Source organism: Hipposideros armiger, unplaced genomic scaffold (genome assembly GCF_001890085.2).
Source record: "Hipposideros armiger isolate ML-2016 unplaced genomic scaffold, ASM189008v1 scaffold_24, whole genome shotgun sequence".
Lineage (NCBI taxonomy): Eukaryota > Metazoa > Chordata > Mammalia > Chiroptera > Hipposideridae > Hipposideros > Hipposideros armiger.
In genome coordinates, this window is record NW_017731374.1 from 3,723,815 (window position 1) to 3,795,903 (window position 72,089).

General features: G+C 39.9%; 2 protein-coding genes and 1 pseudogene across 2 annotated transcripts in view; 1 reads left to right on the top strand and 2 right to left on the bottom strand.

Annotated features, from left to right (window-relative positions):
• The first annotated feature begins 9,363 nt into the window (after positions 1–9,363).
• Positions 9,364–10,019, top strand: LOC109379279 (ADP-sugar pyrophosphatase pseudogene; annotated as a pseudogene).
• An 11,312-nt stretch (positions 10,020–21,331) lies between these two features.
• On the bottom strand, positions 21,332–40,250 carry LOC109379280 (thioredoxin domain-containing protein 8). Its single transcript, XM_019635788.1, has 5 exons — positions 40,197–40,250; positions 38,933–39,037; positions 34,069–34,128; positions 32,229–32,294; positions 21,332–21,405 (listed from the first exon to the last, which is right to left on the bottom strand). The coding sequence occupies exons 1-5, from the start codon at positions 40,248–40,250 to the stop codon at positions 21,343–21,345; spliced, it is 348 nt and encodes a 115-aa protein (XP_019491333.1). The 3' UTR covers positions 21,332–21,342.
• A 21,428-nt stretch (positions 40,251–61,678) lies between these two features.
• Positions 61,679–72,089, bottom strand: part of SVEP1 (sushi, von Willebrand factor type A, EGF and pentraxin domain containing 1) — a 177,261-nt gene continuing 166,850 nt past the window's right edge. Inside the window, 2 exon segments of the mRNA XM_019635789.1 lie at positions 61,679–61,945; positions 67,801–67,894. Of these exon segments, the coding sequence (XP_019491334.1) occupies positions 61,924–61,945; positions 67,801–67,894 (116 nt within the window). The 3' untranslated portion in view covers positions 61,679–61,923.

Below are 72,089 nucleotides of genomic sequence, written 5' to 3' on the forward strand. Positions count from 1 at the left end.
TGAAAAATGGTACAGTTGCTGTGAAAAACAGTTTGGCAATTCCTCAATAAGTTAAACATAAAGTTACCATATGATCTAGCAATTCTTCTCCTAGGTATACACCCAACAAAGTTGATACTATTTGTACACACAAAAACTTGCACATGAATGTTCATAGCAGCATTAAACATTTTTTTAATTGAGGCATAATTGACATATAACACTGTATTTGTTTTGGGTGTAACAATATAATGATCTGCTATTTGTATACATAGTAAAATGATCATAGCAGCATTATTCTTAATAGCTAAACTGTGCAAACAACCCAATGTCCATCAACCGATAAATGAATAACACAATGTGGTCTATCCACACAGTGGAATATTACTGGGCCATAGAATGAAGTTATGATTCATCACACGATACAGGTGAACCTTGAAAACATGCCAAGTGAAAGAAGCCAGACAAAAACGGCCACATATTTCAGGATTTCATTTATCTGTAAAGTCCAGAACAGGCAAACCCATAGAGCCAGTAAGTACATGAGTGGTTTCCCAGGACTGGGGGAAGTGCAGAATGGGGAATGACTATTAATGGGCATGGGGTTTCTTTTTGAGGTCTTGAAAATGTTCTGGAATTAGGTAATGGTGATGATTATACAACTTGGTGAGCATACTAAAGACCACTGAATTGTAAAACAAAAATAGGATACGGGTATCTATTCTGCCTTTACCAAATCATGTAATGTAAAAAAAAAAATATATATATATATATATATATATATACACACTGTATTTCCCCATGTATAAGATGCACCCTTTTTCGAGAAATTTGGGGTCTAAAAACTGGGTGCGTCTTATACAGTGGTTGTAGATTTTTTTTACTTGCATTTCCTGCTTTTTTCGTGCTTGTGTTTGTGCTCATACAACCACTGTATAAGACGCACCCAGTTTTTAGACCCAAATTTCTCAAAAAAGGGTGCGTCTTATACATAGGAAAATATGGTCTATATATGTGTGTGTGTGTGTGTGCATGTGTGTATACACACATATATATACACATATATATATACATATATATACACATATATGTATATATGTGTATATATATACATATACATATATATATATATATATATATATATATATATATACGCTTTGTAAAATTATAAAAAAAAAACAAGACAAAAACAAACATAAAACCTTCCCACAGTACCCAGGTGAGTTCAGTTCCTGTAATTGTTCTTTGGAAACCTTCTCTCTCCCAAGGATATAAGTTAATGTGGGTAGAATATATTTGCCCAATGCCATTAACTACTAGTCTAGAGCCAAGAGTGACCCTGACTCTTGTGGTCACGACAACTTGCTTCTATATAACCACCAATCAACCGTAAAGTATTTATGGTTGATCATCTATCTGCTCCTTATCTACATGGGCGTTGGTGTGCCAAATCATTCAGTGGTACTCTGAATAATCCAACTATGCACAATTATTCTTATGAATGGGTAACCTTCAAGGAAAGAGACTGATCCCATACAAGTTTTTTATTGTTTGGATCCGTAAGACATAAGAGTTCAATTGAAATACATGGTTGTCCAGGATGTCTAATCCTAGAACTTTTTAGGAATCACTTGACTACAAAGAAGTAATTAAATGGTCCAACAACTACATCCAAAACTATTCCTGATGTTGGCACTGAGGGTATGGTTAAGGTGTCACGGTTGGATTTTTATGCTATAGTGACCTTTATCACTGTGACTTGGCACATGTTTGTGAGGCATGTGTTCTATCATGACCCTCCTTTCAGGGAAACAGGGTGTAGTCCTTGAAGTAGAATCTTTATCAGCAAACGGGAACTGAAGAGACAACATTTACCACTATATCATTTTACGTAACATTTACCAGATGTGGGGCATCTTTGTTTTGCTCATAAAGGATGTCTTTACTCCAATAAAACACTTGGAGTTTCTTCATTTCTACTTCTACTGCTATGGCCCTGGTTCAGGACACTTCACCTCTTACCTGGACCACGGCCATACCCGTGGAATTCACCTCCCTTCTACCATGCTCGCTCCCTGTACTGCATTCCTCACACAACAACATGAAAACCTGAGCATGTCACTCCTCTACTTGAAACCCTTCAAAATGACCTTTTCATTGCTCCCCCAATGAAAATGCACATACTGACCATGGCCACTTGAGTACTCTGGGTGTCCCCTATTCCACAACCTCCACTTGTGTCACTTTCGCTTTCATTCATTCTGCCTCCAGGCACATCATGCTTCTCTCAGCTCCTCTATCTAAGCATGTTCTTACTCGAGGGCTTTAGAGGCAGAGATTGATCACATCTCAGTTCCCTTTCATGAGTTTGGAATCAGCTGGGCAGAAGATACAGGAGTCAGACCTACAAAGATCAAAACGGCAGTTTTCTTCCTGAAAACGCTGGATTGGAAAACAGACTTAGATGTGCAGCTATAATCAGATCCTCTCGGGAGGCAAACTTTCCTTGTAGAAATACAAGGACTGGAGAATAGGGGCTTCGTCTCTACTTACTTCAGGCCCCTGCCTCTTTTATTTCTTGATGAGTACAGAAACTAGTAAATACTCTGCATAATAATAAAATGGCGTGCTTTATGGTATCAGTTCCATGCTAACACAGTTCTGAAACAATTATAGAGACACTGAGCTTTTTCTCCCTTTCAATTTAATGCTTTTGTAATTCATAGGAAATGTATTGTAGTTGACTCACACTTAGTCATTTTCTCAGAAAATGCATTTAAAAAATCATTGTTTATTCTGGAGAAATCTGATAACTGAAGCATATGAGGTCTGACGATTATTATTGCGAACTCATCCTAGAAAAGTGCTACATGCTTCATTGCTGAGTATCACTACGGTCACCTTTGAAGTACTCCCCTTGGGAAGCTATGCACTGACGCCAGCACCTAGTCCACCCTTCAAAGCAATTTTGGAAATCTTTTTCTGGATTAGTCATCAGAGCTGTCGTCGTATTACCCTTGATGTCCTGAATGTCATCAAAATGTCTTTCTTTCAATATTTCCTTTATCTTTGGGTCAAGAAAGAAGTCATTGGGGGCCAGGATCAGGTGAGTAGGGAGGGCGTTCCAATACAGTTATTTGTTTACTGGCTAAAAACTCCCTCACAGACAGTGCTGTGTGAGCTGGTGCATTATCGTGATGCAAGAGCCATGGATTGTTGGTGAAAAGTTCAGGTCATCTAATTTTTTCATGCAACCATTTCAGCTCTTCCAAATAGTAAATTTGGTTAACTGTGTGTCCAGTTGGTACAAATTCATAATGAATAATCCCTCTGATATAAAAAAAAAGGTTAGCAGCATCGTTGCAACAAGTTCGCAAACTTGTCAGACCTCATATAATCTAGCACTCTCTAATCTTCTCCCAAGAAACAAACAAGCCAGTAGGTCAATTCCATTTAATCCTGGGTTAGGGGCAGAGTTCTGTGTAATAATATTTACTGAACATTATTATCAAAACTTTCATAGACCTCAAAAAGATAAATTTAACTTTTAACCAGTCTCACCTGAAAACAGCCATGAGATCTTAGTGGAAAATGTGACTTGACTACCAAACACTTAAATGTGAAGCAAAAAAAATGAACTGCTAGGTGGCTGAATTAACGTGCAATTTGTCTTGTAAGCTCTCTGATTTTGGAAAAAATCCTGCCCCCTCCAGGAAAAACAGAAACAAAAAAAGTGTGGTTCTAGGGTTGCTTCTTTTGGTAAAGCTTCCCAGACTGTTTGGAAAGTAAATACAATACTATTATGTTATAATGGAATAATATGGTAATAAGTGCTTTCCCATATTGGTTCTTTCCATACTGCTATCCTCACAATGACCACGCAAGTCTCTAAGGCAAGTAGGAATATTCCTTTGACAGGGAAAGGCACAGATACCCAAGTGAAATGACTTGCCTCAATGTGCATGGTATACAGCAGGAAACCCTGGTTAAGACTCTGCCTGATGGTGATCTAGAGGTCAAAGGCCTTGGTCCTAGGCCCAGCTGTCACTAGTCTTCATTCTGGACAGTCTCACACTTGCATGTGTGGCAGGGGACCAATTGAATTAGTTAGAACTCTGTTGTTCCAAGTGACAGGAACCAAACTGACCTAGAAAAGGGAGTTGGCCACTCCAGGGGTAGGTGTACCTTCAGTCATGGCTTGACAAAGGAGGCCAAGTAATGTCACCAGGACCCAGCTTTTCTTTTATCTTTTGGTTCCGTATCTTCTGATTTGCACTATTTTCATTGTGGCAGCAGTTTGGTTGCTGCATTTCTAAACCTCACTTTCTATCATTTCAAATCCAGTGACAGAGAGCAAAAATGTGTTTGTCGCAGCAGTCCTAGTTCAGGTTTTATTGTGTCCTGTTGGCTCTGATTGAGCAGACTAGTCAATATGACCACATATTGGACCAGGCTGGGGGCCCGTACTCTACCACTTTGGCTAGGCTGGGAGAGTGAGCAGTAGGATCCTGGAGATGGAGCCTTCAGGGACCTCCCTCAACTTCTTTAATAGAATGGCAGCCTTTGGTTTTCTGCCCTCTCTTAAATCTCACATAATGTGGGAGCAATACTTTTCTATGTGAAAATCAGGATATGTGAGACAAGAGGAATGGAAGCCGGGTGGAAAAAATAATCCACCACCTTTATGTTTTAGTAGCCTGTTCATGCTCAAAATCGTCAGTTGTTAAGAGCATCTTTGCCTCAGATTTGGCTTCCAGAGCCATGCCAGCCATTCCAGCTATGAGGGAATGAAGCTGGAAAAGGCTAGAGAGGCTGTGTCCAGCTTTTAAGCATCAGCTTGAATCTCAGCAAACAAACTTGATCATCACTTAATAAGCCAGTAGCTCAAGAGACCTACTAATTCCCTGGTATGTGTGCAGGTAGCAGATTCCATGATCTAAAACCAAGATACTTCTTCCATGATCTAGAGAAGAAAGAAGGGCAGGGTTTCTGTACAACAATTAACATAATTAGATTGCTTCATTATATTACCCAATGAGAATCGGTAAATTAGCATTAATTATTTCCCTTTCAAGTAGTAATTCCCAAAGGAATTTGAACCATGAAGACATATTATTCTGAGAAAGTAAAAAGGTTAATAGGAGTACAGTATAATTTAGGAGCCAAAAAGTATTAATGATGCTTTTCACACTACATGTTTTCATTGTATCCATATTGTCAAAAAGTTAATAACAGTGAGATTATTACACAGAGGGTGCCAAAACAATGTATACACATTTTAAGAAAGGAAAAAACTGTATTAAAATTGTAATACTCAATATAGACCAATAACAAAAGATGAATACAAGTCATGTGTATACATTGTCTTGGCATCCCTGGTATATGAGAAGAGTTTAGTTTTATTAGTTAGGATAGGCTAAAGGAAAGGAAAATTCCTAGTAAGGGGGAGGTTTTGTCTATGCCAGAATTTTATAATCCTTAATTTTTAAGTCACCCAACATTCCAGACTTGTTTCCATTTTACACTTAGGTTAATTGAAGCAGGAGGCATTGTTGTGAAATTCCTAAGCCACAAACAAAGAAGAAACTTGCAAGGAGCCCTATTCTTCCAAGGCCCAGACTTTAGAAGGTGATATCATGCCACTTCTGCTTTAAAAATCTTCCTTTTCCCTGTGGTGTTTCACGCTGTTATCAATGCTTAAGGGTGGATGTAAACTATTGTAGTGGATATTCAAGTTTGTATGGTCAGGGTTCATACTTGCAAGCAACCAAAGCTCATATCGTATGATTTATTCTCATAGAATTCCTGGTAATGATGCAGAACTAGGCTTGGACACTGAGCAGGAGCAAGGGAGGGAGGTAGCAGGATGGACCACAACTGAAAACAAGCCACAAACCCAGTTTAGGGAGAACCCTTTTGCTATTGTTACTGAGCATTTTCCTGCTACTGGAAACTGATTGCTACTTAGAGTTGTCAGGTAAAAACAGGATGCTTAGTTAAATTTGAATTTCAAATAAACAATGCATAATTTTTTTCCTTTTAGTGTAAGTATGTCCCACAAAATATTTGGGATGTACTTATACTGAAAAAATACTAACAAATTATTTGTTCTTATCTGAAATTTGAATTTCACTGGGTCCCCTGTATTTTCATTTGCTAAATCCAGCAACCCTACACTGGATGTACCAAAGGTAGGTCATTGCTGTGCCTGGAAACAAGCTACCACCGCCACCCAAGTGGATTTTCCAGGAGGTTCCCGGCTTTTTGCATCATGTGTTCTAAAAATAACCTGATAGAGACAGTTATGTGTGATCAGTGGAGTCTCTGTTACATGCCTCTGCTCTAGCTGCGAAGGAGGTTAGAAGGCTGATGGTGTCTCTATTGTTAATGGAAAATGGCCTCTGTCTTCCACTAAGTCTTACATTTCTCAGACATAGGGGTGGGGTAGTAGTAAGGATCAGGTATTAAGGGGGAGAAAAAAGATAAATGCCTATCCTATTTTCTCTTTAACATGCATTCCTTCTTTTTCTCATTGTCTAGTGGCTGGTGAGTTGGGGGTCCGGCATGACAATATAATTCTCTTAGCCAGTGACTGGTCCAAGAACCCAGATCTAAGCCAGTTAGCACATGGCGTCTCCTTGGCCACAAGGGGTTGTTTCAGGATTGGGCACATGACCCAATTTGGGCCAAGGGGATAAGAGGAAAGTTTGCTAGAAGATTCTAGGGGAAGTTACCTTATTCCTGAGACCTGCATTAAAAAATGATCTCTTCTTCCTCCAGATATTATTTTGTAGAGTTGTGAGGCCTGGAAAACTTTGCGGCCATCTTGCTTCCAGTCTAAGATGAAAAACTGAGGGAAAATGAGGGAGGAAAGCCGTAATTGCAGAGAAGCAGAGCTGGAACCACTGGATGAAGCCCCCCCAGTGCCTCTCCCACATCTGGGCATTCAGTTATGTGCACCAGTACATTTTTGTTTGGTTTAAGCGACTTCAACTTGGGTGTTCTTGGACTTATAGCCAAAAACAACCCAACTGAAAAAAAGGATTCATGAATGTGTGAGCCACTTTTGTAAGCTTATCATTTGTTGAATTCTGAAAGTTCAGCATAGTGTGTTTTGATTGAACCAGAAATTATTGCTATTATGAAATTGTGGGGCAAAGATTAGTATTTAAATTAATGCAACACATACAACTAGAGATTTGCTCCATTAGGCCCTGGAAAGAAGCAGTTCATGATTATTGCCAGATTCTTACTCTTTTTGCATAAATGCCTCAGGGATGAGCCAGCCTCTCAGGGAGTACCCTCCGAAGAGAAAAACATATTTAAATTCCTGGAAAGGCTTATAGTACAAACATAAATAGTTTAGAAAGCTTTATCCTCCCTCTTCCTTCTTTCTTCATGGGGTAGACTGCTGCTGCTTTGGCCTGCCTGGCGCCCTCCTCACTTCTTTGGGTAATAACACCCTGCTTTACCTTTGGATCACTCCCTCTCCTCCCTTCCCTGTAATCTCATTGGGACCAGCCATCCATCCAGGTACCACACCTGCTCCCTCCCACGAGGCCCAAGGGTAGGCATGTTGTAACTTCAGGCCAATCAAACTCTCACAAGAATTCAGCTCTCAAGGGGAGTGATGCAAGAGGGAAATCACTGGTGTTATACCTAAAGGGGCCTGATTCCTGTCAGTTCTGAGGCTTGATTCTGCTCTCCCACCCCTTCCCGGTGGCTTTGCTGAAGGTAGCCAGAGTAAATTTCTCTTGCATACTGCCAAGAACTTTAGCTGATACTCTCCACCTAAATAGCCCTCAAATACAACCACGCTTGTATTTAGGAGTTACATTTTTAATTTTTACTAGACATGTGGGACTATAAGCCTGATATAAACCTGTTCATAACTTCTATCATGTGCCTAAATGATCATATAATCAATTACAAAAACTTCATTTGGAACTACACTATTGGAGATTAAATTACATTTTTAGTTTATTTAAAAACCCACTTATAGCACTTATTGTGTCCAAGGCATTAAAAACCCACTTATATAGCACTTACTGTGTCCAAGACATTGTTGTTGTTTTTTTTGTCTAATTGTCATTATAACCCAGTGATGTAAATACTCTCATTTCCCCCCATTTTATAGATTTTGAAACTGCAGCACAGAGAGGTTAAGTAACATACTCAAGTTTACACAGCTAGTTAGTAAATGGCAAAGCTGTGATTCAAACCATGACAGTCTGAGTCCAGTCCATGCTCTCATCCAAGGTGCAAAATCTGGCATCACCAGAATACTGAGACTTAAACTATAAAATCGACTTCTAATGAATAAGATTAGTTATATGCAAAAGCATCTTAATGATAGGCTATCTTCTAGTCCAGAAGCAAGAAAGATAAACAGAGTTGGCTAACGCTCCTGGGTTCCAACCTTGAACTTTTGAGCCAAATGAAAACTGCTTAGGCTTTCCAAGGAGAAAAACGTCCTCATCTAATTAGTTAGCGAGCATGAACGAAGTCCAAACACCTGCTACGGCTTTTCTTTCACTGTTGCCAGAGACTCCATGAGCAGCCTTGGATCAATAGCTAATTACAATGGACGCTGAACACATATAATTAATTATATAACTTTAACTTATTAAGTTTCCTTCCATTAAAGTTGCCCCGTAAGTCTGGGATATTTTAAAGGCTGCTATAGAAAAGGGGAGGCGAGGACTAAAGCCTTTTTACAGTTGACTCAGCCATGAGTCAGGCCCTCCACTGTGAGAATCCTCTCATCTCTCCATTATCTAGTAAATATCTATAGTTATTCACCCATTCCTTCAACTAAATGTATTTAGTACCTGCTAAGTGCCTAGCACTGTCCTGAGCACTCGGGCTATGGCGGTGAACAAGCAGATGAAAAATCCTTGCCCTCATGGTGTTGGCGTTTAGTGGGGAGTTATAATTGCAAAGACCCATAATTGAAAAAGCCTGAGCGTCTTTGGCTCCTGATGGTTTCCATTACTATAATGAATGAAAAAAATGAGTTCATCTCAGGGCTGTGCTGAGTCTCTGCATCTGTGCCCCGTCTGCTGGCTTGGTCCGTCTAGAGGTGCCCAAGGGAAGGATGCTGTCTAAAGTCTGCCTGGCAGAGGCGATAATATCTACCAAGAGAATGACAATCTGTTATTATGGGCCCAGGATTTCACATGAATAAACCACGCACTGCATATATTCTGGCACACTTAATTCTCCCAACAACCTAAGATCTAAAAGCCGTAGCACTGCATCTCCCGAGACTGCTGCCTCGAACTCGTCTTCTTTCATCCTCCTTCCCAAAGCAGCCCCCTTTCTTTCAACCCACACCTTGGACGTGAACTTCTTGCCTGAGGACAGTAAAGACTAGTTCGAAAAATGGAAAACTAAGAACCAATGGATTCTTCTCAAAATACCAAACCGTCTATTATTTCAGAGGTGTTCATTTCAGAAGGGAAGTGGGCCAGGTTTGTAAAAAGAACTTACATGGATCCTACGGGCAAAATAAGAACTTGGGAAACTGTGACAGGTGCAACCGGGAAAGGACAGTCGGCTGATGGTGTGGTGGTTGTCCCCGTGCTGCAAAGAACTCCTCACTGTGACTGTGTCATTCTGGTGCAGCCTTCTGACCTCCAACGGGAGGCTACTGCCTACGAGTCCCCGCAGGTGTCATAGGTGATAACGAAAGCCCAGGAGCAGCTGCTCTTTGGGAGCTTAAGTGAGAAACTAGCTATAAAGGTGATACTGCAGAATGTTCTCCAGCTGTATGTGTGGATCCATGTTTGTGAAACTGTTAATACTACACACATCATGACAGTAACGATTAGTGGAGATGAGGCCGAAAATGTCAGGCCAAAGCCGGGGATGGAGAATTTGCGGAAGTAATTTCTTTACCAGAGGATGGCCTGCTGAAGAGACTTGGTGCGCTGGTGCCTGGAAAATATCTGACAGTGGTTGCCAGAGTCTATTCCTGCCCCCTGGTGCTGAAACATGCAAACATGAAGCTATTCGAAATGCCGTTGCTGAGAATTTAAGGCCACAGGACAGTGGCCGCATGCTTTTGCAAACAAGATCACTAGACCTCCTTCACAAAGACTTTGTATTCAGCTTAGTTTAATGTGGATTTGAAATGAGCTATTTCATAAAAGGAAAGTAGCACAGAGTGCAATCAATCAAATTTGCCAATGCACCTATTTTGACTCAAGTTCTCTGAGATTGAGGGGTGTCTTAGAAGCCAGGGGCTCTCCTAACTGCTGTCAGCGGTGGTAGTGACAGGGACATTGCCTACAATATCACACTCGGGCATGGCATGGAAAACCATATGTTTTCAGCATTTCAGCTGAATTACAAGCATTGTTGATATTGCCACTAAGATAATTTTGCAAAATGGGTGCCAGTGGCATGAAAGAAGATCTCCCAGGTAGGGCTGGCAGCAGCTGAGGCCTCTTTCGGAAATGCTCCTAGGCTTAGCCTACTGATGGAACAGAGGGCAGTTTTGTATGGAAAAAGCCTCAGTGACAAGACACACTGTATTCTAGATAATTGGCACGTTTATTCTCCTTAATGGTACATGGGGCATCTTACAATCAAGGGCATCTTAGAGTCAATAAAATACAGGATTATTACGCTTATTTTGCAGATGAGGAAGCAGAGACACAAGAATGTGAATTAATTTGTCCCAAACCCCACAGGTAGTAAGTGGCAGGGCCAGGATTTTATCTTGAATTGTTTGGCTGATTTAAAGTCTAAATACTCACTTAACCATTGTACGTACTATACTAGTCCTCAGTGTTCATGCAGCTGGTTGAGGAAGGCTATTGCAGCCTGATTTACTCAATTAGCCAACCAACTGATTCATTGGGTGCCTACTATGTGCCAGATATTGCCATATATGGGGGACATGGTCATTAGTGGGCAAGAATTTGGAGCTACCCTCAATGAGCATAGAGCTTAATAAGGGAATAGGTCTTAATCACATAACAACAGGAATAAATGTAAAGTTGCAACTGTGCAGTAACAGGAAGGAGAACTATACGATGCTATTAAAATGTAAAATGAGCATCCCGTTTACAATCTGCGAAATCAGAGAAGGCTTCTTGGAAGAAGAGTCCTATGAGCTAAAGGGAAACAGGACAAGAGGGTAGAGGGAAGAGCATCCCAGAAAGAGAAAACAGCATGTAAAAAAGCCTCATGGTGGGAAAGAGGTTAGTGCCTTACCAAAATGGAAAGAAGTCCGAGTGGCTGTAGTGTGTGAGTGTGTGTGTGTGTGTGTGTAGGTAGGGGCCACAGTGTTATGAGACGAAGGTAGAAAAGTATGTCAAGGGTAAGAACACGTGTGGCCCTGTGGCCATGTTAAGGATTTAAGTCTTCATTCCGAAAGCAATGAGGCTTCCCCAAAGTTTCATGGTCCCATTTTTTATTCCTTAGCTCTAATTCTATTTCAGTAAATCTGAAACTGTCTCAAAGGCTGACTCACTCTCGGTGGACAGGAATAATTTTTCGGAAAGCCCTTAATAAGCAGCTTTCAATGTATAAGTTACGATCATTTCCCCTGCGATTCAAAACAGTTCTCTTTGTTTGCTCTGGCTCAAAATATGATGAAACAGAAATGTATTTTTCACAGTTCTGGAGGCTGGAAGCCTGAGATCAAGATGGAGGCGTGGTCAGGTAAGGGTCCTCTGCTGGCTGGCAGGCTCCTTGTATCCTCACATGGCAGAAGGGAGCTCTGTGGGGTCTCTTATAAAAGCACTAATCCCGTTCATGAGGGCGCCACTCTCAGAACCGAATCACCTCCCTGAGGCCCCCCACCTCCTAATACCACTACCTTTGCAGCTTAGGGTTTCAACATAGGAATTTTGAGAGGACACACACATTCAGACCACAGCAATGGTTCTCCAGATTTAGAAATTATTATGTATAAAAATATGAGCAAAGTTTATCTGCCTATATGTAAACATGTGGCATACAGAGATATATATGCAATGTCGTGAAATCATACATATTAAACATACCTTATTTAATTCAAAGATGCATAGTTTTTCACTGACATTAGGGTACGTCTTACAACTGAAGGCATGTCACATATTAATAGTCAGTATCTTTTCTTTCTTGGTGATACATAAAATAATAACCTGATAGTTAGCAGCATCTTAGATTCAATGGAGTGTACAAGAGTCTAAGACAGGTCTTGAGCTTATACAATTTATTGAGGGGTGTTCCTTTAAACAGCCTATAGGAGAAGGCGTGAAGCCGGAGCAGGAAAGGGACAGAGCCACTCAAGGTCTTAGGTCAAGATTTCCTTTCTGGCTGACCCACAGGAATGGGCTCTGAAGCATGAGCCACATCACAGCTTTACTCCCTTGAGGCAAGGGACCTTTTGTGCCCCCAAATTAGTTAGTCATTGACTAGGGGCTGCCTTTAGTTTGGTCATAACCTTCTGGGCTGAGGGTAATTCTCGGGAGAAGGGGGGCAGCTGGGAGCATTATCAGCCAATAGTTACAACAACTAGGAGTTGGGGGCTTCCACTTGGTGTAGGGGACCCTGGGGACATTACAACATCCACCATTGGAAACCTGCTTGGCTTCACAGTACCCAGCTCACCAAGTGAAAACCAGCTTCTCTCCAGAAGAACCATCATTCTCCTGTTATGGTACGATTTGCAATGTCCTCCATAATATCCTTAGGGTAGACTCACTTACCGAGTGTCCTAGGGCTGTGTCTTCCAGGTCTCCTGAGGTCAGGGCACTCAGATGGTGTCGGAAGCCACAACCTACAGGCACAGGGCCATTCTGCTCTGCGTGTGGCAGGTGTGGCTCCCAACGGAATCCACAGACTCCTAACAAGTGTGTGCTTGTTAGGGTGGGGTGGGGGACCCAGAGGAAACCATCATGTATGTGGAGTATATCTTGTTTGTCCCCTGCCCCGCCTTTCTAAAATCTTGTCCCCCCCCACAGTATCCTTGTCTCCATCCCTTCACCACCACTCTTCCTCTACCTGATCTCTAACTTTGAAGTGTTCTCAGGATGTTTCTTCATTTCTCTCTCCCCCCCCCCCTTGCGGCTTTCCCAGGAACTTACTTTAAAAAAAGAGTGTAAGGAATTTGCTGTGTTACCACCTGGATATTTTGCATTTTAAGGAGGATACTATTTACCACAAGGAAATGGGTAACTATTGATGTAATTTAAGGCCTCTGCAATCCTTGAAATCATTCAACATGGACAAGCTCCTCATACAAACTATAAACACAGGGTGACTGAAGAAGGAAGTGGCAGATACAAGCTGGGAAGATCTAATTCTGCTCAGTCACTCTGGCATACAGGCCAATCCAGGCTGCTACTCTTAGCTAGTTCTTCTTCCTTCCTGTATTTTGACTTTCTGTGCACAAAGGAGCGGCTGGGTGGATGGCATTCCCAGGCCCAATCAAGGGCATAGACAAGGATAGAATAATTCCAACATATTAATTTTCCCCATTGCAGTGATAACCACAATAACAACAATGGTACAACCAACAACTACTGAACGTTTCTAGGTGTTAGGCCACTTTCAATCCTTGTAAAAGAAGTTATCAGTGGACTTTCTGGTTAATAAGAGCCAACCCAGATTCTTTGGATCCTTTTCCACCCGCATTTTTTTGGGGGGGTGGGGGAGGAGGACACAGCTCACAGCGGCCCATGCGGGGATCGAACCAGCAACCTTGGTGTTATTAGCACCACGCTCTAATCAACTGAGCTAACTGGTCACCCCCCACCTGCATCATCTTGAGTACATATTTGAGCTGACCTAGAAATGAATGCTAAAATTATGAGAAAAAAAATAATGTGACCAATGTGGTCTTTCATAGACTTAGATTTAGCACTGGGGACACTCTGGCTCAATTAACAGAAATGTAATGTCAAAACAGAGGGATGGGGTCTTAAGGATACAGAGCTGAAAGGGAGCTTAGAGAACACATGATTCCAGCTTCCTCATTGTATAGGGGAAAACAATTGCATCCCAGGTAAAGGAAATTGCCCAAAGACACAAAGTCCAGGAAAAAGATTTGGGAGGGTGGGGTGACATGGCTATAAAGGCCGGTGCCAATGATGAATTGGCTACATTTAAGCCACATTTTAATATGGAAATACCAGTTTAACAATAGCTCCAGTTAAATGAAGCTAGGAATAAATAAAGAGTAAGACTGGAGAACGGCTTCTACATGGTGAGAATTCATTTGCTGAGAGTAGATGATTCGTCATTCTGAATGAACTCTTCTTCAGTAGCTGGTGAGAAGGACAACTACCACCCCACTGAGGTGTGTTCCCAGGGTGGGTGCCTGTGATTAGGGCACAGAGACCATCTCGGTGAGAAATGCGGGAAGAACTGTTTTTATGTCAAAACTGTTCTTTACTATTTTTAGAAGGAAATGACTACTTTTTTATTTCTGTAGTGTTTCATATTGCCCTAATGTCTATCAATGATTTATGTAAGACATTGTGCAGTCCACTAGTCACCTACAAAGGTCAATTTTTGGCCCTACCCTACCCTACTGTGGTTAAATATTGTCAGCTTGATGAAGGCACTAAAACACTGAACATTTTAAAAACTTTACTCTCTTTGGGGGTCAATATAATGAATATGCTTTATGCACATTATACTAGAGGCTGTTGAAGACAAAAGAAGTAAAAAGAAAGAAAAAAAGGACAAAAGGAAGGAAATAAGGAAGGAAGGAAGGAAGGAAGGAAGAAAGGAAGGAAGAAAGGAAAGAAGAACAGTTTATATGTTCAAAGAGATTATAATCTGGGTGGACAATGGAAATGAAAACATAGTCATGCTCATCATTGTTACCCGTTGAACACTTGCTGTGCACAGGTACTATACAAAACGCTTCATGTGCATTATTCCATTTACTGCTCACAGTGACCTTTTGGAGGCAGCCATTGTAACCTGGTTTAAAGATGAGAAAGCTGAACCCCAGAGAGGCCTCCCACCTGGCAGCACCTGAGTCACAGCTGCAAAGCCAGGCCTCTGACTTTAGAGCCAATGACTCTTCCATCATTGCACATTCCCCTCACAGGAAAGCTCTAAAGCAAAACATGATTGACAACCTGATTCATCGAGACAGAGCTGGCCCCAATATGGCGTAGATCTGTTCTTGCCTGCTGCTACTATTCATTCTGCCTGGCTTTGGATTCAGCATACCATCTTCCCACCCTCATGTGGGACCTGCATGGGAGCTGACTGTAGACTTATCAAGTATACAGAGCCATGCAATGTGCGACTTGCCATTATGTGTGTTAAAGACAAATACAGAATAATATAGACCCCTTTGCTCCTTCCTATAGATTTAGTTGAAAGATTCTGAACATATTAAATTTGAGCACATCATCTTTCTGCCTTCCAAACCTGCATTTCTAGGTAGAAATAGAAATTCCTGATCTTAATTGAAACCTTAGGGTTTCCTGTGTGAGTTTGGGCAGCAGTCATTCATCCATCCAGTAGTGACCAGGACTCTACTAAGTGCCTGGTAATGTCCTCAGTCCTGCACACACAAGGATGGAAAGCCACAGCCTCTATCCTTTGGAAGCTGAGTCTTATTTGAGACAGACAAAGGGTTGCCAAACTTAGCAAAGAAAAAAATAAAAGGACATCCAGTTAAATATTGCATGAGACATGCTCACACTAAATACATGATCCTTTGTTTATCAGAAATTCACATTTAACTAGGTGCCACATATGTTATGTGGTAAACCTGGGCAGACACAAAAATCCACCACACCCTACAAAAAGATGGCAGTTCTAATGGTTGTGCACACACAGCTTGGTAGACATACAAGAGAAGGAACACTTTCCCTGTCTGGGATAACCAAGGGAGGCTTCACACGAGACTTGAAGGAAAGATGCATTTGCTGGGTGATCTCGTATAAGTTTGACAGGCAGAGATGGGGGAAGTCAACAGAATTTGAGATAACGCCTGGTGTGCATGGGCAATGGGAGAAAAGCAACAATTAACGGGATGGTCAGATCATGAAGGGCTTTGGCAGAAAGGCAAATGAGTCACAACTGCACTCTGCCATCAACAGGAAATCATCCAATCTATACTTTGTCTTCTCATTTTTCATATAGTCAGACTTTGGCTATGCAGTGTTTTACAAAATGTGGGCCATGGACCAATGTTACTGTGAGAGGTAATTTCAGGTAATAATTCTGATGATTTGGGGTAGTATGGGGAATGCAGCATTCAGTAACTTTGATTCATATGGGGAGAATGTTAATTCCTTTTTTCAATTTAAAACTCTTAATTTTATTTTTACGTGTACACTTTAAAAAATTACTAGACCTTTTTTTAAAAAGCAGTTTAAAGTTTAGAAAACACTGAACAGAAAGTACAGAGTTCTCATCTACCTCCTTGATTCTTTTAAAATTCTCTTTCAATCTGATTAATCAAGAAGAAGGTCTTAATTTGGAGCTATTCTAGCTTTAAAACCTCTTCAAGGGCCGGCCGAGTGGCGCGTTGGTTAAGAACTGGCTTGGAACGCCAGAGGACCCCGGTTAGGATCCCACATATGAGGGCCAGTGACACTGCCCTCCACAGCTAAGATGCTGAACAACAGCTCAACCTGGAGCTGGGCTGCCGTGAGCTGGGCTGCCCGTGAGTCACCAGCGACAGTGTAGGCTGCAGCCTCTGCTGCAGTGGGTTGCCATGGGCTACCGTGTGTAGCCAGCAGCCAGCGTGAGCGGCCAGCAGCCAGCGTGAGCGGCCAGCAGCCGCTGTGAGTGGCCGTCCAGAAGCCGGCGACTGATCTGCCTCTGCCAGGAAGAGCACAATGATGGTGCCAACTTGGGCCACTGAAGCAACGTCCTCCACAACTAGACTGAAGAACAAAACGACAGCAACTTGTCTGTTCCCCTTCCCCAATTCCCCAGCGCTGTTCCCATCTCCCAATTCCCCAATAAAAATCTTAAAAAAAACCCCAAAAAAAACCCTCTTCAAAACAAACAAACAAAAAACCTCTGCAATAGTTCATCCTGTTGGACGAGGTGGGGAAGAGAGGAGGAGGGAGAAGAGGGGGAACTCTGTCTCTGAGCTTTTGATAAGCCACATATCAAGTTAGACTTTAAAACAAATATCATTTTGTTTTCAGTGTATTTGTTTATGAAGTTTTCTTCTACTTCCAAAAAGAATGCTCATCTTTTATTTAAGGTTTTGGTGATTAAAAGATTTGTTGCAAAAAGATTTGTTCATAGACAAAAAGTGACTAGATGAAGTCAATGGTAATAAAAGTGGCATTGGGATGACAAAAGCCTGGAAGATTCAGGGTGATGGAATTCTGGCTGAGGTTGCATTCTTACCTGGTGGCAAGTTCCCTCCTGGCCTTTTCGGTGTTGATGGAGGAGTTTTGGGAGAAAAGCCCATCTCTTTTTTTAGAGAATAGATAAGGATCACCTGGGGTTGCAGTGGCCTTATGGCAATCCAGTATGTTGCTTAAATTCTTCCTTCACTGCTCTTGTCTGATCTCTCATTCTCATCTAGTCACATGTTCCTTTTCTTAAAAGCCCCGATGAAGAAGAATTAAAGGAATGCTTCCCTTCAAGAGGGTACCTAATGTGAAAATACCAAATATTTGCCCTTGAATTTGATGAAATAGAAAATGCTCAGTTTTTTTTTTAATAGTGTGTACCCATGACACATCTAAAAATTCTTGGTGTCACACACAGACTTTGAAGAACATTCCTCGAAGAGCGGAATATGTCAGCAAAGGAAATTTCTCTGAAATCCATTTCTTGGATCCGGGTGCAAGGGCCTGAGTATGATGCTAATAAAAAGATTGACGGGGACAGATTTTATTTGCTCCTTTAATTTTCTCTAGGACAGTTCGGTTCACATTTGGGTTCAACCATTTACTAGCTGTGTGACCAAGGGTAAGGCACTTCATTTCTCTGAACTTCAGTGTCTATAGAATGAGAACAGTATTACCATAAGGTTGCATGAGGATTAAATGAAATAGGGTGTGGAATTCCTCAGTCTCATTATTTATCAAGAGTTGCACTGGTATGTTACTGTGGACTAAACTCCAGATTTTATTTTCATTTTAGCAGTTTTCCCACTTATGTCCCTTTTTCTGCTCCAGGCTCCAATTCAGGATACCACACTGAATTTAGTTGTCACATCTCCTTGGTCTTCTCTGGTCTGTGCATTGGGCTGGATACCAAAGCATTAGAGATAAGAGAAAAATGCTCTTATCCTCTTGGAGTGACTCAGCCTAACTACCCTACAGATAAAACCAAGTCAAGGTCAACAGAGATGGACGCTACCCCCTGCCTCCTGCTTCCAGGAGGATCACTTACTCTCTCAGCTGCTTTTCTATATCACTTTGACTTTGCATAAATATTGATTCGAGCCTCTCTCACTGTAATTCCTTCAGCTTCATTTGTACGTGACTGTTTCCTCTGCTGAAGTGGTCTTCATACTCTATGTACCCCTAGGATAGGTCTAGTTCTAGCATAAAAAGCCCCTCTCAATTAATGATTGTGCAAAGAATGAGTAAAGGAATGATTGCAGAACCAGCTGAAAGCAAGAAAGGCTCTGGGGAAATAAGATGTCAAATGTGTGCTGGGTGGTGATGGTTGGGATTGGGGAGGGGGGAGGAGGAAGAAAAGATGGGTGAGGAGGTACTAGAACTGAAAATGGGGAAGGTCACAACTTGGTCTTGACCTACCTCATAATTCTAGCAGGGCTATCTTTGAAGGTGGCCCATTGAAAATGAGCAGGAAAGGAGGGTTTTAAGTCTAGATTGAAATTTGTAGTTCTAGGTGAGTAAAACGTGGAAAATAAGCTGGAACTTTCTTAGCATGTCAAAGTTGTGTTAATTCCAGATGAAAGAGTGAGGCAAAAGATTTCATTATTGTTAAATTATGTGATTATCTTCACTGAAGGAAATGATGCTGCGAGTCTGGATGGATTTTCTGCCCATTTTCTCTTTAATGCAAACTTTGAGACAGAAGAGAGCTGTGTTTGGGAGCCGGGAGCCTGGGAACAGATATGTTCAATTGGATCAGTGTCCATGGAAGAGGCAGGTGCTCTCAGAAAGGACTGTGGGCTTGTTTCAGTGAATATGGACCATCAAGCAGACTGTTGGCTAGAAGCCAAGGCACTCTGTCTGCAGAACTGCAATAGTCCTCGTGGAGGTTGGAAAAGGCCCCAAAGAGTTTTGACTAGCATTTCACTGTGCACCTTGGAGACTGGTTGACCTGGGTGTGAATCCTGGCTCACCGCCCCTCCTTTGTGGTCTTGGACAAATCAACCTCTCAGTCTATTTCCTTGTCTTTAAACGGACAATGCTAAGAATCTTTGAGGGATGTTGTGAGTGTATGATAGGATGCAGATAACATATAGGGCAAAGAACTGGGTAAACTGTAGTTATGATTCAGAGTCCTGGAAGTACAAATTGAGATAATTTACTCTAAACCTCTCTAAATGGCTCTTCTGTAAGATGAGGGCACCAGGCAAGATGATCTGAAATGTTTTGACACTGTATTTTGTTAAGGAGTGAGTGTGACTGGTAGAGTTTAAGATAAGCATGGCATGATTATATGCCCAACTATACTCTTTGTCTTAAGTCCTTGGTCTCAGTTTTGGAATCAGACAGCCTGAGGTCTAACATATAATAGATTCATCTGGGCAAAATTGGGAAAGCCACTTAACTAGGTTGTGTCTGTTTTCTCCTCTGTAAGAACATAGGGATAAAAGGAGCACCTCATTTGTAGCTAGGGGCGTGCTGGGGCTCTTATCTTTGCCAGCTCACAAGAGCCTTTTGTGCACATTTACTTCCAGCAACATGTTCTGTGCGGTCATGTGTATAGCTTGAAGTCCATCAAGGATTTACACCACAAAAATTGGCAATCACTACGAGCCAGGACTTTCTTTCTCCTAGAGAGCCAATTGTTAAGCATTTACCAGTACACAGCTACTTACAGGATTGTTGCAAAGGTTAAATAGGGGATGAATGCAAAGGGCTTACACATTGCCTAGCATGTAAGTATTTACATACATAAGCATAGCTGTATATATGTACTTTTGTCCAATGATTTTTGCTTTCAATTACTTAAAAAATTTTTATTTTTAGAAGGGGACACAATATTTTAAGTCTTTCCAGTTTTTCTGGGATTCACACCACCCCCACCTCCACCCCCACCCTGATAGTAGGAGCAAAATTGGTTTTACCTTGTGATCCTGCCCACTGGCTAGAGTCTTTCCTGAAGGCATAGTCTGGCGGGTCTCTTGAATGGAGGAGATAATGCATGCTTGGGAGTTATTTTCAGGGGCTACTTTCCAACACAAGGACTGGGAGGTAAAGAACTATCTATAGCAACAGAAAGGATGATTCAGATGAAAAGCAGAGACCAGAAATACTCAGCGATATCCTGGGCTTCCCATACCCCTTTCTGTTCACCTTTCTAATCTCACGTATCTCTCTGCCTTTGGATTCTATGAATCAAGTGTTACTTTAAGTGCCTGTAACGGTGCCTGGCACAGAGTAGATGCTCAACAAATATTTGTTGAATGATGAATAGATTTGCTTTTTGCTTTGTTGGTTTTCTCTACTCTATTTTCCAAAGAAGTCTAACAAAACAAATGGATCCACTGCTTTGTCAAAATCTCTGTCATGAATGGCTAGGGGAAAGCTGGTTCTATTCTCCAACTACAGAATCCTAGAGTTCATCTGATGGTGGGTTCAGTGTGAGAAGAAGCCATCTTCCCTGAGCTCGAAATGTCTGTACTATTTTGGCTGAAAATATATAGGTACCAAAATGACTTTCTGGTGTGTGTGTGTGTGTGTGTGTGTGTGTGTGTGTGTGTGTGTGTGTGTGTGTCTGTTTTAATTTATAGAGGAATTTTAGAAAGCCAGTGGGGGAGAAAAAAGTTACACAGTTTTAGGTAATAGAAGAATTTTGTACCACAAATAATGGCTAAATTGAGAAGAGGCCTCTATATATTTGGAATGTAGCAGGGCAATGAAAAATTTATTTGTTTCTTGATCACTATGAAGAATTCCATGTTTGGCGATCTCTGCAAAACCTTCTCAACAACCTTCTATTATTTAGCTGTGCAGGGTCTCTGTTATGAAGGTCATTAAAAACATTGCCTAAGGAATGTCCTCAGAGTAAGTAGAAAGCTAGCTTTAGAGAATGGAAATGGCACAATCTCTGATAATGCAAGAGTTTTAAGCAATTCTGCAGTGAGACTGCAATATGAAATTCAACCTGTAAAGCATGAGAGACCAGCGGAACAGTATACGATTTGCTGGAAATAAAAATACGAACAACTCTTTGCCGTGGTCTTTCAGAATGTTGTAAGTGTATTTTGTCTCTGACATCAGCTTACATCAGTTCTTTAATCTTCATTTCCAACTTTTTAGCATCAGCTCCATAAAATTCAAAAATCTGTTCACAAATACACAAAGGTAAAATATATATTTAAAAATTTTAAGGGTACATTTTATTTACCACAATGTATCCAAAATATTATAATTTCAACATGTAATTGATATAAAATTATTGATGAGATACTTTATGCTTATTATTCTCATATTGAGGCTTCAAAATCTGGCATGTGCTTTATTTGTTGACTAATTTTATTTTCCTCAAAAACATTTTTTCAGTTACAGTTGACATTCAATATTATTTTATATTAGTTTCAGGGGTACAGCACAGTGGTTAGACATTTATATAATGAATGCAGTGATTCCCCCCTGATTAGTCCAGTACCCACCCGGCACCATTCATAATTATCACAATATTATTAACTATATTATCTATGCTGTACTTTATATCTCCATGACTATTTTGTAACTAGCAGTTTGTACTTCTTAATCCTTTCACCTTTTTCACCCAAGGGTGACATGTTTATTGGTTCAAATATTGCAAAGGTGTTGAAGCTTGAGGAGTTTTGTTTCTGCTTGTAAAATTATCCTCTATTTATTTTCATCATCTGCAAGATACTTTAATTATAAATACTCATTAAATGTATTAAATGCGTGATGTTTTCATTGTCTGGCACCTTTTAAAAATTGTTTATGCCAGTGTTTTGCTAGATTTATATAATTCTCCATAATATTCCTCTAAACTAAGATCTAAAATAATTGAAATGTCTTAGAGCTTTCATCCATTGGCACTGAGGGCTTGTTAATTCATGCACAGGATTTTCTCAAGTCAAATGGCTTGTGATTTCCCATTCCCTGACTTTCGTCTAGGTAATAGAATTGCAATAAATGGCTTTTAAGAAGCACATTTTTCTTTTCAAATGTTCACGTCTCTAAATCAGGATGCATTTCCCAGTGGATGGTGTGGTTTTTTTGGGTACACTTTTCAGTAGTATTTGAAGTCACGGTGAATCTGTCAACAGTGACTTACAGTTGATGAACTAGGGAAGTTAAAGACCTTACTATGCGTTACCCCTTTAGTGCCAATTGGAGAGGTAGTTGGAGGAGGAGGAGGAATGTGGGCAAACTGAGGATGGGATTGGCTGAAGACATGCGTTTCCAGTGAGGGAGATTTCAGCAGCCAAAACATGGTGCTGGGACTTTGGGGCAGGGGTTGGAAAAGTGTAGAACTAACATCAATGCTTAGTGTACAGCAGAGAAGCGGCTATCCCCACATCTAAGAGGAGCTCATAGTCTACTGGTAATGATTCTGCCTCCCTAGGTAGCAGCATCCAGCCTGGGTGCTGCCTGTGGGCATCATGGTTCATTCTATTCCTTTAAAGCAAACCTGTCTTGTGACTCTGTCTCGATCACACTTCACTTACCGGCTCGCCCACGAATCCACTTCTATAACAGCAAATTGTTCTTTTGAGTCTTGAGAATAGGGTTACCTAAGTGTGGGTGCAGAATTTCATGATTTATCTGGGTTGTCTGGTTTGTAGCCATCTCCCCTATATATAGTTCTCTTGGCCTTGGCCACCAGGGGAGGAGGGTGTCAGAAAGGACCTGCGAGAGTCTCTCTCTCCTAAGAGTCAGGCGGCAGCTGGATGGTGGCTCTAGGCAGAAAGAGAGTTTCATAATTCTCTGATGCCAGAGCACGTACCAAGACAAGAAGTCCTGGCAAGAACACAGGCAGGGCATGGCCACCTGAATGGCTGGACTTGGCACGGGGAGCAGGAAAAGGACACTGAGCTTAGCTAAGTGACCAGAGTGCCGAGTCATTGCTGGGGAGGCAGGGACCGCGATGAGACAGACATGCTCCACAAGGCTAGAGGCTGAGAGAGTGGGGCATACTTTTAAAATTCTTTTCACTTGGGGGCAGCAGGACTTCCTAGACAGCTCCATCTGGTCTCAAAGGAGCTTCGTCCTTTGTCCCTAACTAATGCTGGGGTGGAATACGGGGTGTGGAGTGTAGTCTTATTGTGTCTTTCCCTATGGGAATAGGAAGGGCAGGCGTCGCTCTGTCTGTAGTGGCACTGTCTGCAGTCCTTCTCTTGTGGCCCCTGTCCTAGATTCCTCCTGAGTCTCTCTCTTCTACTCCTCTGGGTCAGGAGCAGATCGACTCAAGTGAGGGCACATGTAACAGCCAAGCAGAAGACAGACGGGGGCAAGGAAGGGTCGGGGAGCTCCCAAGGTATGTCTGTTCCCCAGGATCACAGCCAAGGAATCCTACACAGTCCCCTGCCCCCTAGTGGTCTGTAAGAAGGTTATATTACCCTTATGGCAATAACTCCAGTGGATCTGTTTATGTTTGCTTATTTGAGGAACTCCCCTACTGCCAAAGGGCAGTGTGGATCCAAAGAGAGTTTGGGGGCCCCTAAAGAGGGGCTTTTCTTCTTGAAGGAGGCTGGCCCTCTTGGAGGAATGGCACAGGCTCTAGGGGTGTAAGACATAGGAGGGTACGGCCCTGAAGGGAGATTTCCAGGGAGGGGTGATTTCCATGACCATGGAGTTACGACATGCCCATGCTGTGACACCAAGGGCAGCCAGAAGCCACAAGTGCGATAAAAGCCTTGGCTGCTGTGAAATCTGACTCCTCTTCCTTCTAGATGCATTGAACCCAGCACAGGCACCATCACCCCACCTGTTACCTGAGCCAGGTGGCATGTTAAAAATTCATATACACTCAAACAACTGCACACATCGTAAGCATACTGTTTGGAGAGTTATTACAAAAGAGAGCACATCTGCATAACCATGTCCAGATCAAGATATAGAGCATTACCAGTGCCCAGACACCTCCTTCCCAATCACGACCCTGTGCCCAAAGGCAACAACTAATCTGGATTTTTCACCATAAACTAGATCGGTCTGTTTTTGAATTTTTATAAATGGAATTCTACAGTATGAATTGTTCTGTGTCTGGCTTCTTTCACTCAACATGATGCTTATGGGGTTTATGCATCTAGGGGCAGTACATTCACTTTTCAGTGTTTTATAGTATTCTATTGCATGACCGTAACACAGTTTATCCATTCTGGCTATGATCACTAGTGATGCTGGGAGCATTCTTTTCGGTATCTTTGTGGGGACACCTTTGGGGGGCATAGGAACACTCATTTCTGTTGGGCTCTGTGGTGTACCTCGAAGAGGATTACCGAGTTCAGCATCAGAAGGAGACACCCAGCAGGGTTTCAAAGCGATTGCATCAATTTAAAACTCACCAGCAGAGGAGGCATGTTCTGGTTGCCCCACATGCTTGACAACACTTGGTACTGCCAATCTCTTCCATGTTAGCCATGCTGGTGGCTCTAGGTGACATTGAATTTGTTACTGAATTCCATGGATTTCCCTTCATCAACTTTCACCTGGACTTTAATAACAGCTCATAATTTTCCCCTCTGTCTCCAGTCTTGTGCCCCTTAAGTCCCCTCTCCTCCTTGAAGCTCAAAAGCACAACTCCGGTTATCCTTCTTTGTAAATGTTTCTCTATAATCATAAAATCCAAGCTTGTTATAAGGATTCCTTGATTTTGCCCTGTCTACGTCTCCTGCCACTCCCTACTACAAACTCTGAGCTCTAGCAACCCTTGCTAGTTGGATTCATTGAACAAATACGAAAGAGTGCCTACTGTGAGCCAGATATATTGTGAACAAGACAGACAAAACCCCCTCATGGAGTTCATAGTCTACTGGTAATTTCATAATTTTATACTGTTTTTGTATTATTACCAAACGATTCCTGACACATACCCAGGCTATTTTATAACTCTTTGCTTCTTCCCATCTTTCTCACTTGCTAATCTTAGCCATCCTCCAAGATTTAGCTCAGGAAGCCTTCCCTGAAGTCTTTCTCTGTGATCTCAGCACTCTCTATTAAAGAGATGGGAGTTGTACCTTGTTTTTCCTCCCTCTTTTTCATATCTAGCCCCAAACCTTACCCTTAGGTGCTAGGTACACTTAGGTGCTCAGCTTTAGGTCGGAAGTAAGTCGAGCACAGCTGATTTCTGGTCCCTGAAGTAGGAGCCCAAGCCTCTGGGGAAAGCTAAGTTTCAGGCACTAGAAGGCACACACTTCTCATACTCACTGCTAACTATTTTATTCTTTTTCTGTCCAGTTTGCCAGAGGCAAATGGTATATGTGTGTCTGCTTATCTAGCACGGGCTTTGCACACAGGGGCTAAAGGAATGCAGTTAATGAAGGAGAAGCAGCTTACTTATAAGAGCTTATTTCATACATAGCTTTTCTCTTTTTGAAGAGCTATATAATATAGGCAAGGCAACTACTATATTCTTTCTGCCCCAAATGTTTTCTCATTTTGACGTGAATGTTTGGCTGTGTCTCTCAAAGGCATGCTCCACTCTGAAGCACTAGAAGGCAATGTTTACTTCTCTCCTCTCAATGCCTACATTTTTCATTTACTGTTGCTGCCCAAGCAATGATTGCTCATGAGAATGATACGCGTCAGTTTGCAGAGGCCTTTGGGATATGGGCTGACTGTGCATAACAGAACCGCGTATGCCCAACAGTCAGTTTCTAAAAAGAACTTGCATTTGGATCTTTTCAAACATACATAAAAATACACTAATAAAGTGAACTTCCCCATTTCCCCATCACCCAGCTGCAACCAGAGGCAATTTTTTATGCCAGAGACTTTCAATCCCCTACACAAAGTCTATTGCTGTTACTGGGAGAATGCAGAGGGGCTGGAGGCAATGGTCCCTTACCTAACAAATGGACTTCTGAGAGTATAAACGAAGGAGTCTGACTAATGATGCACTCATAGAATAACTGGAATAAAATGCCTTGGCCAGCTGATATGCTATTTGGTTGAATGACTACTGAAGTTACGTTTGGACCAGTCGTATGAAAGTTCAACAATTTTTTAGACATCGGTACTGAGCTAAAAACAACAACATCCTCAAAGCCACAGCAACAATAGCAACACAAACAACAAAGCCTGAACAATCAACCAATGTAAGACATTTTGGGGAAACAAGTTGTAGAAATGTTTGTATGTACAATATAATTGTGTAATTTGTAATAGTGGGATCTTTTTCTTCTTTACGAAGCATTACTAAGGTGGTAAGTCTTATTAATAAGATGGGAGGGACATGTCTAAGAAGAGAACTTTTAAGAGTACCTTAACCTTCTGTTGAAAGGTGGACAGTGTGAATGACGGTTTGTTCCTAATTTGGCGATTTCCCCTGAGTCCACCCAGACCTATTCCTTCCCCAGAACCACCTGCACCACTTTGCAGGTGTTTGCACACTTCCCCTTGAACTTTCACAACATCCACAGCAGGCCTTATATTGCAAGCAGCTTAGTTAAGGCTCTTAGAGTTGAGCCAAACAAAGCAAACCAAGAAGGCGAGGCCTCTTAGACATAGCCTGCTTCAAACAACTTGCATTTATATGGATGTCAATTCAAGAACAGAGCATATAAAATCAATCTACTACCTAATTTTTTTTTCTTCTAATTAATACTGGACTGCTTCTCAAGTTGTCCAAATAGTGAGATGTCAGTCGAATACTAATTTACGTTCATTTTGTTGTAGTTGATTTTGAAACTCGGCCCATATATATATATATATATATATATATATATATATATATATATATATGAGAAGTATAAATAATGACTAAAGTGCTTGTCTCCTTCTATGCTAGGGATTGACAAACTTTTTTGGTAAAGGGCCTGATAATACCTATTTTAGGCTTGGCAGGCCATATGGTCTCTGTTGAAACTATTCAAATCTGTTATTGTAGTGCGAAAGTAGCCACAGACAATGTTTAAACAAATGGGCATAGCTGTGTTCCAGTAACGCTTTATTTACAAAAACTGGTGGAGGATCAGATTTGACCTTTGGGCTGTCGCCTGCCAACCCTTATTCTATGCCATCAACCGAAGGAGACACGTGAATCTGCCTGAGAGCTAGTTCCTCAGGAGGGTGTGGATTTCTGTTGAAGGGGAAAAGGAGCATGAGTCTACTGTGGGAATTCATTTCAAGCCACACTGAGAATAGGAAAAGTGATTTTGGACTCTGGCCGGAGGACATGTCATTCTGCCCTTTACTAGAAGTGGGGGGGGGATGGAACTTTGTTCTTGGGGATAAAAATGATTTGAGGGCCATTTCCTTCAGTGGCATATACTCTCATTCTCATGATTCCACTGGAAAATCTGCTCAACTCTCCAGTGTTTGTTGAAAAAATATGCTTGTTTCCTGCATCCCCTCACCGACTTCTCTCCAAGTTCAGAGGCAAGCTTACCAGTTAAGCCTAGATGAAGGGAAGAGCTCATGCCTATCTTTTCCCTTTTGGGGGTGTTCTGCTCAAGGGCTAGGTCTGCTCTCCTCCCACTGTTATTCCGCTTCTGGAAAGCACATCTGAAGTGGGCCTAAGGTCTGTTTTCTAAAGACAGGTCTCGAAGGCTGTTACCCTCTGTTCTCACTTTTGGGAGCTGGTGGTTATGAAAAGCAGCAGTATCTCCTCCACCTGGGTGGGGCACTGCAGTCCCAGATTCTCCCATAGTTGGGTCATCTCAAGGTTCAGGCTTCAAGGGATAGCAGAAAGTTTGTTGACATGGGTCGAAGTCACGTCCTTCCATTAGCACAAATTAGCATTACTGCTACTTATAATAAAGGTGATATTTGATTTTCCACATGACTCAGGGTAAGATAAGAGTTAACACAGCAGGTCTGGGGGCTTACTACCTGTATATCCCCAAGAGAACCAAGATGGACCCTTCACCTTCCCCCAGGGAATGTGGCCTCCTGCATGTTCTTTGTGTTAGTGGTTGATGATTTTGTTCTATTATATATACCTGGAGTAATGGACCATGACACACTGGTTTGTTAAATTGCTTTGTATGAACATCGATATTGATGACATGTACCTGGTCTTATTGTTGGGGTCCTGTTTCCATTGTTATGGCTGGTTGTGTAGCGGTGGTTGCCTAGCATGATATTGCTATGTGACCAGTCGCCACGTAAAGGCCTCAGACCCTGAGACTCAAAAGGGCATCCCTAGGTAGAGACCTTCCACACATGTCCCTAAAGTTCATTGCTAGAGAGCAGTTACTCTGATGTGTCCTTGGACAAGAAAGAATGTCAGAAGACTGCGCTGGGCTTGTATGGACTCCATCAATGCCTCCATCTTTTTCTGGCCTCTTTTACTCTGCATCCTTGGCTGTAATAAATCTTAGCTATGAGTACAACCTGCTACTGAGTCTTGTAAGTCTTTCTGAAGAATCACCCAATAAAATACTCCTATATTTCAACAATTTAAAATTCAGAGAATGGGGCTGGGACTAGGGTGTAAAATTTAAGTGATGCCAGGAACTCTGTGATCAAGATAAATAATATTTTAACAACTACATGAAAAAGTATTAAAAATGAATGCAAAAATCCCTGAAGAAGAAAACATCAAAAATTCAAATAAAGACAGGATTCCACCCTAGACTTGCAATTTCCTGCCTCACTTGACTCACCCTAATCCCTGCCCTGGAGAAATGAGGCACCCAAGTAATTACAACCTTTCAGTTGCTAAAGCCAAGAGCAGCACCTTTGGCAATGGTGCTAAAGGTTGCTAAATGGTGGCAGTTGCTCCACTTCCCTCACTCAAGTCTTCCCTCCTCCAGTCAATTAATCTTTGCTGATGTATCAGCTGCTATGGGGCTGATATGTAACACCTGTTAGGGATCCGCAGTCTCTCAAAACCTTTATTTCTAAACTTGTATTTATTTATACATTTTCAGGAAGATAAGTGTACAGGTAGATCCTGGAGCTCTAAGATCAACTACACTTTATAGTGTGTACAAAGTCCAGTGCTAGGCAGCTTATATACATTATTGCGAATTTTCGTGACAACCATTTAAAACACATGATAGAGTCACTATTTTGCAATGTAGGAAACTGAACCTCATGGTGGTTAAGGCACAATGCCAACATCACCCACTAGTAAGAGGCGGACATGGGGTTAACCTACAGCTACCTGACTCCAGAGATGGCAAAAACTAGCTGCAGACACTCTTGGCAGGCAGAGGAGTGGAGATGGGGGATGGGGTGGTCAAGTACTGTTTTTTATGAACTTGAGCAGCGGCATTTGGGAGGGTGATTTTCCAGGGACCACCATCTTTCTCACTTCCTACCGTCTCACCTACTGTCTCTGCCTGACCCTTGGAGACACTGAGGTTGTGACCACTGCTTCCAACACTGTCCTTCTTTTAGCACACAATGGTGCCACCTTCTTGGGATTCTTTTCACCTCTGTACCTACTTCAAGGAGGGTACTTGCTGGAAACGACTTCCATGACCTCCGCCAGAGTCCTGCACTTCACAAGCATAAGGGCAAGAGTATCCTCCCAATTAATATGAGAACTCAGTTCTTTTCTTAATTATTCATTTGTGAATAATTCCTTATTAGCATCTATGTACCCATATACCATCACTCTCATGAGTGGACTGAAATGCTTTGGGAAGCCATTTTATTCTCATATCAAAGAATGAAAGATGGAACCAACTGTTGCCAGTGGTTTCACCTTTAAGCAGTTGGCCAAGGCTTGCAAAGTCTTTGTTACTCTACCCTTCCCCTACTCCACAGACATACACTAACTTTGATCTGGAACCAAAGTTATTAACCAAGGGGATCCAATGATGGGCTTTAGAGGCTCACTGAATACCCTAATATTATATACATTTTTCAGTTTATGTGCATTTTTCTGAAATTGTTTATTGTCTTTATTGGATTTTAAGAGGGTCTATAGACCAACTTTATGAACTACTTATAATAAAGTACATTATAGTATGCCGGTTACAAAAACCAGCTAAAGTTTTGGATGCCCCACATGGAAGGCACAATAGGAATGCATTTAAAAAATTTTTATCCACAGTTAATCTTACTGGAACATGATGTGAGGTCCCAGATAAAAATGCTAAGGAACATATCAGGAAGGAACAAACCCACCTTATATATATATATTACCTGGAATTTGCTTTGGCTGTCCTGTGCTCTACAACTGTGAAACAATTGCAGCTGTTGTTTACAGTGCATCTCTGCCAGATGTTCCTCCAGCCTCTGCAGGAAAGCTTCCAGCACTGGGGAATGCACACTGTGTACTATGGCCCTAGGTCATGGTTATGCAGCTTCATTTGTTTTAGTTTTTTTTAAGTTTTGTTTACATTCTATATATCTTAACAATATATGAAACGAGCTAGAATCAAGAGCCAGACAGAATAACAAAACCACAAAAGGATGACACCATGTGGGGATGGTAGTTTGGGAATGCCAGGGAACTGGCAAAGGGAGGATACTGTATTTGAGCAGTGGAGGTAATCCTGAGATGCTTGGCAGCAATGGAACAAGAGAAACACAAGGGATTCCCTAAGTCTTCTGATCAAATGCAAGGGAGCAGAGCATATTTTCAAGGGAGGCCAAGACTCTCCAAAGTCTGTGTCTCAGGAGGAACTATCATCAGGCTTTTGTACAAGGCACATTTAAAAGGCTTAATGGACAGTGGCTCTTTGCCAGGGGATAGAGGGCTGGAGCAAAATGAAAAGCAGGCAATCAAGATGTGGTGGGTGGAATGGACTTCCAAAGAAGAAAACATCCTTATTTCTGAGCTAGAAGAGGAGAAGATAATAAAAGATGACAAATAAAGAATGTGATGTGTAGGTGGAGGAGGTTGAGGGTGCATATGTTAAACAGCTTCCATTTTCAAGTAAAAACTTAAGAGAGGAAATAGGTAGCCTTGTTTTTTTGTAAATATTATTTAAATCTATTGCACCAATTATATCACAGCAAGCACATACGAACAAGCAGAAGCTGAATATTAAATTCTACAGCTAGCATATCAAGGGCTTTCATTCTTTATATTGCAGACAATCTTTACAAAGTTTAAGCATGATTTTTTAAACATATATATTCCTCATAACACTTTTTAATCGCATACTATATCATTGGATAGATGCATCATAAATCAATTAGACATTCTACTAAAAAAAAGGAATTTAGCTTGCCTCCATATTTTATTAGAAATAATACTACAATTACTATACACTTAGCTGCTTATTTTTTCTTGAGGTATAGCTGTAGCAAAAGTTCCCCAGAGTGGAATGAATCGTTGTGTGAAAGGGAATTAAATATTTCTCTTAAGTGTGTTGCAAAACAACCTTTCATAAGGTACATACCATTGTCAATGCTCCCAGCCATATATGTTTCCATTGAAAATTACCAGTTTCGCCACACGCCAAGTATTCTGGACATTTTATTTCATTAATCTTCAAGATAACAACTATCGTACCGTACTGAGCACTTAAGGTATGTCAGGGTGGGTCAAAAAACTTTAGTCAACGAGCTCACGTTTTTACGACAGTGAAACTAAGATACAAAGAGGTTGCTAAGGAAACTGCTAGGAAATGGCAGATCTGGTATTTGAACCAAGGCAATCTGAATCCAAACCTGCATGGTCAACTATTACACTACATTGCTTTGTGATGGTTTTTGATTCATGTTTCCCCCAAGTGTTGTTAACAACTTGTATACATTTGTGTGAGAATTTTATCATATCCTTTTTTGTAAAGTCCTTTCTAAGTGCTTCTGACACAGACAGAGATAATAGAGGGCTATATCTTATGGATTTGGACCTCAGATGGTCTGAATGGGAATATTTATTATAATTCATGCATTTTTTACTCTTTGCCAATATGTAAAATTCAGAAATCAAGAATTACATTGCTAAGGATTACAAATAAATGCAATTGTTTCATCCATCCAGGATAACCCAATGTTTTTTAGACTCTGATGGTTTTATAATCTATTACAATTCTGCCAGTTACCATGGAAACATACCTTTTTGGCTCGCTTGAACATCTGAAATGTGGGTATTGCTCTGATATTATAAGTTTGGGCCAAGTCCTGGGAAAGAAAAGAAATGGCATGAAGTCACAGTTTTGATCTTCTCTCCCTGAACCAAGTACGGTACTTGGTGACTTCTCAGGAGGCATGTCTGAAAGCTTAGGTACAGCTGACACTTTACAGGTTCTCCTGTCAAGAACTTTTCTAACATATCCTCAAAGCCTCCAGGGATGTTGCAATAGAAGATGCCTGTTCCCAGCATCCCTGAGCTTTCTCACTCCAGAGCTCTAGAAGAGGGGTGAGAGATGAAGACCAAAACAGAATGAAGTACTCAATGAGTTCTATTTAAAAGAGCACGTGAAAGATTGCAGAGGGGCCTTAGTGGAACCCAACATGGAGAGAAAACATTGCAAAAAAAAAATTTAGAAAGAGTAAAGGTATCTTTATAACTCACACTTGAGACAGTGGGGTGATACAGTAAGGCTTACATGTTTCTTTTTCATTTTAAGCCTTATTCCTCTTCACTTGCCATCTTTGTGAAAAATTTGAAGCCAAAAGAATAGAAAAAATTTAAAATTTTGATTGTTTTAATCCATTACAATCTGCTTTCAATTGTGTTTTTCTTTATCTTGTTTAGGAGTTAAAAGAAAACTAGCCACCCATAGGATCAATAGAATTGGACTTTTCTCTGTAGTATACTTATCACTTATCTTCCCCAGCCACATAGAACACACACACACATACACGCACATGCACACACACACACACACACAAATTATAATTTTTCATATGACAACAATGACAACAACTAATACATAAATTCCTACTATGAAATAAAATTGTGCATTTTATTTCACCTTAAAAGACAAAGAGTGATAATCAAAATGGCAAACAATAATGTATTGGTGAGGATATGGAGAAATCAGAATGCTCATGCATTGCTAGTAGGAATGTAAAATGGTGCAGCCACTTTAGAAAACTTTAGAAAACAGTTTGTCAGTTCCTCAAAAAGTTAAACATAGAGTTACCATACGACCCAACAATTCTACTCCTTGATATATACCCAAGAGAAATGAAAACATTAAAGAGCAGAATGGGTGCATAACAGATTTTTTGTTATTCTAAAGCTCCAATTCAATCTAATGTATACATAGGGTGCAAGTTATTGCTATTTTCCTTATTATGCATGAACAAAGGTTAGGAAGAATCATTTTGTAGACATACTGTGTGTGTTAATGAGGCACAGTTTGATTGAGGACATGAGGCTGATTATTTTGGGGGTGGGGGGTAAGGTGAAGAAGGAAAGCTCTGGGGACAGGAAAGAAAATGTCCTGGAATTTCCTGTGATGTTGAAAAAACTCCCACAAAAAGCACAATGCACAGCAAGTGGAAAACAAGATATATTAACATGTCTGTGATGCATGAGTCAGAAACTGATTAATAAGCTGTTACAAGGGTGAAAATCGTTTTTCATCTTGGACCCAACTCCACCCAACTGGTGTTGTCTGCCTCAAGCAACTCTGTTGAGCAGATTTCCGGGGCAGAGTCCAAAGCAAGTGGTGAAGAATGTTGGGATTGATTAGTGAAGGTTGCCATAGCGTGGGAGGGAGGGCAGAGGAGCAGTGAGACAGCCATGTATTCGCTGCCTGTTTTTTTGTTTGTTTGTTTGTTTTTTCTTTTTTAACTAATACAAAACATACAAGATCATTGTGAAGGATTTTAATAGAGTTTATCAGAAAAAGTCGTGAAATTCTACTTGACTCAAATGGATCATAATCATTGAGACATTGCCTTCAGATTTTCTCACCTACACGGAAAGATTGAAGATGCTTACCTGAGACTCGTCCACATCCACGTTAGCAAACATTACATTTTGGTATTGTAGAGTCATTTCCTTAAAAAGAAAAGAATACAAATTATTCCCTATTACCTTAGTGTCCTTGTTAAATTACACACTGGAAGTATCCTTTGGCAAAAACAATAAGGTTGTTAAAGAGAGCTAAGCATCATTTGGCGTTTTCACTGCTGCCTAGAACTTGAAGCACCAAAGCCAAATGTCAGATGATGCCAAGGTCAAGCAAAGGTCAATGGCAGAACCAGCGTCCAAGGAACCCAACTGAAGATTAGAGTTTCAAAGTTGGACATAAAACACAAAGTAAAGAAATGATGCAATGAATGTGGTGGACTCAGACTTACCTGTGGGATGGAGGAAGAGATAGTGGCTTCTTCCTGGTGGGGAGTCTGTCTTTAGTGGTCTTCAAAATACAGACATCTCTGAACCAAAAACTCAAACTCTGCCTTTACCTTCTCCTCTTGCCACACTTTTTGGGAGGTGGTGGTGGTAGAAGGCTCTTATGGCTGAAGTGATAATAAAAATATTTGTGCTAACCATTAGCCTAATTGCTTTCTGCCCCCATTGCCATCTTTCTGTGCTTTACTGTGTATTGAAACTGGGTTTTCCAGGATCCTTTGTCAGCTGTCTTCCAGTTAGGTGCTGCCAGTGGGAAGCATTTACAGGAAAATTGAATGTGGGAGGCCGGAAGAAGCAATTTTCTTCTGCTTCTCTTTTGTTCTGGAAGCATCTTTGGCAGTGGAGGTGAATAATGGTGTTAGTAATGCGCCTGGGGGTTCGTGATTGCAGCAGCAGCAACAGCCTGCAAATGTCATCTCCTGGGTTTTATTTATATTTTTCAGACAGCTGTGTTCTTACTTTAAGGATATTTAGTAGCATATTGATTTGTTTGCTTTTACATCATATTTCAAGCATATCCAGTGATCTATTCCAAATGAGACTCCTCTCTCTGATGTAGGATATTCTGAGCTTGGCCAAGTGGAGACAGTAACAGATGCAGCTGTCACCAGGGGCTGCTCTCGCAGAGAAGCAGGAGAGACACGACATGGAGTGAGTAGGGTTCTTTCCAGTTGTTTTTCCATGGATAGTGACTGAAGTGGGGGTTCCTTCTTCAGAGACTAATCAAGATGATGAAATTGGAGGATAATAGACACAAAAGCCTTTGGAATTTCAGACAAAAAAAGAAAAAAGATGCTGATTTTCATTGGAAGCATATCTATGTGTAGCAGGAAAATGGTGTCACCCAAGAACTCTTGGGCAATTGACTTGTACTTTTCAAGTTTGAATATATAAGGATGTTCCCCAGTAGGAGTCATGGGAAAGGATTTGACCTGTGTGGACACCTAATTCCCAGGATCTGTTCTATTTATGAAGTTTTCAGAGCCTCCCAAGTCTGCCAGGAAATGCACAGGGACGTGGCAGTTATTTCTGTAGCAAGTAGTAGCCAGTTGATATGGTACAGACATGGGTTTCTTGCTAGGTTGGAGTTCCTTACTGGGCATTGTCTTCCTTTGCTATCCCCACTCTATCCATCTAGGACTCCCCTCCCCCCAACAACAACTCTTTCTTCTGCTCTTCCTCATATATAATCTGTTACTGTTGGGTCACCTATTCTGTTGATCTTAATTATAAAATGTCTCCTGAATTTGATCTTTTCTTTTTCCCCCCAAAACCACCAAATCTCCAAAACTGAACTTGTTCATCTTGGGTTACTGGCCTTCAGTCTTTCTAATCCATCCTTAAACAACACTGCCAAAAGTATTTTCTAAAACCCACTCATGATCATGGTAAAACCCTTCTTAAAATTCTTCTGACTCTACAGCAACTCATTAAGTTATAACACAAGGTCCTTCCTGATCTGGCCTCAGCTTCCTTTTTGCAGCTCATTTGTTGCCACTTCCACTGTGTATCCTGTAAGTTAGCCTCACAAAATAGTACTTGCCTTTGCATGATCACATCATGCAATTTCTCAACAAATTTACAACCTTTCCTTTTCCAGAAATGCTCTTTCTGGGTTTCTATGCCTGGTGACCTTTTTAGCCCAGGGTCAGCACACCCTGTAAACCAAAGCCAGCTCTCCACATAGTCTTGTAAATAAAGTTTTATTGAAATACAGCATACCTATTCATTTGTGTATGGCCAATGGCTGCTTCTGTGCTGTAACAGCAAAACTGAGTCGTTATGACAGAGATCATATGGCTTGCAAACCTGAAAATATTGGTTTTCTGGTGTTTTACAGAAAAAGTTTGCTGACCCCTGCTCTTGGTCATCAAGGCCTATATCAAACGGGACTGTAGAATTTACTTAAGGCTTAAAGTTTTCAATCACTTCTTAAAAATCTCATGTTCTTATAATTCACCTTTTTCCTTGTTGCAGTGCATCCTTCAGCAGAGTCTCTGTGGAGAGTAAACTTTTAGTTTTTGAGTGTCTGAAATGTCTTGAATTCTTCCCCCTCCTTGAACAACGGTTTAGTTAGCTAACTTTAATTCCACCTTCCTTCAGAGCTGGGAAAAGAAAAAAGATTCGTTGGACTCCCTTGCAGCTAGAGTTCTGGATGCACTTTTTTTTTTTACCAGTGAGGTGCATGCAGGTGAGTCTTAGAAGAAAGAAGCTACTTTTTAAATTTTTTTTTATTTGGATGCTCCTGCTGGAAAGCAAGACTTTGGGTATCGAAAGGTAGTTGTGCTGGAGGCAGGAGCAGCCAGCAGGCTTAAGGATCCAGTGTCCACACATCAGCTTCCCGGATGTCCAGAAACAGCTGTGGCAGCAGTAGCTTCCGGTTTCTGGTTCTGACTCCCTGACTGCTGCTTTGTTGGGATATATATTTTTTTCTCTCAGGGGTGGCTCCCATCTTCCCTCACTTCTGAATATGGCAAAGTTAGGATTCCTGTAGGTGGGTCCTTGGCGTTCTGATAGAGTCATTCATGGAGTCCAGGCCTGCACCCATTCATCCAGTCTTCCAGTGAACTTATAAGCATTAAATTCCTTGTATCAAAATTCTTTTCTGTCTAGTCTAACTTGGTTTCTGTTTCCTGCTTTGATCTTTGGCTGAGAAAGTGACCTAGAGCAAGTAAAGCTTTTTTCTCCAATCCCCTATGTACTTACTGTGAGTTTTCAAAAAAAATTTACATACATGAATACATTTGCTTGCAAAAGTTTAAACATTACAAGAAAAATAAAGCAAAACATGAATTTCTCCCATTCACATGCTTGCCTCAATTTTCACTCCCTTTCACAGAAAAAAAAACATTGTTTGATATGCATCCTTCTGCTCCCCTTTGTCTACATATATGTATATATATGTTTATGTATATACACACATACATATATAGTTACACACATCAGTGTCTGTTTGTATGTATCTCTGTTTTACATAAATGGGACCATACTGTTTAAAGATATATGGGTCTCCTTGATTCTTTTTAACATCTGAATAGTATTTCACAGTATGGGTGAACCAAAGTTTATTGAAAAACTATGTTTGCAATAGTCTGGATTGCAACAGAAAACAGATGGCATATTCAAATTAGGATAATTCAGGGAGGTTTATTTCCAAAGGGCTAACTATAACCAAATACAAGTTAAAGATGGATGTAGGAATAGCCACAAGAGTGTGGACATAATAGCAGCCGAGTTAGGACTTGAAGGTATGAAGGGAGGGAGAGGTTACCAAGCCTTAGATCCCACTGTCCTTTATGAAAATGCCTCTTGTTGGCTGTTGGAATCTGATCAGCTTTGACTTCATGGCATGGGAGTATATTTATACTTCTGAAGCTGTACACTGGTGATTCTCTTCAAGTTTTAAGTGTCAGAATAAAGGGCCTATCAGATATTAAAATGTCCATCTGAACAGTCTAAGAATTTTAGGCATAGAATGGATGTTGAGATGTCATATAGCCAATTTCTCTATTTGAATATAAGTTTATTTTAAATTAAAGGTCAACAGTTGTGACTGTGGTTAGAATTAATTCAGCTGGATTCAAGGGTTAAAGTAAAATTAAGTTGAAATGTTAGAAACCTCGCTGAAAGCTAAACAGAGTATTTTCATTTGTGTGGAGGAATCAAAACTTTATATTTGAAGGAATAGATTTCACAAAATTGACAGTAAATGTAAAACTTTTGCCCAATAAAGAGAAATGAAAAGAAAATGCCCTGAAGTTCTTTCTGCAGTATGTTATACCAAAAATAAATAAGTAAAATGGTGAAAACTTTTCAATGGGGCAATAGGAAAATTAACTAGATAAAACATTGTAAACACATTAAAATTATAATCTGGAGAATCTACAAAAATATGAACCAATGTGTATGTGGAAAAAGATCTGAATATAAATATATGATTATATTCTACTAAGTAGAATATTTTAGTAAAATATTTTATAAAGTAGATCAAAGATACAAAAGGAATATGTAAGACATATGATTTGTTCTCATAATAGGGCTGAAGGATGAGAGGTAGTTTCTTTTTTTACATTATAGTTAAAAACAAGTATCATGTTATCTGAAATCTATTCCAATATTTACAAAAAGAACCGTTCTGTATTCTGGAACTTTAGTAAAATGTAATTATTATGAATAATCTATTCACTTGTATAATTGTACTCTTCTGTACATATTGATGTTCCTTGCAGAATTATGCACAAACAGGAAGTATTAATCTTTTGGGTTTGGGGTGTGTACTAATTATCTAATTAGGTCTGGTATATTTTCTTCAGGCTAATCAAGATGCTTCGAAAAACTATGATTCCATAATAGTTCATAAGGGTCAAACGTTTAAGATTTTCTGAGAAAACTCTTTGGGGACTTTAAATCCTTTTAAAACTATGAAACAGAGATTGATGATACTTACTTGAACAAGAGGACAAATCTTTTTGCAAGCACCACACCATTTTGCCGAAAATTCTACCACCGCAAGTCTGCATCCAGCAGATTTCAAAAATTTTTTGAATTCATCCTGAATCAAGGACAGAAATGAGGAAGTGTGCATAATCACTGAATCTCATCAAGACTTGCCAAGGATCAAGTGACAGGTTAGTTCTTAGAAACCTTAACCAGGTGCCCCACCTCACTGTTCTCCAGGTGACGCAATCTTTCCTAAATGTTCCTGAGGTCATATATATTTATCTTTTTTTTTTATGGTTACCTTTTTTGTGTGTTTATTTACTTATTATTATTTTAAAAACTTTTTCAATTACAGTTGTCATTCAGTATTATTTTCTATTAGTTTCAGGTGTATAGCACAGTAGTTAGACATTTATATAATTTATGAAGTGATCCCTCCGATTAGTCTGGTGTGCACCTGGCACCATACATAGCTATTACAATATTATTGACTATATTCCCTATGCTGTATTTTACATTCCCATGACAATTTTGTAACTGACAATTTGTACTTTCTTAATCCCTTCTCCTGTTTCACTCAGCCCCCCCCAAGCCCCCTCCCATCTGGTAACCATCAGTTAGTTCTCTATATCTATGAATATCCCTACTTTGTTTTTTTGTTGATTTTTTTCTTTAGATTGTACATATAAGTGAGATAATATGGTATTTGTCTTTCTCTGTTTGACTTATTTCACTTAGCATAATACTCTCTAGGTATTTATCTTTGTAGGTACACACAAGTGATGATAAATCCACATACACAGTATCAAGAGTCTATTTACCAGATATGGTTGGTAATGGTTGCTTACTTCTGGGAAGAAACTGAGATTGGCTAATGAGAGATGAGGGGTGGAGGGTGAGGGTGAATAGTTGCTCATCTATATTTGATTGTTTTAAACAAGGATGTAAACACGCATTCACAGTGAAATTTAAAAGAAGAAGAACTAGTCTAACACCTTCAATCGCTTCTTGTTTTTGTTTTGTTTTTAGGGCATGATCATTTTTAAAACTATCAGCAAAACCACACATTTAAGGATTTGACCTGCTTCCTGATCAATCTCTTAAGTGACTTTTCCATCAACTGTCCTTATCTTCTAAGTAAAGTAAGGTTCTCCTTCCTGGGACTTCAAATCACTGCACCTATATTTGCTTGCTTTATGAACAGTGACTATCCTGCCTAAGTTATTTCATGCATGATTTATCTCCCCAACAAACCCCTACAGAACTCAAACCTGATTCACTCCTGTACCTCCGTGGTCCCTCACTGGCACATGATAAGAGCTCATGGAGTGTTTAGTTGATGGATGAATGATTTGCTAATATACAGTGTTCTGTTCAAGATTTATTTTTCCTTTTCCGATTGGAATTACAACCGTGATAGCTAGCTTACTCTGTGCATGGTATTCTCGCCTTTCACCTTTACAACCACCCTGTGGAGTGGGTATTATTAGTATTATCTCCATTTTACAGATGGAAAATGAAAGCTCATTGACGTTCTCCTGGTCAACCAGCTGGTGAGTGGTGTATTTGGAATTGCTAACCTAGGCAGCCTAACTCCAGGGTCCATTGCCTTAAATACTTACACAAAGTCATCTCCTGTGTTCTTCCTAGTAATGGGACGTACTTGCCCTCTCATTGGCTCCAACTGTATCTCATAGTCATCCCTTGGCCAATCAGTAAGATAGGAGATGGAGTCACTAATTGGATTAAGTCAAGCCACGCCTACCATTAGAATTAGGAATGTGGCTAATTTCATACAAATGGCATACTCTTCTTTAATAGGGGAGTCTTGACAATTAGGTTGGTTGCCCTTTGGTTTAGTTTCAAGCAGGTGAAACTGATGGCTCAAAGACGATACATTCTCTTCCTTTGCCAATGTTCCTCTAGTGTAGGAGGTAATTAACTTGTCAGAGAGCCATGCCAAGCCTCCAAGTCTCACTTGCTTCTGAAGTTATAAGGTAGATGCCATCCTCACAAGCCCCCAGCACCTTCCATGTCTCAGTAGTGGTGAGGGTATAAATTGGCCTCTTGGGACTGATTTATGAAGTGAATTTGACTTGGCTAAGTTCTCTGAAGGGAATAATCCCATAGTGTATGTATTCAATCAATATGTACCTACTACAACCTGCTCTATGCCAGGTACTGGATACACTGCTAGGACATAACTGTGGTCCAAAAAATCCCAGACTAAACACGCCCCGCCTTTATGGAGCTTACATTTTAGAGGAGGAACTGATGGGAAGATCCATGGTAAGATCAGTAAGTAAAATACGCAGTGTGTTAATGGTCGTTGCCAATAAAGCAAAAAGGGGAAAATAAAGTGGGAATAAAGGATGGGAGCTGGATTACAGATGTAGCCTGGGTGGCCAAGCTCCACCTCAATGAGAAGGAGCATTTGAATAAAGACATGAAGGAGACAACACGCCCTCAGAAGAGGCCTCTGACAAGAAGATGCAGAGGGCTTCTCAGAGGATGGGTGATGCTGTGAGATTCTAGAAAATTTTAAAAAGCAGCTCCCAAAGCATTAGCAAATGTGTGCTATATAAAACCATTTGCTTATATCAAAGTTACGTGGCAATGCTTCCTTTCAGTCTGGTCAGTCTTATTTTTCTGACTTATGTACAGCTGCATTTGGGGAAAATGTCAAAAGTCTAAATCTGAAGGAGCTGGTCGCCCAGGCCCTATGCCTTCCCCCTTCTCTCCAGCGCCTGGCCTTACTGTGGTGAAGCCTGGCATCAGAATGTCCGGATTCGAATGCCCACACTGCCCTTGAATGACGTAGGACCTTAACCTCTTTTTTAGAGGCAATTTCTTTTTTTTTTTTTTAATAAATAATTGTCCCTGGCCTATATCTGTATTTAGATTTGTTGTGGTGGTAACATGGGGCAATGGATAGGAAGTAGCTTTATAAAATACCACCTAAGGAATTGTTACTATGGGCCATCATAGTAACAATTTTCCTCCTCCATTCCAAAGGCATGTCTGGGGTTTCTGTTCTCTTTCCCAGAATAAGAGAAATATGTGAACTCTTTTACGTCCATAGATTTTCTCCAGGTACAACTGAGATAGAACCAGTGGGATCAGGTACAGAATGGGATATGTTAGGAGCCGGCCTGGATCCAGTGAGAGTCAGAGCAAGAAATGAGAATCCAGGAGGAACAAAAACGCTTTTTGATCAATTTGTCCCTAGACAGCGCCATCCCTCAAGAAATAGTATGAAAAGCAAGAATTTAAAAATCTCCCCTGGCTACAAAGCAACAGGGGAGTACTGGATGTAGGAACTAATTCTTAAAATCTGTTCTCAAGATGGTCTTTTTTGAAATATCCAATGAAGCCACATAAATACTTGCCATGTCTTTAATAATGTGCACCATGATTTACACCTGGGAATGGCTGATGAAACTCTCCTGTTGGTTCTGTTGCTTCTCTGTGACTGTCTCTTATTAACGATAGGATCCTAGTTGGAAGACAATAGTAACTTCTCTATGACATCATTAAACATGACATCTCAGAATGTAGAACTTTGGGAGATGTGGAGATAATTTCACTTTTATGCCATGACTAGTCAGTCAACATGCGGTCAGCCAAGAATCAGCCAACTGCAGAATCAATGATGTGTCTACTTTTGATCTATCACCTATTTCCATGCACCGCTTCCGCACCCCCCCCCCCCCCNTCTGCACCTAAGATAACATCTTAGGAATGTCAGTAATCCTTTTTCTGGACCAGAGCTGGAAACTGCAAAATTCCTCATTATCATGCTTATCTCCTGATTGCCATCTCTTTGTGTAAAAAAAGCTAACTGTTAGCTCTCCTGCACCCACCTATGTAAAAGAAGTCCCTGTCTCTCCAGTTTACTTTTATCCAATCCCAGAGGTGTCCCATCCTGTCGTCGTCGTCGTCGTCTTCCCCCCCACCCCCACCCCCCGCTTTGCTTTCTCTCACCCCCTTAATCTGTCACCAATGGATTTCATGTAACCATCCTTCTTTGATTTTATGTGTAAAATAAACTGCAAACTGCCATTTTGCGGAGCATTTTCTCAATCTGTTGAGATTTGCTTCCCAGCAATTGTTGACAGTTTGGTTCAAATAAACTCTTATAAAGTTTTCTCTTAGGCTGGATATTTTTCGTCAACAGGAGCAACAACAACAAATTTGAGCAATAGCAGAATTCTATAATAAAACAAAAATAGCAAAATCCTTCTTCCTGGTTTTTCCACGCTTCCAGTCAGATCCCCCAGCATGAGATCCCTGCCTTTCCTTTCTGTACGTGTTAGATAAAGCACAAAATACAACCATTTCTTGTAGAGCCATAGACCAGGTTGGTTCTTGTAGCAAATATCTGTCCGTTGCCTCCCCGCCGCACCTCTTTACTCCACTTTCCACCAAAAGTACACTGATTTTTTTATGGACAAATTCATTCCCCCTCCATTTTCTAGCAGCTATGCAGTTAGTATGGGATTAGTGTAACCCTAAACTGAGAGTTAGACCCTGATTACCTTAATCCAGCTAGCATTCCTATCTTCAGGCAGAGAGTTAATGAAGAGAGCAAGAAAGCCAGAGGAAGCAACTCCTAGCACTTATGACAGTGACTAAAATGTTCTCTGCAACCCCCCCCTCCCCCCGCCCCAATCTGGATACAAACAAGAAGATGCTGGCTGGCAGCTGTTATAAAACACACAGAATCCCTGTCTTTGTTTAAGGCCAGTATTTCAGAATGCAGGGAGAAGACAGAGAGAAAACCTGGCTTTGGTGAGTCCTTGATTCACTGGAGTAAGTGTGGCCAGAAACTCAGTCTAGGTCTGGAGTTTTCATTTCCATAGTCAGTAAATTTCCTTACAGTTTAATTGGCCGCAGTTGGGATTCCTATTTCCTTGGAAACCATTCAGGTATAATATAGAAATTTCTCCACTTGGGTCAAATTGCAAGAATTATGACTTATTATAACATCATTATTGATATTTAAAAATTTCTCACCTAAGGTCCATGATAATAGAGCAACATTTAACTTTAGGATCAAGGACATTAACTTCTGGCCTCCAGTATGTCCAGGCTCAAAATATTCATTAGTGCCCTGAAATGTCCATTACCAACAGGCATTCCGATGATCTAAATTTGCTTCCAAGCCTCCCTGTCTAAGATTTATCAAGGGAGAGCATGAAAAGAAAAGGAGCTTTGGACTTAGACAAAAGTTATTTTTCCATTTTATGACATGTGAAAGGCACTAAACTTGGATAAGATAACCTGGCTTCGGATCTGAGTGCTGCTATTGTGTGAGATATTGAGGAAATGATTGCTTATCTGTGCTTCTATTTCCTAATCTGTGAATTGGGGATAATGCTCATTTCATAGGGACATGGTGAGAATTAACAGATACCCAGACATCTAGTCAAGTGTGCACAATTCTTAGCTGAAGTCAGCAAAGGCATGCATTCCATTTTGACTTTCCAAGTTTGTATTTCAGAAGGAGCTTTCTTATCGCTTAAAGAATAGAAAGCAAGCAGCAATTCAATGTACTCTGTTCTGTGCTGGTAGAATCTAGGAAGGGAAAGCAGCAGAGGCGGTAGCCTAACTGTCCACAAGCCTTTGATGCTACTCCATGTTGGCCATAGCATAGTTTTGGCCAACATTTATCAACTGAAATATTTTAGGAATAAAAAAAATACCTCTTACTCATCTTGAAAAGAGTTGTAAGTCCTGGCAATACCGGGCCTTGAGTCCTGTGTGGCATGGTAGCTGTCAGGTGCAGAGATGGTGGCTGCCCCTCTGGAGGGGGGCAGCCTCTGTCCCCACGATCTCTAGTGGCTTCAAGAGGTGGAGTGGCAAGATGCCATTTTTTGTGAGTGTGCAGCTATTTTTCTTTGATTATAATAATAGGAATTTGAAGTATTTCTAATGCCTTTGTCCACTGTCTATCTTATTCTTTTTTCTTTGCCTCTGTGGTGCTTTACTTATTTCTATGACTTGCCTGGCTTCTGTTGGTATTTGAATTTCAGAGCCCTGATTTAATTCACAGCCAGGAATTTAATTCATGGTTATATAGTGATGATCTTATCATCCCCTTTTACTCCTAATTTTTTCTGTTTTTCATCCAATAAAGAAAGATGGATGTTGACACATATCTTCCAAGCCCCCAGTTGAGAGCCACTGTTTAGAAGAGTGGACTTGGTTCCAGGCTTCACTTTCATTGACGTTATCTTACAAGTATCCGGTTCATTAAGGGGATTGTGTCCACTCTGCAGATGAGATGATCAAGGGACAGCAAGTTTAGATAACTCATCCTAGCTAGAATTAATTTAGAATTCAAGTCTGTCACATAGGGAGGAACACAGGGTCAGCTAATATATACAGTTCTCTTAGAAAAGCTGGTTAGCACTGGATGAACTGAACTCAGAGTGAATTCCTATTTTCTCTTCACCAAGAAAACATCTACCATTTCTACCCTCCTTTTCCTTAACACATTAGCTCTTCTTGAACTCCTCTCTACTGTATTTGGAAAGAACATAATACAGAATTAACTCTCAGACACAGCTACTGTCTGACAAACTGACACACTCCTGACACATCCCTGGGTTCCTGGAAGCAGATCAAGATGGGGCTAGTACTTCTGCTTTTCAGGGCTTGTAGACTTTTCCACAGAACTCCCTGCTAAGCAGCGTGCCCAGCCCAAGGGCAGGGAGAGTACAAGCTGACAGCTCACAGATGTCTGTTTATTCCTAACTAGTAAGTGCTGTTAAGACCCAACTAGAAAATGACCAAGTTCACAAAAATGAAGATCTTTTTTATGTTTTGCAGAGGGAGCGCTTACTCAGTATGCAGGGCAAATTTCTAGTCCTGGAGTCAAGCTCCTGGTCAAGTATCTTCCGGCAGAGAGCCACCCAGGCTTTGCCTTCGCACTTGACTGCCTCCTTTGTTCCCCTCACATGCACTCACATGCATTTTCCTGGACTCGTTTCTGACCTCACTGTTGGACTCATGAAGCCACAAAACAGTCTGGGTGGAGTCTCTTTTTGAGAAGTCAGGGTTGTGTGTTTCGTTTTTTTGTTTTTTAAAGATTTTTATTGGGGAATTGGGGGGATGGGAACAGTGCTGGGGAATTGGGGGAAGGGGAACAGACAAGTTGCTGTCCTTTTGTTCTTCAGTCTAGTTGTGGAGGATGTTGCTTCACTGGCCCAAGTTGGCACCATCATTGCGCTCTTCCCGGGCGAGGCAGATCAGTCGCCGGCTTCTGGACGGCCGCTCACTGCGGCTGCTGGCCGCTCACGCTGGCTGCTGGCTACACACGGTAGCCCATGGCAACCCACTGCAGCAGGGGCTTGCAGCCTACGCTGTCGCCGGTGACTCACAGCAGCCCAGCTCCAGGTTGAGCTGTTGTTCAGCATCTTAGCTGTGGAGGGCAGTGTCACTGGCCCTCATATGTGGGATCCGAACCGGGGCCCTCTGGCATCCCAAGCCAGTTCTTAACCATCGCGCCACTTGGCCGGCCCTTGTGTGTTTCGTTTTTTTAAAAAAACTTTATCTGGGGGTGGAATCCTGAGAGTGAGTTGGGAATTTTCACTCTTGAAAAAATCGACAAGAAAAAACCAAAAACAGAGAGTGGGAAGAAAAGAAGTAAAAAGAGAAAGGAGGGGAAAGGAAGAAAAGAAAGCTGGTGAGAGGAGAAGAGAGAGAGAGAAAAAGAGCAAAAGAGGGCAAAGTGGAAAATATTTTTGCAAAAATAAAAAAAGAGATGTCATTCATATACATAGATTACTTGTAATCCACTTCAGAACTTACAGAGATGCATTAAAATGCTAAATACCAGAGAAACAGATAGAGAGCTATTCAATACAAAACTCAGATCACTATTAGCCTTATCCTAGGGAAGAAAGTCAGTTTATTCTCTTACCAGTCTCCCTGGTGATATCTTCCTTTTTGTGCAGGTTTAGGCTGTAGTTGTGTGGTGAGATGGAGTCGGCCAAGGAGGTGTATGAGAGAAGATGGGAGATGCTGCTCCGAAGTGCTTTGTGGTAGGGGCATAGAATTGCACCCACTAGTAGAGTCTTAACGTTCAGTGCGCTCCGCGGACTAAAAGTGAGCAGCATCACCTGGAAATTTGTTAGAAGAAAGAATGGATGCAGGAAGGGAAAAAGGAAGGGAGAGATGGAGGGAGGGAAGGAGGGAGAATGGGAGGAAGGAAGGAAGGAAAGAAGGAAGGAAGGGAGGAAGGAAGGATGGAAGGAAGGAAGGAGCTACAGGAACAACAACAGAATAAGGGAAGGAGGCTGAGAAGGGGACTGCATACAGAGAGGATAAAGGAATTTTAAGTAGGACTTTCATTATGTGGATGAGAAGGGTATATATTCTCTTTAGTGTTCTAAGACCTTGGTTTTCAAGGTCACAAAGACTTTGGCATCGCCTGAAAGCTTGACAGAAACACAGAACTTCAGGCTCCACCCCAGACCCACTGAAAAAGCATCTGTATCACAAGATTCCCAAGTGACTTCTATGCACATTCATGTTTGGGAAACACCACTGTAGGTAGGGATATGTTTCTATCAGAGGACCAGGAGCATCAACATCATGGTTGCCTGGGAACTGTGAGAAGTGAAAATTCTCATGCCCCACCCCAGACCTCTGGAATCAGAATTGCTGAGGGTGGGGCCCACAAGTGTATGTTTTCACAAGCCCTCCAGGTGACTGGGCTGCATGCTCAAGGTTGAGAACCAACAGGGCTAGAAGTTTCCTGGAGGTAAAAAATGTTGAAAGAAGAATGGAGAGAGGAGAGAAGGGAAGGTTTAGATCGGGTCTTTCTCCACTATATTAGAAAACTTCTACGAAGGGACATGATAAAGTCTGGACATGGGAGCTTTCCACTGTTATAAAGAGCAAAGGGACCAGACAGCTAGACTAAGAGGTATCCTACCTCTTACCATTAAGTCCATTAAGTTTGGATTTTATCACCTTTATTTGAGACAAAATTATTACATCTTTTTTTTAAGCTCTGATAAAGTTTTATTTATCTTTTAGAAAAATGTGTCATTTAGAAAAATCCCTCAAACTCTAAAGTTTGAAAACTGAGATTTTTTTATTTTGAAAACTGAACTCCAAGAAAAGTGATCCACAAATAAATCTTACTTCTCAAATACATCATCAAATTACAAGACAAAATAAGGAAAACATTTGTGACATGTATTAAAGTTCCAAGATCCTTGATACAAAAAGAACTGCTATAAATCACCAGGAAAAAGATGAACACAAAACTAGAAAAATTGGTACAGGAAATGAATATACCAAATAAAATATCGATGGCCACAATCTCATTAAAAAGGGTTCAAACTCACTAGTTTTTAAAGAAAAGCAAAACAGAACAATGATTCTATTCTTTGCCCGAACTGGTAAAAAAAAGAAGAAAGAAAAAAGTTTAAATATAGCATAATTCCCAGTGTGTTAACTGGGATGCAGTAAGTATACTGCATGTATGTTATGTATGTGTCGAAGCCTTAAAAATGCAAATGATGACCCTTCCAAAAGTGCAGTCTAAAGAAATAATCGGCAAAATGCACATGGATTTCCATACAAGGCTGTTCACTATTGTATTATGTTCACCACAGCAAAAAACGGCTCATAAGCTAAATGCCCAACAACAGGATTTATCAAATAAAACGATGCATTCAGCACAAATGAGCTGTTAAAACCCATGATTTAAAGGGCTCTTTTTTTTTTTTTTGGATCGGGTGTGTGTGTTTGCTCAAGAGGGAGTGTAGCCAACATGTTCAATGGCATGGGGAGCAGAATACATACACCTCCAAGTCAATGTCATAGACTTATACTCTACACAATGGATGATGAATAAATCCAGCCAGGGAAGATCCCCAAATGTATTCAAGGGATCAAAGGTGAGGAACCTAGTGCCTGGTTGGGTGAGGATGCCAAGGATATAGCATGGGGCATACTTTGGCCCTTTCCACACATCCTCCGCTCTCTGATGAGGACCACTGATTCTTCCTTGATCTTAAATAAAATCATATGCAAGTGGACCTTCCAGCTCCATTTTCCAACCACACAGCTACACCTATAAAGCCACTGCTCTCTGGGTTGTAATGGTGATGTCCAGTCCATTCTCATACCTTTTTATTACAATCCAGGAAGATTACAAAGAGGATGATAGCTGCCTAGTGTTGAAATGTGTCGGCTCTTCTTCAGACTGCAGTTGGAGAGAATCTAAATCTAAGCAAGTGGTCCCTACTCCTTGGAGGAAGGGCTAGTGGCAGTAGCCAAAGTTCTGTTCTTCACTCTGTTCCTAGTGCTGTCACTCTGGGTATGTCTCTCATCCCTGAGCTTCACTTTTTAAAATCTGAAAATCAAGAGAGTCACTGGTCTCTAAGGCCTTTTGCCTGTCCAGGTACAACAACGTTGCCGAGAGTTGTGCTGTCAGGAGGACTGACTAGTTGCGAATGCTACTGCAGGAGCTGGTTTGGGGAAAGGCACGTTTCCTGGAGAGAGGACTATGAAGCTGAAGGTCAGCACAGCAGGAAAAAGGGGAAAACGATCATATCAGCGATCAGAAGGTAAACTCAGGGTATCGGGGTGTAGTCCAGCTCTGCTGCCAAAAAGAGAGGCCCTCCAGTGTGTGTTTATGTGAATCACCAGGAACTGTGATGACAAGGCTGATAATGGGTGGAGCAGATAGTTGAAGTGTGTGGAAGGGAGTAACTTGGTTGTAAGAGGGATCTGAGGGACAAAAAAACTTGATTTAGCCAACTCCTTTTTCCCACTCACCTCTTAAGAAAACCAATCAATTGAGAGGTGGGTCAGGATCTAGGGGGCATTCTACAATGACTCATACAAATGAAAACAATGATGCTTAAGAAAAGACTTTCTCAAATTATAGTTCAGGGTTTCAAAGAATTCATATGTTTTTCTTTTATTTTGGTGTTTATTTTTTATTAGAAATAGCAGGGTTTTGAGAACACAGAGACTCAATAATAGAAAATACCTCTAGAGCCCTGGGCCAGTAATTCACCGAAGCTTGTAAATTTTCAGATGTCAAGTATTATATGGATATGATGCCAGGCACTGAAGATTTTATTTGATCATTTCTTATCGCATCTAAGATACTATGATGGTAAGATATACCATTAAACGGACAATTATACTATGCTGTGACATGTTAAGATGTTTTCCAATTTCAGAGATGTTAAAATATAAAAAAGAATATACTTTGGATGACTGAAACATGGTAAATATCCTAACTCTGTTGAATAGTATGGTTTATCTTTAAACCTAATTTTAACTGCTATCTAGACACTATTATACCTTAGGATATGTTGAGGCAACTCTAGTCAAGACTTTATTATCCTCAAGGCCTTATTCTAGTACCTGGGTCAGAATCCTCAACACCAAGCCAGTAGAACTAAGTGGAGAGGGTCACTGGTGTTGTGCTGGCAGCAGGGGTGCTGGGTGGGTGGTAGGGTAAAGGAAAATTGTCTTGGCAAACTGATAGAATGGCACAACAACAGGCCAAGGATAAGAGTACTTGTTAACTCCAATTCCAAGTACTCGACAGTGCAGTCATTTCAATATTGTTCCTTCTTTAGTGAAAGAGGTTTGAGACCATCAAGGTGTCAAATCCATAAGATCCACAGGATGTCTCATTCAGCTGTTTAACATCAGCAGTGAAGCATTGGGGCTAATGCTGTTTATACTTTCTTCTGAAGGGCTTGTCTTTCAGTCATATCATGAAGTTTCCTCCAGTCTAGCCTGGACCGAATATGGGGTTAGGAAATAAAAGAACTTGAGTTCCAGTCCCATGGACTGTTAGTGTACCAACCGGACACACAAGGAAATGTACTTAATTGAGAAAAATGGACTGATTCAGTAAATTGTGTGAGATCCTACTTATTTGTGAGATTCCTTAATCCTCACAACAACAATTGGAGTAGGTCCCATTGTTGCTTCTATTATGCAGATGAGGAAAGTGAGGTATTCTGGTCCAAATCATGTGGCTCATAAGGGAAGGAGCCAGGATTTGAAAGTGGGTGGTTGAATACCAGTGTGTTTGTTTCATCACTGCACTCATAAATAAGAAATAAATCTTGCCATTAAGGAGATTGAGACACACAAACTAGCTATGCCATAAAGAGGAAAGTGCTTTAACAGAAATGTGTGCAAAGTGCTGTGGAGCCCAGAGGATGAAGCAATTAAGTTCATGGATCTTACATATTAATAAGAAAACTGAGCATGAACGTGAGTCAGTTATAGTTTCTTTTTAAGAAGAGACAGATCTTAGTCTGTAATTTCAGGCCATGGTTTTCCTAGATACCATGAATTTGCCTATTTGTGGATTGAAGTGCATTGCGTTCACTCCAAGGTTCATGGGTATCCAACACAAGGTTCATTAGATATTAGCTAATACATGTACTATAAACAAATGCTTTAGTTGCAGAAAATATCAAACACACACAAAAGAAATGAGGGGGAGGGGTGACCAGTTAGCTCAGTTGGTTAGACTGTGGTGCTGCTAACACCAAGGTTGCTGGTTAGATCCCCGCATGGGCCATTGTGAGCTGCGCCCTCCTTAAAAGAGTCAACTATGCCATTGTAGCATGAAAGCAATGTGTAACCAATGACCATGGCTGTTCCCCAATAATAATAATAAAAAAAGAAATGATGCGGAACTGCTTAGGGTAAAATTTTAACTACAAGAGAGGAGCAACAATAGGAATCTGGAGAATTAAATGTCCCATTCTTGTTGGTTTGTGTGTGCACTTTAATCCAGGTTGTCTTGCTAATAGATCTTGAAAATATAGGGATTGTATGTATTGAAACTGTATTAAAAACTAAAGCACATTAAATAAACATAGTCTGAAGCAGAGCTTCTAGTTCTTGGGTGTGGTGAAGAAGAGGTTTATGATGGTAGATCAGAAGCTCAGCTGGGTGAGACGTTCAGTTAGACCAGACTGCAAAGACTGATCTTGCTATGAAGGCTAGGGAGAAGGATGACTGTCACTTGGGTAGGTTTTTTTTTTTTATTCCTTTCACTATAGGACTAGCAAAATAGTAGTAGTATAATGATATACATGAAATCAAGAATATAAATGAAGGGGTGTGCCTCAAAGTTTGATCATCTTGGCAGCCTGTGCAGTGAGGAATCAACCAGAGCTCAGTGCCTATTCTTCCTTTTGCTGTAACAGGAGACACCTTAGTACCCAAGAGTCTACCCTAGTAACATATAGTTTTTACAACAGGTTACAGGATTCTGGGTTCCATTCTGTATTTGTGGGTCTACACACGTAAGGTTCAAGTGTAGCAAGCTGGGCAGTGGCTTAAGACCAAAGCCATGGATTACTTTGATACAAATAAAAAGGTTTGGCGTGTGTGTGTGTGTTGTATTAAGATTCAGAAGGAGAAGCAACAGATTAAATATATCAAGACACATACACACACACACACACAAATATTCATTCTGTAGTTGGAAATCCATATTGATTTGCCTTTTCTACTCATTGGCATTGCTGACTCTCCCTGTGTCCTGTATAAATTGGTCTTTGGGGAGAGACGGGTGGAATGGGGTTAGAATAAAGTCAACAGCATCTGAGAACTCAAGAACAAATGGTGGAAAGAACAGCAGGGGTATGATGATTATGATGGCGGGGTTAAGGGAAAACTGGGAGTAGAGGAAAGTGACAGGGGTAAAGAAAATGCCTTGTATAAAGGTCTCCAGATGAGAGCATGGATATTCAGAGAACTGAAAGGCATTCATCACGAGGTCTCTCAATGTTGCAATTATGACTTATGGAACATTTGGGGCTGCTCTTTAAACATAGCCTGAAGTTATCTGGTGGGACTCTTACAAAAAAAATAAGGCTGCCTTGTGATTAGGAACATTTTCTTTTGCAAACGTCAGAAACGTAGGTGGTAATAATAAACTACCATAAGTTGTAAAGCTTCCTTGGGGTTGAAAACGCCGGCCTCATTCTAGCTAGGGTTTGACCTCTAGAAAGTGTGCTGATTACTCTGAACTCTAGCCTTGGACTTCAGGTGTTGGGAAAGTAATTTCTAGATCTTGTAGGTCTTGCTTCTTTGCACCTCAGTTTTTTTAAGTGTAAAGAGGGAGCTTTGCAGAGTTAGTTGAGACAGGTTGGGGAAGGCCTGAGCTGAGCGAGGGACACCAATATTTACTCAGCCATTGATCCATGTTAGGCAGCCACAGAACTTTCAATCCTCACAACTTCAGAAGACAATGCAGGAGAAAATACATTTCAAATGACAAAGCAGGATGTAAACTATAAGGTGTGCAAAAAAGGAGTCTGGAACAATTTCCCCTTTCACACTATATTTCAAAGATTCTCCATAAAAGATTCAGGTTCTTTTGAAGAATGTAGTATAGTGGAGAAATCCATGCCCGTAGACTTTGCTGCTTTTTCTGCGGTGTTCACCTTACTCCATTCCTTCAGGTTTTTCTAGTTTGTCAGTTTGCACTCTTTATTACACTTGCTGATCAGATGCACTTTGAATGTACAGAAGCATAAACTAGCTTCAGCACTCTGCTGGGAACGTAAAAGATTCAGTGGACATAATGAAAGACGGAACCTTAGTGATTCAGAAGGGCGAGGATCAGGTGGGTAATTAGACAGGTCAGGACTTATTGAGGGTGGAGTGAACACACTAGAAATGGTTTCTATGAGGAGTGGGTGTGATCAGCGTTTCCTCTGAAGAGAAGGGGACGGCAGTCTCACACACACCCCCAAACAGCCTAGATCTATGGATGTCTCTTTAAAGTAACCTGGCTTCCTTCACAGAACTTAATAGCCCAAATATATTTCACCAAGGATCATGTATTTTAAGTGGCTTTGCCAGCTGACTCTAGGAACATGTAGCTGCAGTGCCAACCTAAGACATGCAGCCCTTTACTGTACGTTTGCAGCTTTTTATTATTTTCAAAACAGTCCGTTTCTTCCAGGTTCCATCCATGTCTATACTTTAGGCCCAGGTTACCCTAAATGGCTTTTATAACATAATTAGGGGGGGAAAAATAAAGATCTGAAGTTGTCACTGCTTTAAGGTCAGAGTCAGGAGAGAATCATGAGTAATTAGCTATACTCCCTTAAGAAAAGAAAAAGTATTGCTGCTGCCATGTTGGTTGTTAAGGAAGCATAAGAAAGCAATTCTGATGTAACTTGGCTGATAAATTTGAGATATTGTGTCTGTCTTTTCTGTTCACCTGCAGCATAAAGCATAAGGATATGCTGTCAAAATACACTGATAGTTTTAATGATTAAGTTCCTTAATTTGATCATCAGCAAATATTTTCCTGCCGTGTATACAAGTGGCTCAAAGTTTATTGATATTTCCTCTTGGTAACAGCTTCCATTTTTACATTGAGCTAATATTCATCTTGACTTGAGCTCTTTTCCAAACATTTCTTAAGGAGTGTTTAAACAGAACTATATAGAGGCAAGATCTTTCAATTTATACAATACAGGCCAATGCATATGCTAGATTAATTAAACAGAAAGGAGATATATATCATTAAGTAGGACTTCAATTAATTTTAATATATTAAATATTACTTTTAATGAATATCAAAGTATATTTATGAATATAAAAGTAATACATTTTCATTGAAAATAAGTCAGAAATCAAGGGAAAATTTCAATGAGTTAAAATCACCCATAGGTCCATGTCTGAGGGAAAGTGATTATTAACAAAGTCTGGCAAATCTCTATTCATATTGCATATGCATATTCTAGGCAGTTGAGAGCACACTATAAAGACATTTTATTTATTGTTTTCCACTGAACATTGTTATAATGATTTTTTATGTTATTAAAGCTCTTTGTAAATATAATATTTAATCTTATAAATATACCATAAATTTCATAACGAATTCCAGGATTTTTAGTTATGTAAGTTGTTGCTGATTTTTAATATTATAAATACTGTGATAATTATCTTTGTGCATAAATATTTGCCTCTCAGATTTTTTTATGGGACTGCTTTTCTTTTTCTTTTTTTTTAATGGGGCAAGAAATTACTGAAGTAAAAGGTATGCATGCATATTTTTAAAATTTTGATATATGTTGCCAATTGTTTTGAAGGTTGTACTAATTTAAATTCCCTGCAGAAGTTCAAGACAATGATTTCATCTAATAGCCAACTACATATTATCATTTAAATAAACACTACAACCACTACCACTAAAACGTGTGCCAATTTGGTAGGTGAAAATTTGCATCATTTTATTTTGCATTTCTTTTATAATTAGTGAGACTACTCATTTTCTATTTCTATTTCTTCTTTAGTGAATTGCTTGTTTGTATCTCTGCCCAAAACATAGTATTTTCTTCTGGCTAAGTATTGTATTAAATCATAAAATTTTAGAAGTCTATTTTGTCATGAATGTTTTCACTTGGTTTTAATATTCATTTTATGTTAATTTTTGACTTGTTATAGAAGTTTCCACATTTTTGTAGTCAAATATATTTGTTTCTTTTGTGGGCCCTTTACATTTTTATTTTAAAATTATTTGAAAGTGTACAATTGAGTGGTTTTTAGTATATTCACAAAGTTGTGCAACTATCATTACTATCTAATTGCGGAACTTTTCATCATGCCAAAAAACCAATCCTATACTCATTAGCAATTACTCTTCATCCTCCCTCTTCATCTTCTGTCCCTGTAGATTTGCTTATTCTGGGTATTTCACATAATGCTTTTCTGATTCTTCATCCAGCACGCACTACCGTATTTGCCGGCGTATAAGACGACTGGGCGTATAAGACGACCCCCTAACATTTCCACTCAAAATACAGAGTTTGTTATATACTTGCCGTATAAGACTACCCCCTCTTCCGCACGCCTTCCACACACCAAATAAAAGGTAAAACAATATCAGATTTGATTTGGCCCACTGAAGTGCAAACAAGCGTATTGTATTTCGTGTCACCACATAACTGTTTTGGCGATGTTGAGCCACCATGTCTGCTACATGTTTTTCGAGTTCTGGCCAGTGTGGAGTGCCTCTTCTTAATGCACACTTACCCCTTGGCATACTCTTTAATGCTTTCTCATTTGATTTCCAGTCCCGAACCATCTTTTCTGTTACTCCATATTGTCTTGCAGCAGCACAATTATTATTTTCCTTAGCAAAGTTTATAACTTTCAGTTTAAAATTTGCATCATACTTCTTTCTTTTGGCTGGTGCCATGATAGGGATGATAGGGGTTTGACTGGTCGACATTTTCTATGCTGTACTGTACAATGGTGCAGTATTGTGGTTGGCTGTTGGCTGTATACAAAGCCTGATTTGATTGGTCCCTGCTCCCTGTTTGCCCGCCCTGTCACTATAGCAGTCTGGTCCACCCTTGCATCAGCATCTCCCTAGGACCTCACTAGTGCGCAAGTGCGAGCTCTTCAACATTCTAACAGGCACCATGATAGCGCAAAATCGCGAATCTTCAATGCATATGTAAAGAAATATACGGTAACCCGAATTTACCACACTCGCAAAATCGCATACAGCCGACCATACACCCAGTATGGTATCGCGATTTGCGATTTTGCGCTATCATACTGGGTGTATGGTCGGCTGTGTGCGATTTTGCGAGTGTGGTAAAATCGCATAACAGCAAAATTGCATAACAGCTGAGCATACACCCAGCAGTGCTGCTGATGCCTGAACGGTATGTGGAATGAAGTGGGCGGGCATCGGGAGGCCACTATGGCAAGGGGCAAGCACTATGGGCAGTCTATCTGAAGTGTACCTGGCGTATAAGACGACCCCCCACTTGGAGGCATATTTTTCAGGGCCAAAAAATCGTCTTATACGCCGGCAAATACGGTATTTTAATTATTGCAGCATGGAACCATACAATATATGGTCTTTTGTGTGTGGCTTCTTTCACTTAGCATAATGCTATCAAGGTTCCCAAGGTTAATGCCAGTCTTCATTTTTTGTCTTCTGATTATGTTTGGTTTTGCTACATCCTTTGCCTTTTCTTGAGAAGCCATAGAAACTTAATATTTATTTGACCACAGGATACCCTAACCTACTGTCGTCAGTGTATTTGCTAGTCAGCTACTGGTTCTTAACATCAGATCAATAGGCTTGATGCACATTAATTTGAAAAGGAAAAGCTTTACTATAGTAGAAACATATCTTTCCTAGTCTGAGTTTTAGAGACTTTATTAAGAATAGACTTTAAATTTTTTCAAAAGCTTTTCCTACATCTACTGAAATGATCATATGGCTTTTAGTACTTGACATTCCTATGATATAGGGTAGGAGTAACTTTACTATGGTTGGACAATGTTTTCATTCTTGTGGGGAAAACCATATTCCATTTGAGTGTATTGTTTTTTTCAATTGTTGTTAATTATTTTATGTTTGTCGCATGGATACTCCAAAGTTAAGAGGTAGTGTTTGAATGTGCCAGATTAAAAAAAGCAGACATTTGGGGCCAGAGATATCTGAGTTTAATTCAAGTTACAATATTTATAACTCTGTGACCTTAGGCATTTTTCCTTCTCATCTTCATTATGCATTATTTTTGTAGATTTTTAAGCATACGAGTATGGAAATTTTTATATCTTGCTTTTTCCCTCACTAACTTTACACCATATGCATTTTCCATGTTATTGCATTATCTTTGGGTTTTTTTTTTCTTTTTTAAAATTTATTCATTTATTTATTTTTAAAAAGATTTTATTGGGGAATTGGGGGAGGGGAACAGTGCTGGGGAATTGGGGGAAGGAGAACAGACAAGTTGCTGTTCTTTTGTTCTTTAGTCTAGTTGTGGAGGACGTTGCTTCACTTGGCCCATGTTGGCACCATCATTGCGCTCTTCTCTGGCGAGGCAGATCGGTCGCCGGCCTCTGGACAGCCACTCACAGCGGCTGCTGGCCGCTCACGCTGGCTGCTGGCCACACACGGTAGCCCATGGCAACCCACTGCCACAGAGGCTGCAGCCCACGCCGTCGCCGGCGACTCATGGCAGCCCAGCTCCAGGTTGAGCTGTTGTTCAGCATCTTAGCTGTGGAGGGNTGTCACTGGTCCTCACATGTGGGATCCGAACCGGGGCCCTCTGGCATCCCAAGCGAGTTCTCAACCATTGCGCCACTCGGCCGGCCCTCTTTTTTTTTTTTTTTTAAAGATTTTATTGGGGAACTAGGGGAGGGGAGCAATGCTGGGGAATCAGGGAAGGGGACCAGCCAAGTTGTTTTTCTTCAATCTTCATTGTGGAGGGCGCCAGTCACCATCTGGCTGCCCTTCGGCAGTTTGTGGCCTCTAAGCTCAAAGTGCTCAATCTTAGTTGTGGGTGGGCGTAGCCATCATCCCATGTGGGAGTCGAACCAGCAGCCTTGTTGTTAAGAGTGCATGCTCTATCCACTGAGCCATCCGGGCGGCAGCTCAGCTCAAGGTGCCAAGTTCAGTCTTAGTTGCGTGTGGGTGTAGCCCACCATGGAACAGTAAGTCTTGATGTTAGGAGGACGTGCTCTCACCAGCAGAGCCATTCTGCCACCTGTTGGCAGTTCAGTGACAGCTCAGCTCGCGTGCAGCGTCACTGGCCCATGTGGGAATCGAACCAGTGGCCCTGTTGCTCAGAGCTTGCACTCTTAAGCCAACTCTTAACCAACTGAGCCACTCGGCTGGCCCCATGATGAACTTTATTATACCTAAAACTTACTTTATATTTGCTCAAAACATATACAAATATTAAGGATACATATGTCAAAGTGCTTTCTAAAATTATGAAACCAGTTTACATTTCACTGACAATGTATAAAATTTTCTATTTCATCGACATTTGCCAGCATTGTTTAACATTAAAAATAAGTCACTGCTAATCTGATAAACAAAATGGTTTCTCGCTGTTTGAATTTGCGTATCATATTGGTGAAATTGAACATTCTCTCACATACATATGAATTTATTGCACTTCTTTGGTGAGTTGTCTGTGTTCTTGAATTGGATACATGGTTTTCAATTTACATAATAAAGACATTATAATAAAAACATTATTCCTTGGTCCATCATAAAAATGTATCTTTACATTTGATTATGATTTTTTGAATGAAATTCAGACTTTTAATTTAATTTACTTATATTATGAAATCTGTTCATCACTCCTACTTTGATTTTTCTCTAACATCTATGTTTAGAAGGTTTTTATGTAAGCCTTCAAATTGTTCTTGAGAAGAATTCTAAAAAACCACTTTTATGGTTTTAATATTGATATTTAACTCCCCAATCCATCTTGAATTTATTTTGTTACACAGTAAGAATACAAATTAAAAGATTTTCAAATTTTTACCAATTATCTAATGCTAGTTACTCAATATTCTCTCACTTTTTTATATTTTATAACAAAATTTCCACTATTGATTTTTTTCTTGATCACTTATGAGTTTTTAAATAAAATATTTTCATTTATAGGTAGAGATTATCACATTGATGCTTTTGTGATTCTTGATCCAGCATGCACTTTTTAAATTATCACAGCATTTATTTTTAGTAAAAATAGTCCTTTTCATGATTTTTCTTTAAAATATTTTAATTTTCCTTTTTATTTCTTAATGAACATTAGAATACATAATTTGGTGATGTCCCTTCCCTTCCCCCCCACCAACAAAATCCAATATGACAACTAGGATTGGAATTACATTATGCCTATAATTTATTTAGGAAAAATCAATATCTTTAAGACATGTTGTTCTCTCACCCAAGAAATTGAATTCTTCTCATTATTTGAACGTTTATAAATGTTTATAGATATAATTTTATAATGTTGTTCCTTGTGACCACATAATTTCTTATTTATATAATACATACATACATATATATATATGTATATGTATATACATATATATTACTGACATTGTGAATAGGTATTTGTTTTCACTATATTTTCTATTTATAAATGACATGCAGGAAAACTCTTTGTTTTTGTATATTTATCATGTAACCACCCAGTTTACTGGACTCTGTGTTTCTAATGAATTTTCATGTCTTTAGGTTTTCATCTTATAAAGTATATCATTGTATCTTCGGCCAAAATGAAAATTGTGACTCTTAATTTTCTCATTTTTATACCTTTAATTTGTTATAAATTTATGTACTATGGCTTTGGCTGGAATCCATAGACTAATGTTTAAGATCAATAGGGATAGGCTGTTTGCTTTGTTTCTCATTTAAAGGAATGCATTTAATGGTTCACTGTAGGACTCATTATAGTTGGTTTGAAACAGATGATGCTTTGGTATGATGGACAAACAACCTTACTTCTATTTTGGAAATTTAACAATTCACTATGAATATATCTATACTGAAGATTTAAAAAACAACATTCTTCAACAACTTTTAGTATTATTGCTCTCATATCTCTAGATCTGTGGACCCTCATATCATTTGCAAACCTCACTTGGATGGTGGTTTACTTCCTTGTACTGTCTGCACAACACAACTAGTTCACTTGCTGTGAAAAACAGATCTTTTAATCTATTCAGAGTAACCCAATACAAATTCTACTTAGTAGGTCCACTTTCAGAACCGAGATTTGTTTTCAATTGCAGTGACTTTCCTGAGCTTAACTCTTTTGGTGCCATCTTTCTTTTTATTACTTGGATGTTGAGACTTATTTTATAGTTTTATGATTATAAATGTCAAAGATTAACAAAGTTTGGAAGTTGATAGGATATAAATAAACTAAATAAAAGGTATACTCATAAGCATGTAAGATTGGTCAAGTGAGTGAACGTCAGGAGAAAAGGGGAGGAGTCAATAGCTCAGGGATGTGCATGGCAAAGAATCACTGGGACAATCAAGATTCTTTTCACCATTCCTTCATTTCTTCACAGTGTTATAATGCACCCTGTGCCCTATGTGGGAGTAGTTCTCCCAAAGGATGGAGACAACTTGATTGTGATTTTCCTATTTTAAACAAAATCTAATATTTGGCTTTATTTTCCAGAGGTCTGGGGAAGTCTTTATCCTGGTAGAAGTATTGTGATGGAGTTAGGGGAAGGCTAAGGGACAGCACAGCTCTGCCTTGGGCAGACTCAATTCTTTTTTTTGCAGGTGGGACCAGGAGCAGAGTTCTGGGGAACTTTTTCCAGTTGCCTTTTTCCTCCCCTTTCCCTGGCCTCCTATTCCTATCTCCTTTCTCCGAAAGCAGTGAGTTGTAGATTTATGATCCAGAAAGGGCTCTCTGTTAATCTTCCAGTTCTTGCATTTTTTTTTTACTCCAGATGTGAGAAGGAAGGGGAGCACTTTACATTGTAAACCATAGTCATTATGCCTTTCCCTCCTATCCACTAAGTTGATGCCTATGGCTTTTCCAAACATTGGGAAATAAATTAGCCAGGCTGTTCTTAGCATTCTGTGTGGAGGGTAGTAGGTCCAGTAGTTATTCTCTGATTAAACAAAAGAAAACCTTCATTGTTACACACATTGTAAAGAAGATGACTTTAAAATGAAGGGATCTTCTTTATTGTAATTTCTTGGTCCACTGCATGTGATCCTGTTTTGTGCCAGTAGCATAGATGAAAAATCATTAATGCTCTTCATTATTCCGTGGTCACTTCACAAATGGCACCATCCAGAAAAACATTATTTAGTAGCAAAATATATTTTAATTGAAAAATCATTTTACGTAACCGAATAAAAATGTGTACCAGGAACTTTCCAAATAGACAGCAGGGTTTGTACATTTCATGAGAGTGGAGCAGCATCTATTTAATATATTTTTATATAGAAAATACAGGCATATTTAAAAATGGAAACGTGTAAGAAAGTATGTCACAAGGAATAACAAAATATAACACAAAATAAAAAAGTGAACCCCAAATAACAAGTTTACTAAACAAAACAAGACCCAGCACCGTGTTGGAATTTCTTTGCGTAAGTTCCAGGATGCCCAGGACTATACCAGGAAGAGATGATCCTGCTTTTAGGAGAGCTGGTTGATTGTGCAGTGGTTAAAACCCAGTCCTCCTTTTCCTGGAACAAAAAACAAAGAGATTCAACAGAAAAGACTGAACTGAAGAGGTATAGCCCTTTTGGGGCTGATTAAAACCAGATTGACAGTCTCAGATACCTGGGCATTATCTGCTGTGTTGTTTGTATGGATGGGAGTCATTCCTTGAGAGAACTAAGGGGCATGGAGAACAGGTGCTAACTTATGAAAAGGTCTGAGCATCAGCAGACTTGAGTTTTAGTTCTGGTTCTGCCACTAGTTTCCTATTGATCATCCTCTCATCTGTAAAATGAGGGGTTTAGACTTCGTGAGCCCCAAGGTCGCTTACAGCATTAATAATCTATGGTTTTTACTCATGGCTTTCGTTTAGGATCAATTTTCTGAAGAGGAACATAGATATTAGAGGGAACACAACCTCCTTCTTAGGGACTGAATTATCTGAGAAGAATACCAGGTCAGTCCTCTTCATCAGTAGAAAAGGTTACAGGTTGAGGGATTTAATGTATGCCCATGGGTATTTGTCCACCAGCTGTCACAGATGCCTGGAAATTGATCCATTTATCAGCAGGAATTTACTGAGCATCAATTTTTGTGCCTGTGCTAAGTATGGGGGACCCAATCTTGAAGGCACTCAATCTCATGAGAGAGAAGGAAATAAAAGGTTATTTGTAAACATTTATTGTTTGGGTTTCTCAGAAAATTTTTTTCTTTCTCCCATTTCAGGGAATTATATTCCACCTTTCTTTCTTCTGGAAATTGCCAGACTCTCCTCCCCTTCACCCAAAGGTAAGGTAAAGGTTTTAACAAAATGATGCTTCATGTTAGTGCAGCATAACCCAACCTCGGACCACAGCTGACGAATCCATGGTGGGCCCTTAACTCCATCTGGACCAGTCAGTTCAGTTCTTCTCCTGAATTTTTAAACTATGTCAGCACACCATTTCTGTGGATACTGTAGTATGACATGTATTGGGTTGTTGGAAAAGTCATGATGTATTTTGTTTATGCTTTTCAAAGGTCATTTATTTATATAAAGAACAAAGATCAATCAATGATATAGTGCCTATTTTGTACAATAACCTTTTGCCATCTTTCAGTGAGCTTCATAATTCCTCGTTCATAGAAGGACCTGTCTTTACCTGTGAAAAACTGAACAAGGTGATGATTTACAGCCTCTTCTGAATTGAATGTTATACCACACAAGGAGTTTTGAAGAGAGCAAAACAAGTGGAAGTCTAAAGGTGCAAGGTCAGGCGAGTATGGTGGGTGTGGCAACACATCCCATCTAAGCTCCAATAATTTTTATAGATGATCAAACTTGTGTGTGGTCTCACATTGTCGTGATGGAACACAACTCCTTTACAATGAACAAGCTCTGGATGTTTCTGGATGATGGATTCATTCAAACTGTCCAATTCCTGACAGTACACATTTGAGTTGATTGTTTGGTTCCTTGGTAGGAGCTCGAAAAACACACCTTTAAAATCCCACCACACTGAGAGCATAGCCTTCCTCTGACGAATGTCTGTTTTCAATGTTGTTTGAGGTGAATCATCACGTCGGGACCAAGACCGTTTGCGCACCACATTGTTGTAAACAATCCACTTCTCATCAGCAGTTATCAGTCGCTCCAAAAAAGGATCGTTTTCCTCACGTTTAATGAATATATTGCAGATGTTTATATGTGCTGTCAAATGAACTTCTTTGAGTTCATGCGGAACCCAAATATTGAGCTTGCTTACGTATCCCAGCTTCTTCAGGTAGTCATGAACGCTTGAATGATGGATGTTCAATGTTTCTGCAATCTCTCATGCTGTGTAACGTGGGTTTGACTCATCAATGCCTTTATTTTGTCGTCATCAACCTCGGTGGGCCTCCCTGACAGAGGAGCGTCGTTGAGATCAAAATCACCAGCACGGAATTTCGTGAACCATCATTGGCATTGATGTTCTTGTAGAGCATTGTCACCATAAACTTTATGCAACTTTTCACAAGCTTGACGCGCATTCTTCCCTTTATGGAAGGAAAACAGTAAAATATGGCAAAAATGCACAGTTTGGTCTTCTATCTTCAACTTGTTGTAAAATCTCCAAAACTCAACCAAATCACTCAATTTTTTTTTTAGAATAAAGCTAGAAGTATCAGCTTTCAAATGACATAGTAATAACATAGATGAGAATGACTCTAGTGCTTCTAAAAATGAACTAGTGCCATCTGTTGCAAACATGCGTCATGACTTTTCCGACAACCCAATAAAATGTGAAAAAAGCAGTCCTGTCCTTCCATGTGAACTGGTCAGTAGAAAAACCAGAGAGAAGATGGAGCAAATGCTGGAGAGGGAAGCTGAGACAGGAGATGGAGAGGCTTCAGGTTGCTTTTAAGTCCTCAGTCTGGTCCTCCTGAAACTCAGCCATCCCAAGTACTTGGGTTCCATGCAAGGTCCCTCTATTGTGATAACAAATTACTTCCTTTGCTTAAGCTAGTTAGAGTTGCAATAAGACAGTCCTAACGAATATGGGTTTTCTAGAAAAATGGATCACAGAATAAAGAAGGTGGAAGTGGATGGGGTGGGGGTGGGGCGGGGAACTGCCCAGTCTCTTGGGGGAAGCTGACCTTTCCTTGAATATGGAATACACTTCTCGGCTTAATTTTTTTGGATTCCTTTATCAAACTTTTGCATAAAAATGTAGATTTTGTTCTCTCTATTAGTATTTTCACATAAGCTAAGAACACCCTTCCCCTCATCAAGAAAGACTCCTTTGGGAGTATTTCGAAGTTAGGGAACCACACAAACTCTGGGTTTCCTTTTTTTACCTGTTTGAAGGAGTTGAAATATAAAGTATAAAATTACAAGCATGTCATAAATATTTCCTGTTCCTTTTGGAGTCACTGTCATTCTTATTCCTTTCATCTTTTCTGTTTTTCTCTTTCTCTCTTATTTTCTCTCATTTTCCCTAAATATCCATTCCAGTTTGACTTTCATTATTTTATATTTTCCAACTCTGTTCTCAGGTAAAACTATCATCTTTATCTTGGAAGCTTCTGAATATGCTCGTACAATCCAAGTTTGCTCTCTGGGGTTCAGTTTATTTTTTTTCTCTCTGCAGAGATGGCATATACCTGAGATAATATGAGGAAATTCGCTGGCACAAGACAGACTTTTTGTTAATTAAGTTTGGATTTAAGTAAATTTTTGTCTTTGCAGGTTGACATTGACATTCCAGTCAAAATGAAATAAAAGGAAATAGAAAAATAAGACTTGTTTTCAGTTAACTGATTCCCATTTTTTAAAATGAATATGGAAATGTCCTTTTGTTTTTAATGATTTATATAAGATGGAAGTACATTTTTACCATATAAATCTAAGTGATGTAATACAATGATGTACACTGAAAATTAAAATAAAGCTGGTAATATTCCAAGATTGCAATATTTGCAAAGGCAATATTTTAGTACTGAAAATATTTTATCCATGGTATGATGCAATATATCTGACATTTCCTGAGATTTAAAAAAGTTTAAACCTTGAGAAAGAAGAACAAAGCTGGAGGCATCACGGACCCTGATTTCAAACTATATATCACAAAGCTACAGTAATCAAAACAGCATCGTATTGTCATAGAAACAGGCACATAAATCAATGAAATAGAATAGAGAACCCAGAAATAAACCCTTGTATATATGATCAACTAATTTAAGACAAAGGAGCCAAGACTGTACAATGGAGAAAGGACAGTCTCCTCAATAAATAGTGTTGGAAAAACTGGACAGCCACGTACAAAGGAATAACACTGGACCACTATTTTACATCGCCCACAAAAATTAACTCAAAATGAATGTAAAACCTGAAACCATAAAACTTCTAGAATAAAACATAAATGGTAAGGTCCTTGACATTGATCTTGGCAATAGTTTTTTGGATTTGACACCAAAAGCATAGGTAACACAAGCAAAAATTAACAAGTGGAACTACATCAAACTAAAAAGCTTCTGCACAGCCAAGGAAACCATCAACAAAATGAAAAGGCAACCTACTGAATAGGAGAAGATATTTGCAAATCATATATCTGATAAGGAGTTAATATCCAAAATATATGAAGAACTCATACAATCTCACAACCAAAAAACAAACAATCTGATTAAAAAACGAGCAGAGGATTTAAATAGACGTTATTTTCCAAAGAAGACACGCAGAAGGCCAACAGGTACATGAAAAAATGCTCAACATTGCTAATCATTAGGGAAATGCAACTCAAAACCACAATGAGATATCACTTCACACATGTTAGAATGGCTATTATCAAAAAGACAAAAAAACAACAAATGTTGATCAGGATGTGGAGGAAAAGGAAGCCTTGTGCATTGTTGGTGGGAATGTAAATTGGTGCAGCCACTATGGAAAACAGTATGGAGGTTCCTCAAAAAAATAAAAATAGAACTATCTTATGACCCAGCAATTCCACTTCTGGGTATTTATCCGAAGAAAACAAAAACACTAACTTGAAAAGACATATGCACCCGCATGTTTGCTGCAGCATTATTTACAATAGCTACGACATGGAAACAATCTAAGTGTCCATTGATAGAATGAATGGATAAAGAAAATGTGTCTGTCTATCTATTCTATCTATCTATCTATCTATCTATCTATCTATCTATCTATCTATCTAATCTATCTAAAATGGGATATTCAGCCATAGAAAATAAGGAAATACTGCCATTTACAATAAACTGGATGGACCTTGAGGGTATTATGCCAATTGAATAAGTCACACAAAGACAAATACCGTATGATCTCACTTAAGTGTGCAATCTACAAAAACAAAAACAAAAAAACCCCAAACTCATAGATACAGAGATAAATTGGTGGTTGTAAAAGGCTAGGGTTGCGGGGTAGGTGGGTACAATGGATGAAAGAAGTCAAAAGGTAAAAACTTCCTGTTGTAAAATAAAGAAATCATGGGGATATAATGTACAGCATGGCGACTATAGTTAGTAATAGTGTATTACATATTTGAACGTTGTTAAATCTTAAAGGTTCTTATCACTAGAAAAATGTTTTGTAACTATGTATGGCGATGAATGTTCACTAGACTTGTTGTGGTGATCATTTCACAATATATATACAAATATCAAATATATTGTACACCCGAAACTAATATAATGTTGTATGTCAATTAATAATTTTAAAAACGCTTAAATGATTTTTAACTATTTTTCCTGACTTATTTTTGTGATAATCTTTTTTCAACTATGATATTAATATTTATCTAGTAGAAATTAGAAACCAATGACAAAACATATATTTACATAAATTTTCTTATAGTTAAATACTAAATATATATATACACTAAAATATGAAAAAATTTTGACTTTGAATATAAACATTCTTATCGTTTTCAATACTATATTTATTGTAATTAGGAATGCAAATGAAAATCAATAAAATGTATTTTTATTATTTATTTTACATCCTTGCATATGAAGGATATAGTCTTCTATTCAAGAAGGCAGTTAATTTATTTAACTAATGAATTGTTTTCTTTTTTTTGTGGAAAAATATGGAATGCTCCACAAATTTGTGTGTCATCCTTGCGCAGGGGTCATGCTGATTTTCTCTGTATTATTCCAATTTTACTATATGTGCTGCCCAAATGAGCACAAAATCATCTATTTTTCAGATATCATTGTTTTGTCAGTCCTTAATTAATATTTCTTTGTGTTGGCTTTAGTTCAAATGTATAGAGTGTACCTCAAATTGGATACTTTTGGCTACAAAATGCTAACACTCACACTAGAGATACCTTTTGGCTCTTGGGACAACTTGGATTTTGATCTCTTCACGTTATAGATAAGCTTGAGTTTTTGGTTGTCTTACCTGGAACAGTCATGTCCTGTCCAAGCCGAGAGACAATGACACCGGTTTGGTCTTACACATTTTCCACCATTTAAGCAGGGAGACTGGCAAACGGCTGGAATGAAAAAAATCATGCATTTATTTAATTAATACTTAGCCATTCTGAAGATGTCCATGAAAGTATGTAGCATAAGACTTGACTCTGTTTTCTGCCCCAGCAGCCACCATTCCTCACACACTGTTTGCATTATGCCTTTCTGCCACTCTGCTTGACCTCATGTCATTATGTGGCACCACCTCCCATTTTTCCTTCCAAGCCAGACAATTCTCATAAATAAGCCCTAAGTTAAGTTCTACCTATGTATTAAAGTCTTTTCTGCTAATTTCAAGTCCACTGATTTTTTTTTCTCCTTTAATCTTTTAATTTAGGCAACCAGTTTGACACGATGTTATGAACTGTAAAATTTTCATATGCTCTGTTAGACTGTAAATCTCGAGGGAGGTAGCACTGAACTGTGATTGGGTCACTACATAAGACATCAACTCTTATGACAATAAATCAGGCACATAGGTTGTCTAAAATAACAGATGATTCAAAAGCCCTTTATGTTTGCAGGAAACATATCTCATGACTTTTGCTGGCTTGAATTGGAATTATAGAACCTGGAGTAGAGTTAAAAATGAGTCACAGATGAAACCCCGAGTGAGCACCTGAAGATTTACTATATAGACATTTTTCTCACACGCCCACAGTCTCATAACCAAATTCTTTAGTTGAATGAATTTATTTGTTAAAAACAAAAAAAAACACCTAAGGATGCTAAAACTTATAAAGACCTAACACCAGTTTAACAAATCAAAGAGAAAGGAGAACTCCCTATAGGAAGAAAATAAAGGGCCTTGAAAGAAAGCTGGAAATGAGAAACATTTCAGTCTCATTATTTCAGCCTCATTATTGCTTGGAAAGGAAAGCTTCCCCAGATGAAAAACTCATCTTTGGTGATATATAAATTAATGTCACTTCTTTAATCACTCATTCATAAAATATGGGGAAAATGCCAGCAAGTACCAGGCAGTTGAAAAGCACTGGGTGGGAAGAAAGAAAACAAGAAGTAAAACACTAGTCTTTGTCCTTGGGGAGCTCTCTTGGAGAGTTAAGACTAAGGGTAGGCAAATAGAATGCCCGTACTTGCAATGCAATAAAAGGAAATTATGAAACAAAGCAGGTTTAAAAATAGCAAAAATAAAACCCAATAATCTAAAACTAAGCCTCAATAGATTCTATTTGCTAATATTAGAAACAAAAGCAAGGAGCCGGCCGAGTGGCTCAGTTGGTTAAGAGCATAAGCTCTGAGCAACAGGGTTGCTGGTTTGATTCCCACATGGGCCAGTGAGCTGCGTCCGAGCTGAGCTGCCTCTGAGCTGCCAACAGGTGGCAGGATAGCTCAGCTGGTGAGAGCGAGCGCTCTTAGCAACAAGGTTTCTGGATCAACTTCAGCATGGGATGGTGGGCTATGTCCACCAGCAACTAAGATTGAACACGGCACCTTGAGCTGAGTGGCCGCGAGCTGCCTATGGGTGGCCGGATGGTGACTGGATTTAGAGCTAAGCTAGCTGCACCATCCATGACTAAGATTGAAGGACAACAACTTGGCTGTTCTCCTTCCGCAATTAAAAAAAAAAATCAGGAGCATGGTGATTTAATGGTGCCTGACTGTATTAACACATTAGTCACTGTTTTCACTTCCCTGTCTAAAAGCTTAACATTTCCACATTCCCTATAACATGGGTGCATGCCCCCAGTGTTACTTTCTGCTCCATTCTCATGCTGTGTCTTCTGCACAGTCTTACTGTTTTTCCCACTGAATGTTTTGGTGACCTACATATTTCTATCTCCAGTCTAGACGTATCTTCTGGGAACCGAAACCATGATCTAACTGCCTGCCAGATCTCTCCTTCGTAGATTCCACAGGCCCCTCAAACTCAGCATTTCCACACTTAATTCCTTATCTAAACTGCCAACCTACTCCTTTTGGGTTCTCTTAGTAAATGGCACCACCTTCCACACAAGAGCCCAAACTGGAAATATCAGTCTTAACCCTTCTGAGGTATTTACTCCCACAATAAATCTATCATCAAGTAGTATTGATTCAACTCCCTAACTTCTCATAAATCCTTCTTGTTTTTCATTATCATTTCTCCACACTTCATTTCCTCTTGCGAATTCTGCTTCGGCAAACTTCCTAACTGGTCTCTGGACTTGCTTCCTGCCATTTCCCATATTGCTGCCAAAATAATTTTTCTAAAAGAAAAATCTGATCACACTGTTTCCCTGCTTAAAACCCTTCAGTGGCATCTGTTGCTCATAAGACATAATCCGACCTCTAAAACTTAGAACGCAATGCGTTTCCTAATCTGATTCTGTCCATCTTTACAGCGTCATTTCCAACCACGCCCCTACATTTTCTCTATGGCTTCGGCGATCCTTTCCTGAACACACCTGTGTTATATTTCCATGCCTTGGGCTAAAATGACCTCCCGGTGACTCTCACTCATCCTCTGATTCTCTGCTTGTAAAGCCTTTTCTGAACATCCATACTTGGTTAGTTTACCCATCTTTACTCTCCTATCTCCTATTAAAGAATTCTATTAGCCACTAGTTATCTACTCATCGACTATTCCGCGTCACTTCTTTTCTAGATTGAATTCTGGAGGGCAAGAGCCCCTGCTTCATATACTTTTGTATGCTTAGTACTCAGGAGGTACAAGCAGGGTGCGTGCTGAGGTGGCTGCTGCAAGATGAAACAGAGAGGAAGACTACGTGGCTCATTGTCATTAAGGAGCTTATTGTAGTTAGGGGCTCGGGGGGTGACAAGGAAGCCATCCATCACTGCAGGGGACAATGTGTGACTGCTAGGATGGGAAGTAAGGGTTACCAGGTGTGCTGAAGCCAGTTGATGCAGCACCTTGGAAGTCCGAAGAATCTGGGCTGGATGTGAAGACAATACACAATCATTTTAGGTTCTTAAACAGGGCAACACATGCCAAAAGTAGTAAGTATTTGTGCTATTTGGGAAATGAAGATGGGAGAGCCAACTAGTAGGTTCTGGCGGTGATCAAAAGAGGAGGTCTTTTGCTAACTGGTAACAGCGGGGACAGAGTAGGATGCAAGAGACACTGTGCAGGAAGGAACAAAAGGAGTGCTGATACTGGTAATCGCAGATGAAGATGAGGGGAAGTCAAGAGTGGTGCCACCACCTGCCACAATAAGGAGCCTAGGAAAGGGCAAGGCTGGTTTGCAGGTGTGTGCAGTTTTGTAAGCATGAGAAATGCAGATAAATATCAAAGTTGATGTGTCATATAGGAATACTATATACAGATGGATTTAAGAGTTTCAAGTAAAAGCTTCAAATGGAGCCTCTGGTACATTTCCACATTCATGGATGGCTCCCTTTTGGTTTTAGGTCGGGTGACTGCACATCTAGTTTTGCCTGTGACCGTACCTTTCACTCCCATTTACCTGGGTTACTTATTAATAGTGCCCCTGTCACTCTCAAAAGTGTCCTAATGGGAAGCTAAATTATATGGTCACCCAGCCTTAGAACTCATGACAAGCTCTGGTGTCAGCAAGTCTGTTCTTCTTTACATTTGAGCCCACTGGGGAGGTGGTATCAATATTGTTTACAAGAGGGAGGGTGGAGGGTTAGAGCTAATACTAAGTCACTACAGCAAGTTCTATTCTTTTAACAATTGCCTAAAAAATCAGGAGATGGAAAAGGTAAAAATATGTCATTTGAACTGATATATTAGACATCTATGGAAAGACCTATCATATGCAGGCAGTATGCTAGGTACTGAGGATATAAAGGTCACAAAGAAACATTCCTGTCTCAACTAACATGTGACCTAGTGGGGCGTGGGGACAGATCGATAAGCAATTAAACAGGTAGCAAAGTCTATTGGGATAAATGCTATATTTGCGATCGGCCAGGGTTGCTGATGGGATGTGCTTGTCATCAATCAATCAACAACAGTTAGTGATGTCCGTCCATGATAAGGAATGATCTCTTTAATGAGTTTTTCACTTTCACTTAAATTGTACTTATTTAGTAGCTTGTTCTCTCTAAATAATTACCATGAATGTCATCATTTAGCTTCATAGAGATTAATCATAAATATTCTGAACCTCTGCATAACGTTTTCTCTACATTCTGAAGAATAGAGCGGATGACATGAAGGAGGCTGACAACTGAGTCAACCCGACTTCTCTTCTTTGGCACACGAGCCTGAAAGGTGTCCCTGAGTCAGCC

Bases quoted from the DNA above. Each gene is read 5' to 3' on its own strand.
- LOC109379280 (XM_019635788.1), bottom strand. From the start codon at position 40,250: ATGAGCTCTTATCATGTGCCAGTGAGGGACCACGGAGGTACAGGAGTG. The intron at 34,129-38,932 runs GTAAGTATCATC...TTTCTTTTTAAG, and splicing joins AGATTTGTCCTCTTGTTCAA to GAAATGACTCTACAATACCA. The intron at 32,295-34,068 runs GTAAGCATCTTC...TTTCTTTCCCAG, and splicing joins TGGATGTGGACGAGTCTCAG to GACTTGGCCCAAACTTATAA.